General features: G+C 40.9%; 1 protein-coding gene across 2 annotated transcripts; it reads left to right on the top strand.

Moving 5' to 3' along the window:
- The first annotated feature begins 29,203 nt into the window (after positions 1-29,203).
- On the top strand, positions 29,204-45,232 carry LOC147902999 (uncharacterized). 2 transcript variants are annotated; one of them, XM_087374232.1, is made up of 10 exons: positions 29,204-29,670; positions 29,794-30,078; positions 40,684-40,827; positions 41,913-42,011; positions 42,079-42,189; positions 42,353-42,478; positions 42,674-42,841; positions 43,201-43,287; positions 43,422-43,772; positions 44,458-45,232. In XM_087374232.1, the coding sequence occupies exons 1-10, from the start codon at positions 29,269-29,271 to the stop codon at positions 44,869-44,871; spliced, it is 2,187 nt and encodes a 728-aa protein (XP_087230358.1). In that variant the 5' UTR covers positions 29,204-29,268; the 3' UTR covers positions 44,872-45,232. The 2 variants fall into 2 exon arrangements, with proteins under 2 accessions (XP_087230358.1, XP_087230359.1); XM_087374233.1 differs by lacking the exon at positions 43,201-43,287 and having other exon boundaries at positions 44,458-45,228.
- Positions 45,233-72,089: the final 26,857 nt, after the last annotated feature.

Raw genomic sequence — 72,089 nt, 5'->3', positions numbered from 1 at the left:
TCTCTACACCACATCCTTATCTACATCACTGCCATCATCCCCCCCCCCTTACTCCCATCATCCCCCCCCCCTTACTGCACCTATGTAAGAGCCATAAACAAGTCACCAAGGCTAGCCATGGATAGAAAAAATCCAGGTATTCATATATCCCACTTTGGAATCTACTATATTTGTCGATAGTAGTGTTTTATTGATCCATGATTGTATCTAGACCTCACCTTTTCTTAGATCCCAGGCCTTACTCCATAGAGGACAATAATATTTTCCAAAAAAAGCGATTTGAGGCTCTGTTTGCATAAAAACACCCTATATCACATTTATTAACAAAACATGCTATGTGTGCTAGTATTTGATAGAGAATGCAATTTGGAAAGACTAGTTTACCAAAGTTACTAACCTTATTAGTATGTAGATAACAAGAGCTTCATGGGTGATAGCTTGATGGATCTTGAGCTGTAGTGGGTCAGTGTAATAGTTTAATGGGTGTCAGCTTGATGGGTTCAGCTAGAGCTGTAGTGGGTCTAGATGATGGAGCTTGAGCTATAGTAGGTCAGTTTGATGGAGCTATTGAGGATTTGGGTGATAGTTTAATGGGTGTCAGCTTGATGGGTTGAGATAGAGCTATAGTGGGTCTGGGGGAAAGAGCTGGAGCTGTATTGGGTCAATGTAATAGAGCTATTAAGGTTTTCTAGCACAAGCCTATAGGGAGGAAGATGAAACTAGAGATGGAGATGACAAAAGGAATGATTAAGTCTAGCAGCTTGGTTTAAAAATAGGTGCATGCAATCAATAGATACTTAACTCACTAGTACCTTGAAGACCATTTTTGGCATGTGTTGCTGACAAATGTGACTTGCATAGATATCTGTGCCATCTCCTCTTATCTTCACTTTTCTCCATCCATTCAATAGTTTTGAATCTTCATATTATTTCTCATCTTCATCTGGACAACACTTTAGACCGTGTCTTGTCTCCCATCATCTTCCACACCTACCTACACTTGTGCAAAAGCCATGGAGAGAAAGAATACAAGTACTTAAATACACTAGAGTCTTGATCTACCTTTCCAAGTGTCTTCTTGATCTATCTTGTTCTACTATATCAGCTATTAGGCATTTGCTTCATCTTTTGAATGATCAAGACAACTATCTTGAAGATTTACCTGAATTTGTCTGGACTTGATGTTTTATATGAAGCCTAGAGATTAATACTGTGTGGCCAAGGAATTTTCCTAAAAACGTGATTTGAGCCTTCTTTAGCTTAGGATTACCCCATATCGCATTTAAGGGAAAATTTCTCACTGCTAGAATTTGTTTTTGCATCAATAGAACTTTTTGCTAGAAAACATGATTTCAATGTATTTAACTAGAAAGATAGTCATATCACATTTTTCTACAAACTTTCAAAGAGGAGGAGCTAACCATCTAGGTGATGTAGCAAGACCTACCAGGAAGACCATTGCTTATGCTATAAGGGAGGAGGAATCTCCTGGTAAGAATTTCTTTATGAGTGCTTCTATTTCTTTTTAGCTATATGTGCAGGATTAATTTTGTATGATGTAGTCAAGAGAAGAAAGCCCAATGACAAAGGTTCAAACAAAGGTGGACAGTCAGTTGCTAAGGGAAAGGAGAAGGTGGAAAAGAAGTCACCCCAACTGCAGCTCTTTGAATTTCTACAAAATTTAGAATGCCAAATGCACTATCACAAGTACCATGAGATGTTCAATAAGGAGATGGATTTGCATTCTCTTTTTACAAAGCATAAGGATTTTCTTGGAGAGGTGTATGAATCCTTCCACAAGATGATAGTTGAAGGATCAAAAGTTGTCAACAGTAAGACTTTTGTACATATCAAGGACATTGTTGCTGCAAATGATAGGATGAGGTATCAAATGCACAAGATGTTTGATAGTTTTGAAGACTGCCACAAGGGAATCTGCACTGTACACAAGGGCAATTGTAGGGTACTTGAAGAGTCACTTGCATTTGCCATGTATGTACACTATGATGATGGATCAATTGAGGACCCAAAGGATAGCAATGAGGAAGAGGAAACAGAAGATAAGATAGAACTACTAGAAGTAGAAGAGAAGATCGAAAACAGGAGGAGCTTGCAGTTGCAGCATTGGACCTAGTGGCCTTAAAAAATGAGACCCTAAGAGATGCTGTTGTAGTGGATAACATTGAGACTAAGAGCTCTGACGTCACTGTGCTCATTATTCCCTCGTTCAATATTGAGGGAAAAGAGTATGTCTTGTTGTATGATGTACAGTGCCTCTTTAATTTGAGAGAAGATTATGCAATTGCCCTTATTGCACAATCTTGCAGGGTTGAAAGGAAGTAAGGATTGATGATGATCCTTTGTTAGAGCTGGAGGACAAATTCAATCCTTTGGAAGCATTGTCGATCTGTTTTGAGCAATCCAAAATGTATGAAGAGGTGGATGAGACAATCTTCCAGGACACCCAAGCACAAATTAACCTCACAGCAAGCTTGGATATCAGTCATAGCTCCGAGGGGAAGGAGGAGATGGGTATCTCCTTTTTTAACAATGATATACTAGAGAAAGATGAGGATAGTGAGGTAAGGCACCTACCTTTCTTGAATTTGGAGTTTAGATATGCAATTTGATGGTCTATTTTAAATCTAAGTGTGTTTTGCGTATGTCAGTTGTTCATTGAAGATGACACATTCCTCCTGACGGCAACTGGAAGTAGAATTCCTGGGCTTGGTAAACTATCAAGCCTTTCTCATTATATTAAAGACCCATTTGCTGCAAAGATATTGATTTTTGGCAAATTGCTTAGCAACAATGGAGTTGCTCTTACTTATTTTTTCAAGTGTTTGTGAAAAGTTTTGGGTGGTCATCCTATATCATGGCAAACAAATAAGATCATTTTGATAGAGAAGCGGTCTGCTTTCATTATTTTTGGGTGTTATGTTGGAAAGCACGGCTCAAGAGCTGGTTACTTTTTGACATATACACTAGCTTTTGGTGTAAAGGATCCCCTCTCCTTGGAAGCTTATGGAAAGCATAAGCTCATAAGGAATCGAGAGCCTTCTTTGGTGGCCCTTTCTGACAAAATAGATGAAGAGCATACTACAACCACAACAACTGTTGCACAAGATGAGAAGGCTTCGGTTGCTCCTCAGCTCAAGAAAAAAAGGTCTCCAATCAAAGTTACAAGAAGGATTCTAAGCAAAGTTGGCAAACCATTGGAAGGATAGCCTGTATGGTATTGTATATTTTACAAGATAAAAGTAGAGTTGAATTGTGAGAACAATGTTATTTTAGAATATCTTAGTTATGTTTATGTGTATTTGTGTGACAAAAACAATGTACATTTTGAAATAGAAATATATGTAGTACATTTCAAATATTTCAATCGTCACAAACAATGACTTCTTATGAATGAAAGATCCAAGTCTTGTTCATTGCAAAAAAAAAAATGTTACATTTGATGACACTAATTGATGAACAAGGTTTAGCACTTAGCTTCTATCTACCATTTGTGGCTTACAAATATCTTTGAGTATCTCCACTAAGCATGTCTTTGTGCTGCATTTGAGTTCTCCAAAATCTACCTCCTTCTTTCCTTTTGAGTTAATTTGAAAGCTAGCTTAACCTGTGATGTATTAACTTTCTTCTTGGCTTGAAGTCTTTGTAGTAGTCCTCGATAGAATCATTGGAATACTTCTTTTAAAATATTGGCTTTCTGTTTTCCTCCAAAATGTTGTGTATGTCTAAAGAATGCATTCCGTGCTATGTAGTGTGATTTCTCCATTCCCTATGTGGACCAAATTATAGGCCATCCATACAAAGGAAGGTGATTGTAGATTATATGTTGTTTTGATACATAGGCAAGTGGGCATTAGAATATATAAAACTAATATTGTTTGCTTTAAAAAAAGACATGCACAAAAATATGATATTTTTCTTACCATGTAATGAGTGATGTTACATGTTTTCCAAGCCTCTTTCATTGCCTTTCCAAAACTCTTTACCGCTTCTTCAAATGCTTGTTGATCATTTTTGCTAAAGGTGGCTTGGTCACAAAGAACAAAAAGCTTATCTAAGCATTTTCACACTTCTGCCTTGACATTTCTTGCCAATCTGTCTACCTATGTTGTTTTACTACCATTTATTTTTCTTTTGTTTGGATGAGACAAAAATCTTCTAGCCTTTACTCCACCAATAGATGGCTTGATAGGAATGTCTTATCCATTTGTAGATTTTTAAAGATCCTTTGTAGTATGTACATCTCCTCCATGGAGACCAATTTCTGATAGCACTGCTTCTAATGATTGTAGTGCCTCTTTTCTTTTGCTCTTAGGGTGAAGTTTCCATGCAAATCCAATATATAGGAAAACTAGTTTCTCAATGATCCTACATAATGCATGCAATGTACAAATGTGAACATTGCATAATGGGATCTCAAGAACTGCTTTGAAATTTTTATCTACTTTCTCTCTATGGGGTGCTCTTTTCCACCATTTAGAATCTAGGACATGCGCTGGTTTGTTGTAGTACAAGCAAGGAGATTTTGAATTACCCCCTTTGCTTATATTGAACATACACTTTAGTGTCTTCTGGTCACGTGCCATATGCCATTCAATTTGAAATCACCCTTCCCTAGAACATGAAGATGGTGTCCTTGGACTTGACTCTTGATAATTAATGGTATATCTGTTTGATGAAATACCCAATAAAGTACTACATGGTCCTCAGTCTTCACCTGTAATTTAAAACCATAGGTTTGGAAGATATATGATATAAAATTTATTACATTTTGAGCAAAGACTATTTTGGAAGGCGCTAGTTTACATACCTCAAATGAGCCCAACCACCATATGTGCTTTTTCGACTGGACACTAAAGTACTTTGAGTTGGACTTTGTGATTGATTGATCAAGTGCTCGATTCATCAAAGTGATAGAAACTCTCTCTATCTTTTTTCCTTGACAATTTCACACTCATCGAGCTTCACAACAAACTTCAAAACTCCTTTACATTCTTCAAATGTGATACTGTAGAACTCAACCATTAGTCTTTGCAATTGTTCAAGATCTACAAAAATATTATTCCAAGCATTATATGTAGTGCTTCGCTTAATACTTTCATATACACTTTTGATATGAAAGTATTGTCCAATGAACTTATCAATTTCTTCGTTAAGATGACCTCGTTCCTTCCACACTTGTGCTGGTGTTGGTAACAACACATGTTTTATCCGTTGATCTTTTAATGTTGATGACACAACTCTAAATATTGAAGCATATCCCTTTCTACTCACTCCGCTCACATTAAGAGCCTCTTGAATTTTTGTGATATGAGCTTTACTTTCCGATACAAAGTCTTTAAGAACTTCATGTTTTACCTTCTTAAACTTCTTTTCCTCCATCATGTTCTTTGCAACAATAGTGGAGACTAAACCCTTCATTTGTTTAACAGGGATTAAGTAAGGATCAATGTTTTCTTTTTGAGGTCCTAAAATTTCCCTGCAACAAGTACACTTTGCAATATCATAGATTTTCTTACAAGACATACACACATACAAATACAATGGCTAAACAAGATGTACTCTTACCTTGCTCTCTGTACTCTATGCTTACATCCTCTAGTGCCAGCTTTTAACTCTACAATGTTCTCAATTATCTTGCTTTGTTGTCTCTCTCCAAGAACCGTTCTCTTCATTCTTGCTCTTTTAGCTCATTCTTTGTCTTTGAATGCTCTTCGATTTCCCTTTGCAGCAGCTGATCTTTCAAGTTTGAATTTATCGACATTTCTTGCATCTTCTCCATTCTTTCTTGGACATACAATGCCTTGTACATTTCTGCAGTTGAATGTTGAGTCGAAATGTATCCATACATTCCATTGTTCTCGTCACCCACAAACCTCAATAGCATTTTCGGATTAGAAAATGGAGGGCTCAAATTTCTCAATGGACATTTTGGGTAAATTTGTCCATCGCGCCATAAGTCGATATGTTGGGAGCCTGCTCTTCTCAAATTTTTCCTTTTACTTAGCATTTACAAGTGGAACCTTTCCTCTTTTCTATAGCGGTTCATATTGTTCTTCTAAATAAATGTGCAAATGGTGTAGTTGCTTCTTTTGAGGTTCTTCTTCAATAGCATGGTTGCACGCAGCCATTTCATGAGGGTTGGTTCTTCATCTTGTCTGATTTTTATAAAACTCATCTAATCTTTCACAGTAACCATTCAAATATTTGAAAAAACACAGATTAGTGATGCCGTGATGGGTTCTTTATGAGAGGCCATTGGAACACCATCAAAAGAGATGCGGAATCTATATGGAGAGAGAATATATGTGGAGAATTTAATGCACCTTGGACTGACACACTTGTGGTTCTGAACTGACAGATATTCATATTTTATTGCTTTCTCCACATTTCAGAAGAGAGATAAAAGAGAAAATAGAAAATTTCTTACAAGGTCCCAAAATGAGATCCCTTTTTTCCTAATTGGCAAGGATATTATGGTTGTCCATTTTGTGGACATAGTTTGGAGAGTCTCTACTCCATGCATCTTGGAAAAGTTGTGTATAAAAACCATCAAAAGTATCTTCCTATGGAACATATCTACCACATCTATGCTTTATTTGAGCCTCAAAGGATAAAAGCAATTTTAATGATGAAGTTAGGGGATAGGTTAGTGGATTGGCATGATTCTAACACACCAACACCTCCATTGGAATGGTAAAATTTTCTATTTTCTATGCCCTTCCTTATTGGAAACCTTTAAAAGTCAACTATGTTTTGGATCCAAGGTACATATTCAAAACTGTTTCTAAAGGCCTGTGAAAGAATATGACAAGAGATAAAGAGAATTAAAAGCAATGAGAGGACTAGAGGGATAGGGGGATAAAGAGTAGCATGTGGCCAATATAGGTGAATATGAAGGTGAAGCTACCAAAGGCGCCATGGGTCTTTACTCCAATGGAAGATAGGTATGCCAAAAGTGCAATTGCAATCATAAAAAACCTCAAAAGAGTACATGCATTCTTTGAATGGTTCTTTTACTACTAACAAAAGACTATGTGGTCTAAAGTCACACAATTGGCACAAGATGTTTAAGGTAACTATAATCTACATGGTGTGTTTCATATTTTCATGTTATAAGCACAAAGGATAGTGTACTTATAAAATGTTAAAAAAAGGTAATGGTTCCAACACATTATCTCTCTTAGATTGTCTTCAATTGGAGATGTGAGTAATGCTGCAAAAAAAAGTGGTAGGTGGTTGTGTAAGCTAGCATTGTAGAGTGGCGTTGTGAGGGTGGTGAGTTGAGAAATAGTGTTTGGGAGAGTGATATAGATATGGATAGGGATATGTGTGATGTATATAAAGATGATCTAAGGAATAAATTGTGCTACAGCTTTGTAGATAATACATAAGGCTCAAGTTGATAATAATTAGTCATGATTACACAACTATATTCAAGTAATTCCATCTTGTTGAGTCTTACCTTGTTGAGCTGATCCTAAAGTCTCTTTTCTTTCGTTTGGTATTAGAGCTAAGCTTGATGCTCAAGAAATTTTTTCACGAGCTCCTCTCACCTTAAAACAAGTTGAGGTTGCAACCATCATCTAGTATTTTTCTCTTGGTATCGAGTCTTTCATATATATTAGTCAGTACGACTCCACACTTAGCTTAGCTCTCTTAGGGTTACAACATAGACCAAGCTCTTGGTTGCTTCCTGGGGGAGATCAATTTCAATACCCTTTGTTTGGAGGTACTCAGACATCAACCAAAATGAGCTTGTGATTCATTGATTCATCCTTGAGTTTATAAGTTCACTTCGTCAAAGCGTCTGTTCTTGTTGGGAGGCTTGCTACTAGAATTTCATTTATGCATAGTGCATGCTTCTCTTAATCCATACATGTTCAATACCTATATGCCTATGTTTTGCATCTCTTGGGCCATTTCCTGGTGCTTGTTCAATATGAAAAGCTGGTAGATGACATTCAACATGTCGTCACCTATTAGTCATTTGCTTGGCCTACCATCAAATGTTTAGTCATCCCTTATTTGAATTTGGTTTGATCATCAGTACATGCTGCTCTTGCCCAACCTTAACATCAGATATACATATCTACTCCATGCATTCCTCTTCCTTGTTTTTTAGATCTAGTATTCAATGCTATTTGAGGATAGCTCAACCTGTTGGCTATCGTGGCATCATCTATATTTGAGGATCAACCAACAGTCTCCTATTAAAGCCAGCTTAATTATCTTGTCCTGGTTTACCACAACAATCTGAGGCATTAAATACTCTCATTTGCAAATAGAACTTATGAATTTAAATGTTTGTGTGTTATTCAATAGTTTAGCATAGAATCATGGCACGTGGCATTAACTGTTATGTTGGCAAAACGTAACACAAACTTTGGTTTTCATTATGTTGCCAACCTATGGCTTTCTCTACATACGTTTATGAAATCAAGAGGTTTTACATTACGCTTTTTGGGATTCTTGTAAAGAGGAATCATCCATAGGCACTCTTGTTCTTGTGCACATCTTAAAGCCTTTCTTTACTTACTCACGTATACTTCTCATCTTTGGTAAATTCTTAAAAGTTTCATCACATCTTTGTGCCTTGTCTATACACCATCGTATCTCTTGCCTTCTCTTATTTCCCAAGAGCTTAGATCTAAGGGGGTGGATTTCTAGTCTATTCTTGCACCCCATCTAGCTTTGGGTAATCTCATAGTATGAGGATCTCACAAGGAGCACTTGCTACTACTAATCTTTCTTGATATCTTGATGGCCCAAACTTTTGACCACGGAGCTTCATGTTAGAGATCTACTAGTAGCCAAGGGAATGGGAGATTGTTATGGGTCAAGAGCCTCATCTAGCACCACCATCTCCTACAACACCAAATACCAAGTGGTGTTAGCTTCCATGATAACACAAAATGTATGGGTGGTCCATGTTCCGATGAAGAATGAGTTCTGAATGAAAAGTTTAGAATTAAAACATATTCATCAATTTCCTTTTAAGCTAACCATTTCAAGATAAAGTCCCATGGTCATGTACGTTTTTGCATAAAAATTCAAATTGCTTTGCTTAGTTTATATCAATAGTAGAAAATACATATTTCATGAACTGTTCACCCAACAGATATACATCAAGTTGTACCCTTGAGGCTTGAAGACAGTACCAGCCGAGTCAAGAGTCTACAACGACCTCACAATTATAAAGTTGATGAAAGGTGGGGAGTGTGTGAGTCAGTTCTTTCGAGCAGTAAACCTGCCCACTCGAGCTTTAGGACAAATATGTTTAAGTCCATCTCCAACATCAAGGTAAAGTTCCATAATTTCAAAGGCACAAATGATGAAGATCCTTATAGTCACTTGCAGAGTTTCTTGTTTGTCTGCCACATCAATGGTGCAACCACAAATGAAGAGTATATGGACTAGCTCCCATGTACCTTAATTAAGAACACTCAAAGACAGTCCAATCACTTTTGGATTGGGTATTTCCTTGATTTTTATGCCATGTTGGAAGATTTGTTACAGTGGTTTCAATAGGAGATTAGTGAAGAGGACGTGAGAACAAAGTTAACTAAACTTAAGGAGAATAAAGGTGAGTCCATCAATGATTTTGTGCTTAGGATGACAACTCTTATTAATCAATTGAGCATGACTCTGGATGACAAGTCTATGCCAGTATGGTTAATTATAAGATGTACCCACTAGGTAGAATTGTGCAAGCCAGAGATAGTTAATCCAAGCAGAATCTATGAAGAACTGCTGAGCCGAGCTATCGCCTTGGAGAAGAGTAAAGGTTCAAAAAATAAAGTGAAGAAGCAGAATGCTGAGAGTGATACTAAGGAGACTCCAGCCAAGAAGAATAAATTAAATACCTAGTTGAAGAAGGCCTTAAAACTATCAATAGCAAGCTAGGTTATAGCTGATAACCGAGCATTGAGCAGAAAACCTCTACATGCTGAGTAGAAGGGCAAAGGCAAGAATGGTAAAGAGAAGAGTGATTCGTCTAAAATTAAGTGTTTTTATTGTGGAGAGAACCATCTACATCTTGACTGTCCTATTTGGGAAAAACATTTAAATTCTTAAAGAATAACTTGGAGAGAAAAGAAGTAGATCCAGAATGCCAAGCAGTTGTAGTTGAATTGCCACAAATAGAGTCAAAGTATAGCACCACCAAGCAAGAAGCTTTGGGGATGGTTTTTAGTTACTTATAGAGTCAAACTATAGCACCACCAAGCGAGAAGCTTTGGGGATGGTTTTTAGTGTTGAAAAACTACGAAATTATTTACTTACGAAACCCTTTGTGTTCTATGTGGACCATCAAGTCTTATTTTATCTTATTAACAAGATTGTCATTCAAGGATGGCTTGTTCATTGGATGCTTCTATAGCAGGAGTTCATTTCAAGATTATTCATAAACCAGGTAAGACCCATGTGGGCATTGATTGTTTGTCCAAGCTACTAGCACCCCAGCAAACTCAAGGAGTTGACATGGAATTACTAGATATTGATTTGTTTGCAATCAATTATTGTAAGAATGAATATGCCGAGTTGGTAGATTACCTATTTAAAGGCACATTCCTTGACATTATGCCTAGAGATAAGTGCAGGCAACTCGCTCTCAAGGCGTGGAAATACATCTTATTGGTTTGAAGCTCTATCGACAATGTGCAAATGGGATTATTCACTGATGGGTGTTACCCTATGAATGTGTAGTGGTGTTGCAGGAGGCTCACTCGGGTCTATCAAGAGGGCACTTTCAAGGTGAGTTAACTGCTCAAAAAGTCTTACAAGTAGATTTATGGTGGGAGACATTTTTCAAAGACGCTCAAACCAAGTGTACGCAGTGTGATGGGTGTCAACACACTGGATGGTTATTGGCTAATTAGTCTATGTCTTTGTAGCCCACCAGGCCCTAGGAAGCCTTTCAATGTTGGGGTTTGGATTTTTTTGGTCCTTTTAAACCCACAAAGTTCACTCAAAACAAGTATATACTCGTTGCCACTGACTATGCTACAAAGTGGGCAGAAGCTAAGGCACTCCAAGATAACTCATCTTAGAACATAGCTAAGTTTGTCTATGTAAATATTATGTGCCAGTATGGATGTCCTCTACAGCTTGTCAATGATCAAAGTGCACATTTTCTCAATGATGTGATGTGGTTACCTTAAAAGGAATTCAAAATTATGCACACAGTTTCCACTACTTATTATGCTCGTGGTAATGGTGAAGCTGAGTCAACTAACAAGACCTTGAAGCTCATTCTCACAAAGACAATATAGTTTATTAAAGGTGAATGGGATACTAAACTCCACTTTGCTTTGTGGGCTTATTGTACTGCTTATAACATAACTACAAACCTTACACCTTTCTGAATGGGGCCTTTGGCCTGGAGTCAATTATTCCCTGGGAATTTATTGTTGTGAGTCTTTGAGTTGCTACTGAGCATAATTTAGGTGAACCAGAGGCAATCAAAGGATGATTGCTTTAGTTAAGCCACCTGGATGAGTTATGCCTTCAAGCTGCCTAGTCACAAATGGTGATACAACACATAAGGAAAGCCTAGTACGATCGACATATTGTGACTAAGCATCTAAAGAAGGGAATACTTACTCAGTACTGCTAAGTTGGGGCCTATAAAACTAATTTTAAGTTGGAATGGAATGGACCCTATCAGTTGGTGGAAGTTTTTGATAATGGGACAATGTAACTTGCAGACTTGGAAGGTAATGTGTTTTTTGAGCTGTATAATGAAAGCAAAGTAAAGCATACCAAGTAGCAAGTTCATTAGACACACAGAACTTGGAAATAGATAACTCGATTGACAATGTCTTGGTGAATTTTTCACAAGATCATGTGCCAGCTAGCTGTTTAGTTGTGATGGATCAAGTGCATTGTGTGCCACCACATGGGATGATTAACATTAAGGGCTTATTTCATCATGCCAAAGAAAGGGAGGCTCATGCAACCATTTGATCAATTAAATTTGGTCAGGAACTCTACTATTCAGATTCATTTGCACACTTAGTGTCCATCATCATCATCATTTCCAACAGCTATCTTTGCACTCTTCTATGTTTTTGTTTTTACACTTCCATCCGTTCCTTTGAGCTTCCTATCCCCTTTAAGCCAATTTTTTCTTCCCCTACAACTTCCTATCCCCTTTAAGCCAATATGTTCTTCCCCTACAGCTTCCCCCATAGCCTTCTTTTTTTGTATCTAGCCTCACCATTTTCATTGTGATGGTGATGGCGGATCGTCAAGTGCAATAGAAGATGAAGTGCATCTCTCACATCTCTCCTCCACACCCCATCGAAGATTTCTTCGATGATGTCCTTACTGGCATCGTAGCATCAAACCGGCTCTTGAAATTCGCTCAACTACCATGGAAAGATGTCTATGATGAGGAGCTGGCAAAAGAGATTATGGACTCAACAAAACTCATGTCTGAATTACTTTTGAGCTCCTAAAGAAGGTTTTGTATGAAGCAACGGTCCGACACCAAGAAACTAGTAGATGCAAAACGCTGTGATGCATTCTTTGAAGCAAGCACCTGCTCGACTTCATAGGGATATCTTATAAACAAATCTAAGGACGAAGGGCTGAAGATGACCTTTGAGTTTTGTCCAAATTCATCAGACTTAAAAAGAGCATAGGATATGCATCTTGGTAGTACATGGCCTGAGTAATCACAGCGGTGGAGGACCAGCTACCTGTAGATTGGTTTACAATTTTTTATAAAGCTTTTGAAAATCAGATCTGAGCCATCAACAAGGGTCAAACACATTGTAAGATCGGTCCCTACTTTACCATGGGTTGATGTCAGGGTGAGTGTTGTGGCCAGGTGCAGTACCAGTAGCAGGAGGAGCAGGGCCCTCAGGAGCAGGAGGACAGGACAAGGAACAAGATAAATAGGATGAGCAGGAGAAGGAAAAGAATCACCAAGAGGGATAGAACAAAGAGAAGATTCAAGAAAGGTGAAGAGTAGGACAAGGAATAGGATGATGAAGAGGGAGAAGGGGCATGAGAAGAAGAGTAGGAACAACATGAGGGCAAGGGCAACAAGAAACAAGATGCAAAGAAGCCAGAGGAAAATAGCAAGAGGTGCAGTCGATTCTAGCAAATTGACCTATAGGCGAGTAGCGATTGGTGTGCTGAGCGCACACTCAAATAGAAGGTGGTTCTTTAGGTAGAAATGAAGTTGTAATAGGCAAGGAGGAGAACAAGAGAGCAGTGTGCTGAGTTCTCTTTCTCTGACTTGAGTTGATACGTTAGGGAGTGTTCATTGCAAGCCGAGGCGACTTAGTTGTGTCAAGTGATTTTGATTTAATGAATGAGCAATTGATTGTCTCCTTGGTTTTATGTGTTGCAATACTTCACTGTGTTAAGTGTTAAGTGTGTGTAACTTTCTCATTAGCTTGTCCTGACCTTCGAGTGTTGATTGTTCGCACCTGGTCTACACCCCCAAGCAAACCTATCTTAGGACTGCAAGAGTGAGCATCTTCACGAAGCGCAACACTGGGTTGGGAATTAAATCGAGCATTTTTTAGTTAGCCGCATGAGTGATCATAACTAGACCTCCCAATAGAGTCACTAGAGCCAGGGGCCCAGAATACTCAGGAGATTGCATAGAGGAAGGACACAAGAGATCCCATCTTATCTCCCCCCACCCCTCCCATCCACACCCTATATCTCCCCCCTCCCTTTCACCTCCCGCAAATGCCGTTGCCCCTATTTGTTCCCGTAGCTACAATGATCATCACCATTGCCCCTTCTCCTATTATAGTCATCCTCACAACTGTCCCTTCTCCTATTACAATCATCCTCACCAACCACACCCCATTTTCACCCTTCGCTTTAGTAGGATCTCTTGTCTAGCCATCTTAGACCCCTTGGTGCCTAAGCCATCCTACAGTGGCATAGCTTCATCCTCTTCCTCCTAGTCTCAGATTGGCCCTGTTGGCTCAAGATGTAGCCCCACAGAGGCTATGGAGTCAAATGATCTATTGTGCTAGCTTCTAGGTTCGAGACCTTGTCCAAGATAAGCCCATATCAAACAAGTTCTGGAGGCTCAAAATATGGAATCATCTCAACATCCCTAATAATTAGCCCCTTGCCATGGAGATGATGGCCTTGATCTTGCAGCCCTAAAAGGGGGCCTCCATTGGAGCAATTGTATCCCATCTCCCTCCCATCTCGTCCTTTCTAGGATTTTGACTTTTCTTCCACAAGATAGAGTTGGTACCCCTGTGCTCTTTGATCTGATGAGATGAGGACCAGATGTTTGCATGATGGAGGAGTGGTGCCCCCCCAGGGGGGGGAGTTGTCGATCTCTCATGACAACATAGCTACCTTCTCATTGGGCATTTTGATGAAGAGGTGGGGCATGGGCCTTGTAGTAGTTATGATCTTCTTGGGGCTAGAGGTTCAACTCAAGTAGGTTACCCCCTGGATGCTACACTAGTGCACTAGCCACCTTAGTTTGGATGTCTCCTTAATGTAGTGGGTTCTCAAGATAGGGATTGAGCCTATTATGCCTTTGGTCATGCTGTTGTCACATGGACAAAAACTACTCTTCCAAACATGTACCCAACTCATAGAAATCCATACATGATCCCACCCATAGGAGGGCCTTGTGTTGCTCCCCCCCTCCCCCCCTCTTTTCCCCTTGTGTTGTCCCCCCCCCCCCTCCTTCCCCCTCCCCTTCCTCCCCCCCTTTCCCCCGCCCCTCCCTCCCCCCATTTCCCCCGGCCCCCCCTATGAATTGGGCCATGATGAGTTGGAATGTGCATGGACTCCATGATCATGCACAGAAGTAGCCACAAAGGCTAATGCTTTGTCAAGTGCTACAAATGGTTGTGGTGTAATAGTTAGTTGATCTTCTCTTGATTCTCCTCTATACTCTTTATTAATGAGAGCTTTTTGGTGGAACGGTTAGGATGACAGGAGCACTCATGATTGTTGGATTATTTTTACAAAATATGGGCCATTAGATGAAGCTTTTGCAACTGAGTTTTCTCAAACCCTCATTGTCCTGTAGGGCGTTTGGTACTCTGGTGAGATGCCTGCCTCACTTACGGAGGGTCTCATACATTTAATCCTAAAAGGGGGTTGCAAAAACTTAGTATCACAGTGGAGACCCATCAATCTATTGGGCACTTGTTATAAATCCTAGCAAAAGCAATCTGCCTGTAGTTGCATCCCTTACTCCCTGATCTTATTCATGATACGCAGAGAGGGTTTGTTCATGGAAGAAGCATTTTTTATAATATATTCTCATTTTGGGAAGCTTCTCAGTGGGCCATGTAGAGTAATCAAAAGCTCACAATTCTACTCTTGGACTTTGAAAAAGCCTATGATAAGGTAGATTGGGAATTCTCGGAGAGTACCCTTCATCACTTTGGATTTTTAGATGCTTCGATTAGAGGGGTCTCGGCCTTGTACAAGTCTACCCATATCCAGGTGCTCAAAGGAGGGGTTAGGGGAGACAGGTTTCAGATTTTTGGATCAATCCATTAGGGATGCCCTCTTTCCTCTTTTCTTTTCCTCTTTGTGGCTGAGGCTATGAGCATTTTTCTTAGATCTTGAGCTGACATTCTTGGTCTCAAACTTCTTCTCAGATGGGAAGAGGACCTCGTGGATTATGAGTTAGCATATGACACTACTATCTTCTTGGAGGCCTTTCCTCAGACTCTCATTTCCTTCAGGATAGCTTGTGTTATACTGTAGGAGGTGCTCATATCAATTGGAACAAGTCCAATGGCTTTTGGATTTATGACGATGACACTAGATTGGGGGGCTAATTTGGATTTCACTTGGATTCAGAGGGGTGTGTCAGCCAGATACCTAGGATTCCAGGTCAATTTGGGCATCTCTTCTTTGTAGCAGTTTGCTCCTGTGTTGAGGAGCATTGGGAGAAAACTCCTTTTTTGGAGTTCAGATAGACTGGACCTTGCATCCAAAGTGGTGGTTGTGAACCAGGTTTTGCTGGCCACAGCCTGGTATGTGTGCTCCTATTGGTGCAGTTCTAGAGATTGTATCACTCAGCTCATAAGGCCTATCATGAATTTTTTATGGAGCGGGCTAGATGGCACTGCAGACACTATTGCCAAAGTAGCTTGGGACACCTTGATCCTTCCCACACAAGAGGAGGATCTAAACATCATAGATCCAGACTTGCAATGGAGGGCCTTGATTTGCAAGTTTGTGGTCAGAGGACTTATGCCTAGGGATGAGCCTGGGAAAAACTTCTTCATTCATGATATTCAAGCTTGCAGCCCCTCCTCAAGGGGAGATTGGATGGACAGCACTAGATGGGATCTTCACCTCAGCTGCCTCAGGTCTCCATCCTCCTCCCCAATTATGGTTGCAATTCTAAAGGCTTGGGCCAACTTTAGAAGTACCCTTTGGAGAGTTCCTCCCTCCTCTATCAAAGAGATTGATAGGAAACCGATTATGTGGAATGACAGTATACTTGATGAGCATGGTAGGTAGCTTGGTATGTCTCACTATATGTAGTGGTCTAGGTGGGAGTGAGGCCCTACCACCTCCATAGGTTCTTGGAAAGCTTTCAAGAGGCTTCCAAAAGTTCGCCAACAAAAAACAATTAGTTACCTTAGAGGATGTGCAGGGAGGATACTTTAGATTAATGTAGCCCTTCCCCTTATTGGGTGAATACAAATGACATGCCTGTTGTTTGCTCCGTGTGGACGGGGGCTTTCTTGAGGATAGGCATTCCTCTCCACATTATAGCTTTTTTGGGAGCACACGAGGATGCCTTGGTTTTTGATGTACAGGCAGCTGCCAAGTTGGTTATTTCTTCAGAGGATATTCTTTTGGGCTTGCCTTTTTAGCCTATCAGGATCATAGGCTTTTTGGATCAGGGCAAGGACTCTGCATGGCATATTGATCTGAGCCCACATCTTTCTCTTTCAGGTTCTTGGAGGTTGTGGCTCTTTGGAGGAGTGCCAATAAAGTTTCTTCAGTGGGACTCAGGAGAGTGGGAATGGATTGTTGCAGGGAACAAAGAGAAGAGCCTTCCTTTTTTTGCTTACACGTTTAGTAATGCCAAGAGGTTCCAGATCAGTTGTAAAGGTTGGAGACTTTCTAGGGCCCCTCATTGGGAGAGTTATCAGGTTTCTATAGATTTGCATAGGGTATTCTGGCGGAGGCTTTGGAGATCCCGAAGAAATAGAAAGGTCACTCTATTTTTCTAGCTTTCTATTCATGGAGGGATTGTAGTGAATATTTGGTCTAGATTTGGGGCAGACCCCACTTGTCCTAGGTGCTTGTCTGCTGGTGAGTCGATTCATCATTGTCTATGGGACTACAAGCATGCGAGAGCCATTTGGATGGGAATTGCTAGGGTCCTCAGTACTTTTGCTCCTTCTCATTTCTTCATGTCATGGGGATCAGTGGCTTGGCTCTCCCTATCAGGGCCTCAGATCTTTTGTGAGTGGCAGGATGCTTCTTGGGCCATATCGATTTGACGTCACCTAGTCGAGACTTGCTCTCTTGAGGATGTGCCTATCTCCCACTATAGACCAGTATACGCTGATGGGGATATAGCTTGGGAGATATTGGGCTAGCATCATTGCCTCGCATCTTTGGAGGGCTAGATGCACAGAGGCCTTAGATGGATCTTAGGACCATCCCTCGCACACCCTGGCCAGTGTTTGGGTTGACACCGTTCACACACTGATGGCTAGTTGGGCGAGCATGTAGAGTTCTTCCTAGGCAACCTCAGTCGGGAGGGTTATATTCCTTAGGGAATGGAAGGGTTCCCCCTTTTTCTTAGAGACTGCAGCAAGGTTGAGGTGGCACTTTTAACCTCAACCTTGGTTTCTCTCTAGCTCATTCTGAGTTTGTTATTCCCTATTTTAGGGGGATTTCCTAATGCACATCATGATGTATTTTCTCTTTGAGCTTGCTCACACAGGTTTTTTCATACTTAATAGAACTCTTTTTCATGGAAAAAAAAACCCTCATTGTCCTTTGAAGATTTTGGATTGCACTAACCCAGTAGTGGTTCCTACAGCCTTGGATATATCGCATGGAAAGTATTTGAGGGTAGAACTTTCAGATACTAGAATACCCAAGATTTGAGTTTGGACTCTGGACAGTCGTGCAGAGTTTATTGATGGTAGCGCTAACTTCTCCATGGAAGGGATGCATAAAAGGGCTTCAGCCTTGTGCTAGGCAATAACCAGTCAGGGATAGTGCATTGGATTAATCGATCTAGTGGGAGTGCCTAGATTTGGAGTGGTATCACCAAAATTTGGCCTTATGCACATAGGCTTCCAAGGTATCCTGGAAAAGACTCCTTCCGCTTCATCGTGGAATGACCCGTATGCTTCTAGGACTTAGTTGTTGGGAAGAGTGCTTAGGCAATTGCTCAGTGCATTACATTCCTATTTGGAGCACGGGGTTCATGCTAGTACATTTTTAACAATAGACATCACACGATGGTGCCTCCTCATTCATAAGGAGAGGCCCCTAGGTGTGGTCCCATGTAATAAGAAAGAGCAGAGGGTTTTGCATCTAAATTTCTCAAGCACTCTCCCTTGAGATGTTTGACTAGGGTGAGATTATTGCAAGGTGAGTAGTGTGGATTGGTTTATGGATTGGTGACTCTAGGATCGAGGTCCCGAACGTGCACACCCCTACTTGTAGATAGCATTGACCTCATTTTTGGAGGTATCTTATGGAGATTCTCCAAGATGTTGACTCTTGGATCGTGGAAACAAATTAAACAATTTACAGTTCAAGGAGGACAAGCAAGGTGGACCCTCATTCTTAGTGATGATTTTGACCAAAAGGGGCACATGGGAGGCATTTATCTTCACAATTACCGGGCATGACCTATGGAGGGAGGTGGAGTTCTCTTGACATCTCATCCATCTTTGCTTCTCCTTCTGCCAGGAATTGACCAGCAATGGCATGATGGTTTGCTAAAGCAATGTGACAGGTTTATGTTGGGGATTGGGTAACATATAGCAGGGTAGCCAATAGTATTCTCCTAGGGAGGATTATGTTAGCCCTCTTCCTTACCCCTTGTGCCATAGTCCCTCTCTTCATTCCCACCCCCCTTAATCTTTTTTTCCCCACCTATGTTAACACTTCTTCCCTCATGTTCTGTTTTCCTCCATGGCCCTCGAGCATCGCCATGCCTAGCATCTAGCCTCATGCCTCGAATTCTTTTCTAGTTAATACCGCCTGTAGTCATTGGCCAACCTCACAACCAAGCAGGCAATGCTCTAGCAAACGCCTCTATCTAAGCAACACAGCCAACTACACAGGGAGGATCTTCATCAACAAGCTCTACAATAGCTGCCTCCGTCAATGATGCTCTTCAAAAAAGGCCGCCTCACTAACGAAGAAGCAAGGAAGAAGTTTCCCAAAGGTATTGAGATAGTTTCTGTACCTTCAGGAAATGCGCTTGTTCTTGCATTTCAGATGCAACCTGTGACGTTGCAGCACGCCTTCAACCATCCTCAAAGTCTCCTCAAGGTTCTCTACCAAAAAGACATGTGGCAATAGATGGAGAAGACACATGGTAGGATAAGATGTAGCTATGGTTAAATTTAACTTTACCTTGGTCAATGGTTAAGTGAACCCACACTAAACGATGGTTAGGTTTAAGTTCAGGATTGGTTAATTGCCACATAAGCATGCACAATCAGTAGTGCCAACAAAGCACAATAACCTCTTGCTAAGCACCGTTGTGTGAGTGCAGCATGTGAATACATATGACACATCATCAAAGGCCTCTTCTTCACAGAACCTTCGACAAGTCGTAACTTCCAATCCACGAAGAATTTGCATGCACTCCAAAAAGAAAAAGTGATCGTCTTTTTGAGCTCTATGTGCCTATCAAATCAAAAGCATTGTATGCAATTAGACATTGCCATTGAAGCAAAACGAAGCTTATGGTAAAACCTTTGCAACAAATGGAAAAGCAACGCATGAATGCAAAAAGCATGCCAAAAGCACAAGTGCATGAGATGACCATAGCCCAAAACATGGCATCCACACATAAATCATTAAGGCACATGGAAGAACAAAGCATCATGCATCAAGCTACATCGAGCAAAGATGCGAATGCCATTGACATCAAGCATTAAGAAGCAACAACCTTGCCACCTTCAGCCCACATGTTTGTAAATCAAACATGACCACCTAAGAGTAGCTATGAAAGCACCTGAGGGAGGTATTGACATGTACAAATCACATCTGACCACCTTGTAGTAGCCAAAGGATCATGGCACCAAGGGGAGGTGTTGAGATATGGTGCCAGGAGCACATAGATTAAAGGCTAAGGTATGGTATAGGAAAGAACTAAAGTAGCCACCCTAGGATGTAGACTACATGATGTGGAGATGTGGATCAAGGATATCCACAAGGAGATGTGGATCAGAGGATCCCACAAGTGTTGACTATTTAAAGGGCACTCTCTATATAAGAGGCCTACCATGTATTATTGAACACACATTGCAAGAGATATAGATTTGCTATCTCCCTCTCATGTCTTATTTAGTGTGCTTTGAGCCTCCTTAGTTCTTCCGCTGATCTTGTGTACACTAGGCTAAGTACGATCCGCACTTTGTCAAAGTTATGACGTCCACATCTCCAAAGTAGTTTGAGTGGTTTCTTTTGAGCGTGCGCATTTGAAGATCTGCGAACTCTAGAGTTCTTTTGCCCACCAGCAAGATCTCGTCAAACACAATAAGTTGTAGTTGTTCATATAGGGATGAAAGGGTGTCTAGCTTGTCTCTATTTAAGGAGGTGAGGTTCCTTGTATGTGTTGGCAAGTGTAGCGTAGAGTGGATTGTGTTGCCATTGATGTTGTATGATGCCTTCCCTGTGTATGCAAGCATCAGGACATTCGGTAATTTCAGATTAATGTTTGGTGTATTCTGGTTGTAATGCTGTAGCAACCCTTGTACTAATAGAAGTACCAAGTATGTTTTTCCTATTCCTACTCCTCTAGTAAAAAACAAGTGTATTTTCTCTCCAGGATATTTTCTTTTACGTATCATCAAATCGTCAAACAATTCTATGTGCTCTTTGGTCAATGAACACAATTTTTGAAAGTACTCTTCGTTGTCCCATAATATTTTTTTCTTGATGCTTATGATGAAGTGGTCAACTCTTGTTTCCTTTCGCAATTGAGGCATGTCAAGCACAATGTCGTATTGTACTTCTGCATTAATTTCATTACATTCATGGATTGATGTTTCAATGTCTTGATTTTGGGTTTATTCATTTAATAAGTCTTCATTGTCCGCATCTTCATCGTTTTGGTAATTGTATTTTTGTTTGTTTTCTTCTATAGTTAATAATCTTGCGTAGTATGCTTTTTCCCAACTTCCATGTAGTATCAATTCTTAGTTTTGATCATCCTTGAATGGGTAGTACAGTAGAAGATGTTCACGATAAAAAATTTTTGGGTCCTTGAATTTGTTGAACTTAACAAATCTCAATTTCTTGTCTTTCTTTCTTTTTTTGCTATCTGAACTATTGTGGTTGTATTGCAAAGTAAATGTGGCCAGGAAAATGTCATTACATTTGAGTAAAAATGCCCTTTTCTTTCTTTCATTTGTGTTAATGAATTGGAACTCTCTAGTAGACTTGTGCAATGGAAAGGACAATGCAATGAAAGAAGCAAGTTGTGTGCTCATTTGTTGGGAGTGAAGGAAAGCATTGCCCATTTTGCGCATTCGTTCCTGAGTGGTTGAGCTTTCTTGCATGCAAGCCTTCATAGTTTTTTTCAGTGTTTGTGTTATGTTGTTGTCCATTTTGGTAATATAGGATGTACAATATGAAGTTGCTACATATGGATCCATGATGTATTGTATGTCCATGTTTGATTGCCATAAGTAAATTATCTTTTTGTTGAACGCATTTGTGAATATGTCTTTGGGCTCTCTTTTGAGAAACAATATTGTTTTTGTGATGTTTGATTGTACTGCTAGCAAATATGTTCCCATGTCAATTTGCAAGTGCTTGAGCCATTCGTTGAATGACACTCATCAATCTGTTGTTGTATCAGTTGGTACTTCCTTCTCTCTTCTCCTTGAGTAGGAGTTAGAATCATTGTTTCAGGTAGAGGTGGTTTTGGGTAGTGAAATCGACAAACCCTCTTGTTGTTCTTAGTGCAAGTTGTTGTATGCTTATGTTTTTGTATTTCTTTCATATTGTCATTCAAGAAGCTTTTATCACATGTAATGTGTTCATTTATGAAGGATAGCACTACCTCCATATTTTCACATTTGTATTTTGGTGCGTCTTTCACCCATATGATTCCATGTTCATGTTGGCTTCATTTGTTTTGGAATTCAGTCACAAAGAAATAGTCGTGGACATTCCCTATCAAGCTTGATTCTTTCATTATTAGAGATAACATGTGCTACAACTTGTGAACATAATATCTAGCGCATAGTGTTGGATTATTCCTAACAAGTTTGTTTCTTATTGAGGCTAATTGTTGCATATTCGATGAGTGACAATTATTGGGTTGTCACATCATTGCAAAAGCAACCTTGCGCAACCTCTCCTTATAATCGAGTGATGTCCTAAGGCTTTCAAAGTCTCGGTATCCTATACCTGATTGGAGGATTCTTTCTATGTTTCTGTTGTTCTTCACATATTTTGCGTACAGAACTTTGTTTTGTAGCATTCCTTTTCTCAGGCGAACCCATATTGATTGCATAATTTTCTTTATGAGAACCTTTATTGCTTTGAAAAAAAGGTTAGGTATGGATTGAGCAAATCTCAATGTGCATTATTTCCCATTTCACAATGTCTAAATATGTGAGCTTCTCATTGCCAATACTTCTAATGGAGCCAAAGAATAGCCTTGGAAAGTGTAATTCCTCGCTATGTCTATCTTGGAAAAGCCCTAAGGGCTTTTGATTTTCACATGGAGCAATGTACGTTGCTTCAGATTGGTAGTCCACAACTTATGTTGCTTCGGATTGGTAGTCCACAATTTGTTCAACACTTATAAAATTGTGGATCAGGTGTCTATTTCAACATCTTTAGTTTCTTCACCTATGATATGATGGTCTGTGTTTAATGTTGTTGTGTTTTTTGAGTACAATTCTTCCATAGCTATCACATGCTTGTACCACTCATGGTTAATAGTGACATTGTTTGATATATATAAGGGTTTGTCCATTAATGTTTGAAGAGCTTTCATAAGTTTTTTTGGACACACATTCCCTACTATTGCATAGGTGTTTTTATACTCTAGTTTCTTCTTTATTCCAATCATTATTGAAGCCTCATCCTCAAGGAATTGTGGCAACACTTGTTGCACCTTATTCGTATCTGCAACAACAACAACATTGACAATGCTTCCGCTGACCCCAAGTTGCCCATTGTATCCCAACTCTCTTATTTGTGTGAATGCGATCCTTGGCGCTACTAATCATTCCTCAATTTCATTTAATTGGTCAACAATAGGGTATGCCGCATTGATTTTTATATTTGTGGGCACAAAGTACTTGGGAATGGTGTTATTCTTAATTGCTACACTCATTCATGACAAATCTTGTCTTTTTTGGGTTCAAATGTGTTGTTAATTTCTCTTCCACATGCTACCTAATCAAAATGTGCCTTTCTTAGGTAAATGCTATGCTTTTTGAAAACCATTCTTTCATAGGAGAAGCAGTCATGTGAAGGCGTGTCCTTGATCTCTTTTATATATTTCAGCACATGTCTTGACAATTCCCGAACATCATCATGTATTTTTCTTTACTAAGATTGTCATCAACTGTGATTGTTTGCCTTCGACATTTGTTTCCTTGCAATGTTTCTAGGTGGTTGATGTCTTCATAGTTCCTTTTCTTTGATGCTTCCATCGTGTATTGATTTTGTATGTAAGTAGTTGTATTTTTTAATTGGGATATTTTTCTTTTCATTGAAGCTAGAGATATATTTGTTATTGGGTAGAGTGTCTGCATGGTATTCATCATTTCCTTTACTGTTCTCTTATTCTCATCAAGCAAAAGTTGTTTCAAGAAATCATCCATTTCAAAATTCCATATCTTTCACTTATCGAATTTCTTTTGTAATTTGCATGGGAACATGGACACGTGTGGATGTTCTATTGCAATCTTCATTGACAATTTCTTGGTGGAGGAGTTATCACTTTCAAAAGAACGATAAGAGATGTCTGCGCTGCAAAAAAACAATTCAATTTTCAATGCAAGTGTTTCAACCAATGCATACCAAAATATATTGTCATGCGACGAGAAGAAAAATTATTCATTTTGAAATCCATTAAGATACACATTTGTACTTGTTATTCCTTTGTAAATATTTTCAACAGAAGATGCATGGGATAACATATATTTAAAAACAATTACTTCATTATTTGAATGTAAAATGCTTGCAATTTCGTCTGTAACGATTTTTTTCAATGCCTCGATGGAAATATGAAAGTTTAGCAAGTATGAAATACAAAGCAAGATACATTTATTGTGAGGATATTGGGAAACAAAGTTAATGTCTAACTCAACATCACATAATGATTTGTTATACCTCATGTCTCAATGAAAGTTTAAGCGCAATTGGAATAACTGAAAGATTTGTGATGTTATTGTTAACCAATCATGAAGCTGAAAGCAAGACTAATAAAACAATAGGACAAGTGATACATTGCAAGCCTTAGAAAATGTGAAAGAGAAATGGAGGGCAAGAAAGTACGCAAGGTTTATAGAACAACACAATCAATTCATTGTTTATGAGAATTTGATACAATGAACAATATTGATGACAATACTATCATCAATTGTTGTTTTGTGGTTCCTCAACCTTCGGAGCAACATATGCTGTGACAACACCAAACATGTTAATAAAAAAAACACCCCTCTGCTTTCTTGTTGAAGAGATAGGACTTCATCAAGTGTGTGTTTTCTTTGAGCAAGTCCACAAAAGGTCGAGGGAGTTGCAGGACCTTGTCCACTAAGGAGTCTTTCAACACCAACTCCACAGTAGCTCCTTGGGTGCTTGTAATGAGAGCTTTTACTTTAGTAATTTTAACAAAGGAGGGGACTTTGTCACAAACCAAGCAAAACACTTTGTCACAATCCCTTGATATTTTATTCTCCTTGCAAATATGACACACGGACTCATACAAAGCAAAGTTGATGCCAGTTATGGAGCAACCTACAAAAAAAGCAATTGTTGATTAGTCCAAAGATTATGAAACAATATATATCAACAATAGGTAGGGTTTTTAAACAATGTATTTTTGTTGGGACCTGGTTTCCATAACCAATTTGCTAAATGTGTGTGCTAAAAACCCTTGCCAGATAAATAGTAAGATTTGGATCTTTTAAGGAAGTGATGATAGTGATGTCCAGCACATTCAATGCGATAGGCTGCATGTTTTTCTTGCAGCCCACATTATGAAGAACAAACTGAGCCTCTCCAAATGTCTTGAACCTTTCAGCTACTTTGAGGAAATGTGAGCACCTATTACTCCAAAAAATAAGCTGCCAATTTGATACAAACAGTGGGCCAAATCATTAATTCCTTTATGATGAATTTGCACACTAACAAAGGGCATGAAGTACTAGGAATCCAAGTAAGAAGGATCACCATGATAAGATCTTCAGGGTATTCACCATCTCCAACTATTATCTCATCGCATTGCTTGTAAGGCGTGCCAAGCTTGATAACAGTTACAGCTAAAGTGGCTAGAGGCAGCTGGTTGCCCTCTCCTTTGTTGATTAATTTCTTACACTTTTCTTTGTAAATAGCAATAGTTCCTTCAGGATATATCTCAGAAACAACACTGTAGGGAGGGATGCGCTGAATGCGAGTGGAGGGGTCAAAGGCAATACTATAATCGGTGGTGCCACCATCATTCCTAGGATTCTTTTTGCATACCGATAAGTTTGTTACTCAAATGCAATCACCAATACTCAAGAACCTTATGAAATCACTATAATACAACTCATCTATGTGCAAAGTTATGCATCTTGTTTGCAAGGTCCACTTTTAGGCACTAGGGATAATTGACATTCGCTATAGCATGTATGTACCATACTTGTTTATGACCTCTCCATCAAAGACACAAATTTTGACAGTTAGGTCAATGTGAGGAACTAGGATAGCCTTAACTATAGGTCCATTCCTCTCCTCTTCAACCCAATTCTCTACTTTATACAATGCTAGGATAGGAACATTATCAACAGATGGAATGAAGGAGGTGCTTTCTTCTTTCATAGTAACAACTTGGGGTTTCTTTTCACTAGAATTGGGAGACTGAAACAAAGACCTTTTTATGGGAGTCTTGTTGTTGGAAATGGGAGGAGGGGAAGAAAGTAGGACTGATGCAACACCACTAACAAACGAAGGACTTGCAACATTTAATGATGGAGGAGAGGTTTCTTGAGGCACAAAATTCTTCCCCTTTGACTCAGTAGCACGAAAAACCTCTGTTGACAATAGGAAAACATTAAGACATAAATGAAATGCAGTTTCTGCTATCAAATAAATTGAAGAGAATTACAGAATACAGGTTAACAATATCTTATGTCCATCCTGTAATAAGATTGAACAGGAAATTGTAGACAAAAGTACTTAAACAACTACTTTCTACTCTACATGACACGTCAATTAGCATTAAAAGTATACCAATATGTTAGTAAGTTCCCTTAAACATTTTCTTTCCTTGTACTTGCAAAAAGTCAATACTTTTCATTTTTTAATCATTACCGTGGATTAAATGAGCGTACTGTTAACCATTACTTAAATTTATTTCTCTTTCATTTGAAAACTAAAGCTAAAGTTAGAGACAGTTTAATGTTATCTAGAATGTAATTGGCTTTTTTGAAACTTTATAAAGAAACACAGAATACTTAAAATCATACATTACAATGTTGTCTACTGATTTGTATACCTCTGTGTACTTCAGATTATAAAAAATCTATGCTTTAACTGTAGCTATTGTTTTAGTATCGAAATGATTTTTTAGTTAGGCTATGAATTCATAAGTACATTCTAATGAAGTAAATATGTTGTTATTTGTAGGAAAGACTTCACTGTGAAGCAACTAAGTCATCATATAAAAAGCATAATTTATAAATGTTTTCATTATTCAAAAACAACAGACACCATTTGCAACTATTAAAATAGAACTTCTTTATCATAAAAACAACATGTTCCAATATTGAATCTTTATTCATTAAAATATCCCTAAGTACAAAGGTTTTAGACCTATTCTTCTCTTTGTAAGAGACAAAACACGTAGAATGTTAAATAACCGCAAAGAGGAGAGAAGTTTGAAGATGAAATGGTGGGGGTTACTATCTATACCTACCCAAGCAATGATTTCTGAAAACACACAGCACTTCAATAATAGTGAAAAGTGAAGGACATCTACAACTGCAGAGAAAGATTATTGTGAGACTGCACCACTATGCTTTGAAATAGTGAGAGCACATAAAACCACACAGACATTACACACAAGCTCACACTTGACATCATAGTAAAGGCATGGTCAATAGAAAAGGAAAAAGACTCCAAAGAACTATAATACATTCCAAAAATTAAAAAAACATGTGTGTATGACGGAGAGTAGAAACAACAAACATATAATTGTCAAATGTACAGAACGAACAAAAGATTTACACTAGCCATTACGCTCACAACAGCCTAATGTTTGCATGAAAAAAGGTGATAGGGACGCAGAGGCACAAACCTTCACAATTAGCCATGTTGACATCAGAATCTAAGAGTGCGAACGGCTAAAAAACATATGCGAGCGAAAGGTTTGTGAGCGACTTTGAATAACATGCAGTTTTATAGAGGTTTGGGCTTAAAGAAAACGAGATATGCATGAAAACACAAGGCACACACGCACACGCACTATCTAATATCGTATAGCACAACGATAGGCTGGACTAGAGGACATACTCCCATTTTATGCCATTTATACCTTCAATCATCTTAGTAAGCATAAAACGCTACTAGACGATGAAGGTTTTGGCTTATCTACTCTAAAAACAACGAACACATAAGATAATATAGCTCTCATCTGTCGTCCTCTTCCACAATAGAAGCGGCCATTAATTGCATCTTAATCAACTACTTACTCTAAAAACAACAAACACAAAAGATAGGAGATCTCGCGTTCGTTGTCCTTATTCTACAATAGAGCCGGCCATTAACTGCAACTTAAAAACAGAATTTCGAAGAATCGCCCAGCTCATATGCTGGTAAGGCCGCCCAACATGCAGCACGCGGATTCGTTGGAGTGCCACCCCACTCTTAAATAGCACAACCCTAGAGAATGGAGCACTGAACCCGTCATGGCACCACACCAGTGAAAAGTGTTGAAATACACCACCCAACACACCCGAAAATGACATAACAGCAGGCAGTAAAGAAATCAGCGACCACTGCCAAGATTTCGCCTCGCCACTGACAGCAACAACCGGGTTCAGATCCGCCAGGATTAGTAGAGCGGGAGACAGAAGAGAAGCCATCACTAGCATCAGCAGAGCGGGAGACAGAAGTGTTGGAATACACCACCCAACACACCCGAAAATGACATAACAGCGGGCAGCAAAGAAATTAGCAACCACTGCCAAGATTTTGCCTCCCCACTGACAGCAACAATCGGGTTCAGATCCGCCAGGATCAGTAGAGTGGGAGATAGAAGAGAAGCCATCGCCAGCATCAGCATAGCGGGAGACAGAAGAGAAGCCATCGCGAGCATTAGCATAGCAAGAGAGAGAATAAAGGAGCCGCTACATCAGGAGGGGGATAATATTCAGAGAAGAAACCCACCTGAGAAGGTCGAGAGCAAGATGGGTGAAGCCGCTGGAGAGGGTCGAGAGCAAGAAAGTGTTCTGCTATAGAAGTCGGTGGGAGAGGGACGAGAAGAAGAAGAGGAGCTCTCGGAGAGATGCCGCCACCCAAGTAAGCAAAAGAGGAAACAACATAATACGCATTCAACAACAATACCTAAGAAGACTTACATATACTAACCTAAACCTAACTTACACTAATCACAACTAACTAACTAAACCTAACTCACACTAACCACAACGAACTCTCTAACTTGGTCAAATGGCCAAATGAACTAACTCTACACCCGTCACACCATAGGACCCTTTGAAAGCCCAAAAAATCTGAAAATGCCTAATTTCTGCTTTGCCCAAATTGCATAGTTGGTAAGGCTACCCGAGGGGCAGGCCAAAAAGATGAAGATGAGGGTGTTTATAGACGAGCTAGCATGCAATGGGCACCGCGCTGAGATCAATGGACAAGCAAGATTGCCTCGGAGACATGATGGAGAGGCGAGATGCATTCATTGAATGCAACCATGGGCAAAGGTGTGGTCTCGAGGGTAAAACCATATCCAAAGCGTCATGGACTATAGAGAGGAGTAGTATAATAAAAGTTGTATTGTTGTTTGTTGCGTGTTTCCATGCAGCATATCTCCCTTGGACTCTGCCCTTCTCCTTCTTCTGCTCAGCCTTGCAAACTCCATCCATTCATTGCCTGCCTCGGTGCTGTCTCCCTTCCATCCATTGCAAGCCTTGCTGCTCCAATCTCTCCTCCTCAGATCGCCTTCGAGTCCTTGAGTCCTTCCCCTCGCTTTCTTTGTTCATACAGCCATTTGCTCGTCGTTCGTTCGAGGTACTTTCCACCCTCTGCTCTTCTCAGCTCGCACCTCTTCTGTAACAGCATAGGTCGCGGGAGTGCCCGCTACGCTGCGGATGCCGCCATTCATGATTGCAGTGTTGTTTTTTTGAGTCGCAGCGAAAATCCATCTCTTCGACAACAATGGCTGTGTCCTCGTTCCGCTCAACCACAAGGAGGAGTTGCCAGATTGGCCCCGCTGAGGCCAGCGTGCCTTCCACTCCGAGGTCGAAGCGGGAGCCCTCACCCCGGCGGGCTTCTCATGGGAGGGGTTCTCACAGAAGGTCTAGCAGCTGTGGACCGAAATACTTTTCCGACTATTCCTCGAACTCGGAGTACCGTTCACACAATAAAAGCATGGTCGAGCGAGGGGGCAGAAGTTCTGTTTGCCCAAGTGATTGCGAGGTGCGTTTCGTCTTTTCTGGTCAATTTCAAGTTTGTTTGTACAACCAGTGTGTAAGTCCGCTAATGTATTTTAGAGAATTGAACACACAATCGACAGCATTGCGAGATTGGCCCACTGCAGAGCATGCATTTTAAAGATCATGCATAGCAAAATCGCCTGCGACGAATTACAAGGCAATGGACAATTGATTTAGATTTGGTCAAAGGTAGAAGATGCAGCTGCGGCGGAGGATAACCTAGTTCAACTGAGCGGAGGGTGCAAGCTTAGGTCTCAGCATCGAAAGGCTATCTGGGAAATAAGGCAGCATGCAAATGTGCTACTGATTGCTCATGCGGCCGTTGCTAGTTCTTACGAGGACCCGGGTCTACAAGTAGCTGGCCCAGTAATGCCAACCCTGCCAGTTCCGTCCTCCCAATTGCCTTCAACTTTTCCTGGTTGGGGATCTTTACTGATTTGGTGTCATAACCAGGTCCCAGTTTGGGGTTATCGGGTGGCTCTCTTGGTGCTTGCACTGGTCCTTTGCACTTTTTGGTGGTGCTATTGTTGGAACAATGCTCTGTTTCAGCCACTTGGGCCTACCAAGCTTGAACGTTTCTTGCCTTGAACGGATTTCAGATGCATGATAATGAAGGAATCCCAGAAGTTTAAACTTTCAAGCTCTCTTGCAAATTCACTTGAGAGAATGCGACATGGCAACTGGAAGTTTTACCCCTTCTTAGATTAAAAATGCCTTGTAGGTTCTCTTTGGTCTGGTATGGCTTAATGTGCTTCTCAAGTCAGGCTCTCTCATCTGTGTACAAGAGTACCTATTTAGCTATCTAACTGTTTTACTTCTTATAAGGTCTATAGTGATTTAAGAAAGCTTTGCGTCATTGTTGTGTGTTGGTAGTCACAAAAGAAAAGCAAACTGGGGAGCCTCAATACTCTCTCAAGTCTTAGGTGGTTTATTGATGCTAAGCTCTTTTTAGTTCTCCTTGTCTCTATCGTGCTGCATGTGAGGCACAGAAACCGCAGTATGAAGGGCTGTGTGCTTTATATCTCCTTCTCCCCTCACATATTTTCAGCTAACAAGGGGAATTTCAGCCCTTATATGTCCTCCCCTCCATAGCTTCAGCTAAAAAAGGGAATTCAGCAAAGGATAAAAACGAAGAGAAAGAGGAGAAAGCAAACAGCATAGCAAAAGGCAACAAGGTTGAGAAGACGGAAAAGAAGCCCAAGAAAGAAGAGAAGCAACAAAAGCAACTCAAAATCGAGGACATGAATTAGCGGAGCTATCGCAGTGGGCTATAGATTGATAGCACAGCAGTGCAGAAGATAGCTTCATCCTCAGCCTCAGCTTCCACATCAGCATCACCGACACATGTTGTTGTTGGGATATCTCAAGGTGTATGCCCCAGGCACACCTTGGTTTCTATGTGTGTGTGCTAGAGGCACAGTTAGGTGCCCATAAGCACTGTTAGGTGGTGGTAGAAGCCACATAGGATGATTGAGAGAATCTAGGAGTAGATTGAGGAGATGATTGTGGAGCTCAGAGGTCATCAGTGATGTCAGTGATCATGTAAGAGGTGCCTACTTAAGGACCTCACCTTTCTTTATTCCATAAGCAAGAATTCTCAGTTTGTGTTCACTCCATGCTTTCCTTTCAGTTTACCAACATGGTATCAGAGCACTTTGATCCTCCTTGAGCCCACTTGTGCCACATCATCTTCTTCTTCTCCATCTTCTTCTTCTTCATCTTCACCATTTCTTCTCTTTCTTCCCAAATCTTGCTAAAGCTTGTTCTCCCTCAGTTCTCCGCCATTCTCCAAGCCCTTCCTGCTGGAGATACCCCTCGTTTGGGCGAACCTCCACCTGCAAGCAATTGAAAAAAAAAAAACGTCTCTGCTGGCTGTCATTCTCCAAATAGCACATTTTTCTGTCATTCTTCTGTTGCAAAATACTCCCTGACTGCTGCGCCATTGCTCGAGCCCTCTTAGGAGTAGATGGGCGACCTCAAGACGAACATTTTGAGTCATTTTTCAGCTCATTTGGTTCAGTAACGGAGGAGAAATCGTCAAAACTCAGGTTCAGCCTGCAGCAACTCCCTCGGGCAAAACAGCGCGCCATTTCGCCCAACCTCTGTGCTGGATCTTCTCTGGTATATGAGCTTTCTTTTGCTTCAGAAAGCCCTCTTTTCTTTATTTTGAAGAGTGAGATACAAGCCCTCCAAGTTCAAGCCTTTGTTTTGGACAGTTTTGACAAGATTGTGAGTGTGATGCTACATTAGATGCTACTTTAGCATTTTTGAGGTTTTAAAGTTTTGAAAAGCATCAGTACAATTGTGGCTACAACTTTTTTTTAAGTTGCTATACTTGGATTTGCTTGGAATACTTTCATTTAGTCACCTCTATGAAGCATGCAAGTTAAAACATCATTGATTTGTAGTATGGATTTTGGTGGCAAGCCTTTGCTACTCTAAATGCTTGTTTTTTGAAGCTCTTCAACTCTTTCTTGCCTTGTAAGAGAGTAGACACTGCCCATTCTGGGTTAGACCCTCTCATGGCTACCATCTTGAATATGGATAAGTTCAATGGTAAGGGTTTCCACACATGGCAGATGAAGGTCAAGTTTGCATTAATGAGGGAAAACCTCTGGGGGCTTGTCAAACTGGCTTTAACTTCTTCTTCAACAGCCTCCAATGTTGGAGAATCCTCAGCTCCGACACACCCGGCAAGAGATCCTGCTAGAGAGGAGAAAGCCTATGGCATCATTGCTCTTGCCTTAGGAGATGACTATATTCATCACATCTCTGACTTAGAGTCCCCTTCAGAAGCTTGGCAGAAGCTTGACATTAATTTTGGTGCTAGCTCTCACATCTCAAAATTGTCACTTAAGATTGCTTTCTTTGAATTGAAGATGGTTAGTGGAACTCCTTTGGCTGCCCATGTCAATTACATGCGGAGTCTCATGACTCAACTTGCTTATCAACTCTCCTATCACTACAGATGATGCTATGGCAGTGTTGCTCAAGAGTATGCCTGAAGATTATGATCATGTTACCACTTTGAAAAATCTTCCTAATCCTAATCTTGAAGGTCCTATCTCTGCTCTTCAAGAAGAGGAAAGACACATGGAACTCCGGAAAGGCAATGACACAGCCTATGCCATAAAAATCTAGAAGGGCAAGTTTTCACCTTGCAATCATTGTGGGAAGACTAATCACCTCTCAAAAGACTGCTTTAAGATCAATCCATGCAAACACTGTGGCAAAAACAATCATCATGAAAAGTTTTGTAGAGCAAAAAAGGAAGCAACTTCAAAGTCAGAAAATGCCAATCTACTTTCAGTTGATGTGCCTCCACAAGATGAGGCATCCTATGAAGATTATGCTTTTTGAATTATCTCCATGTATGCTCCAGATCTCTCTTTTTTGTTGAGTCAAGGTACTTGGCCTGGATAGTCCTCCAAAATGAATGAAATAAACTATTGTGTGTTTTGTAAACACCTCTGGTCACCATATGATGTAGGTCATGTGTATGTGTTTTTGCTCCATGGTACCTCCTGCAGACATTGTGTGCATGTATATGAAAGGGAGATAACCATTGGAAGGTCTTTTGTATCCCTTTTGTTTACCTTACACCCATGGGAACCCTTGCTAGCTTGAGATCCTAGCCATTGATAGATCCATGACCACCATGAGCATGGCATGTGACACCTTGTGCTAGCTGTATCCTTGACATAGCCTGAGGCATTCCCTTGAGGGGGGGGGTATGTTGGGATATCTCAAGGTGTATGCCCCAGGCACACCTTGGTTTCTATGTGTGTGTGCTAGAGGCACAGTTAGGTGCCCATAAGCATTGTTAGGTGGTGGTAGAAGCCACATAGGATGATTGAGAGAATCTAAGAGCAGATTGAGGAGATGATTGTGGAGCTCAGAGGTCATCAGTGATGTCAATGATCATGTGAGAGGTGTCTACTTAAGGACCTCACCTTTCTTCATTCCATAAGCAAGAATTCTCAGTTTGTGTTCACTCCATGCTTTCCTTTCAGTTTACCAACAGTTGTACCAGGGTGGGATTGTGTGTGCCTGGTGTGACGGATATGGATATGGCATATAGGGGGGCTGAGTGATGGATAGCCGAGTGATGGGAGATAGTTGAGTGATGGGAGGTGTGGGCATAGTGGTATGAGTGGGTATGCGACTGAAGATGGTGAGGAGACCCCTGGGAAGTGGATGAGGTGGGTCCGGCTGTAGAGGAAAAGGTGGCTGGTTGAGGGGTAGAGGTGACATGAAGGAGGCATACTGCGGGGGAGTGTACATTGGTACAGTTTTGGTCGGGCGGGAAGGGCATACCAAAGCTGTCCCTAGCCCTAACATCAATGGTGGTATTTCTGCCCCCAACGATGATGGTGGTACTGCCCCCTCCAATCAGAGACATTGGAGCATATCGTCGTGGAGGTTCATCGCCTCAGTGCACAAGAGATGGAACAAGCTCGCTTCATATAAGAGCACGAGAGACAGATAGACCCTATTTCAGGGTGTCCTCACAATCTAGACAGTGGCAAAAACAAGATGGATGACCTCCGACGTCGTATAGAGGGAGCCCTAGGGAGCAGTCATATGTGGAGGAGAGGACTGCCACGATGGAATGGTCATCGAGGAGACTTCCAAGTGGGTGGATGTTATGAAACAGGGACCTATGAAAGCAACCATTTGCGCCACTTGAGCAGCAGTAGAGAGATAGTAAGGCTCTCAACATCAGGGTGTGCAGGGTCACACACACCGGTTCAACTATTTCCGATGCTACCACCTTTGTTACCTCCATCCTGAGGGTACTAGAGCATCGTATTGAGAGTGCATGGTGGGTCGGAGGAGGTCCTACTAGAGATCAGTTTCTTTGATATGTTGGGGTAAAGGCACATTGCCACCCTTTTATTAAAGATAGGACACCTATGACTGTCTTAAGACAGTCATAGGGCAAAACCTAATCCTAATAAAACTAATGAGTTTGTGGTGTGGCTCATCACTTCACACCCGCACACTTGGAGTCTCTCTCACTTTCTCACTCTCTCCCTCTTGCTCTTCTTCCCCCTTCAGGCCCTTCAACTGGTATCAGAGCCACCTTTCCCCTCTACCCTAGCCTAGCCCTTACCCCTCGACCTCTACCTAGCCAGCAAGCAGCGCCGTACGGACGTACGTCGTCCGTACATCCGTACGGACGGGCATTGAGCAGCGACGGCTTGCATCGCGGGCGCGGGCATCGAGCGTGGGCACGCATCGGATCAGGGCGTGGGCGCGGGCATCGAGCGTAGGCACGGGAGCTAGCGCGGGCGCGGGTGCGGGCTGTATAGTAGCAGGGCGGCGCCGCGTCACGCCAGCAGCTGCATAGCAGCTCTTGGGCGTCGCACATACAGGTACACTACTGTACGGCAGTCCGTACGACGGGCGTCCGTACAGTACGGACGACGCCGCCGTACCTGCAGGGAGCTACATCAGGGAAAAACTTTCGAAATTTTTTGTTTTTCCTCTTCTGGGATTCCGTACACTGCGCAGGTACAGGAAGTACAGCAGGCGCATATTGTTTTTTGTTTGGGGAAGAAAGAGAGGAGAAAGAGCACTCTGCTCTTCATTCCTCTTCATTCAGGATCATCTTTCAGTTCTCAAAACTGTGTTTTCTTGAAAGTACAACAAGTACCTTCATTTACCTCGTGCTTGAGGAAAAGAGAACCACAGTGTGTGGTTGATTGCACAGTTATTTTGTTCTGGGAAGGTAATGCCTTGATTTTGCAAGAGGACATATGCTTTTACTGGGCTTGAATCTCAGTTTCTGGGTGAGCAGATCATAGGGCTTTTGCCCGGCAAGTGATGCTTTGTATGCCTTGAGGCAGTGTGGTGCCAGAGAGCACATATTTGTCTTGATTTCCGCAGTGTCGAGGTGACATTTTCTTGTAAGTCACATTTCTTGTGCAACACTCAGAGAACCTCAGTTGAGCCACGCTTGGCCAGGGCGCATCGAGTTTACTCGGTCCCTAACTGTCCATCGTTGACAGTGCTCAAAAGGTTCCTCATTGAGTGTTTGTACGTTGGGATCTGTGTATGTCATTTCTACACAGGACAGTATATGCATTACACTGTTGGTTGATTTTGTCAGAGAGACTTTCATATTGCATACTACCTCAGTGTTGAGGTGTTTTTTTTTTCACTTGGTTCAGGTGTCAGATCAAGGGGCTTTTGCCCAGATTTTGTTTGATAGCACTTGGGTCACCGACAGAGATCTTCAGATGCATTTTATCCCCTTGGCAGAAGGGTGATTGCTTGGGATTTATCCCATTTTTTGTTGCAGGTTTTGTGACAGGCTGAAGTGTCATTCTTTTTTGGGTGTTTGCCAAGTGGTTTATGCATATTAACTCAGTGCAATACCTCATCTGAGGTGGGAGAAGTGATCAGTACAGCCAGTACAGCAGTGTTTACAGCAGTATTTGTGCCTTGTCAGCTGATTATGCACTGTTAAGCACTTGTTGAGCAGCTGCAGCATTCTGAAATTACTGTTTATGCCTCTTTGAGCACGGTACAGTGTGTCAGAATTTACAGTATTTGCAGGGACATTTACTGTTTTGCTGCAGATTTTCCTGACAGTAAAAAACAGCACTATTGTGAGTGCTCCTGGCTCTTGATAGAGCAGGTTTTTTCTGAGAAATCAGAATTTTTATTCAGTCCTTTTTACTTCCAGTGAGTCAGATACTTTCCCTATCTGATATGGCATCAGGGGGAAGTGATTCTTCAATTCTGAACATAAAGAAACTGGAAGGAGCACACAATTATGCATTATGGGCAGAACAGTGCTTGAATGTACTTCTATTAAAGAAGATTTCTAAGCCCATAAGGGTGAAGGGTGTCAAGCCATCTGACATGGCAGCTGATGACTGGGAAGAGCTTGATTTGTCCGCAAGGGCAGCTATCATGCTCACTATTTCTGACACTCTTGTGTTCAATGTTCAGGCTGAAAAGACCTCTTATGGTCTATGGCAAAGGCTAGAAGAATTGTATGCCCAAAAGAGCTCAGCCAGTAAGGTTTATTGGTTGAAGAAGCTGGTTGATCTTCGCATGAAGGAAGGTACAGCTATGACCTCACACTTGAGTGAGTTCAATGCCATCTTTACACAGCTGATTGCACAGGGATTGATTCTTGATGAGGAGTTCAAGGCTACTTTCTTGCTGTGTACCCTCCCTGAGAGTTGGGACACTTTCAAGACCACCCTGTCAAATTCGAATGTCACTCTTATGTATGCTGATGTAGAGAGCTCTCTCCTTATGGAGGAGATGAGCAGGAAGAATAATGCGAGCAGCAAGTCTTCAAATGCCTTGCAGGTACAGGATAGAGGCAGGACTCAGCAGAAGGGGAGATCTGCTAGTTAAGTCCAAATCCCGCAGTCAGTCCCGTGGCAAAAAGGATATTGAATGCTTTTATTGTGGCAAGAAGGGACATGTGAAGTCTAAGTGCTTCAAGTTCATACGGGATCAGAAAGCCAAGAAAGCTGAAACAAAGGATGCAGGAAATGGAAGCAAAGGCAAAGGCAAGGCCAAGGCAGATGACTTGGATGCAGTGAATGTTGCAGCAGAGGACAGTGACAGTGACATACATGATGTTTTATGCTCTTCTGCTGTAATAGCACATGCTTTGGTTATTGATGGCCATGACATGCACACCTGGCTCTTGGATTCAGGTGCTTCTTTTCATGTTACTCCTCATAGGGAGTGGTTTACTTCCTACACAGGTACTCATGGAGTTGTTCATCTTGGGAACAACTATGCATGTCAGATTGCAGGGATTGGCAGTATACAGATAGTATTTCCTGATGGACGCATATTCATGCTTGATGGTGTTCGCCATGTGCCGCAAATCAAGAAAAATCTGATTAGCACTGGCTTATTGGATGACAGTGGTTACCACACCACATTTGGGGATTCCAAATGGGTTATTACTGATGGCCAGGTTGTAGTGGCTGAGGGTTATAAGTGTGATACCTTGTACCCTCTTTATGTTTCCAGTGTGGGTAATCATGTTGTTGCCATAACCGAGCTGCCAAAGGTTTCATTGTGGCATAGCCGGTTGGGACACATGTCTATTAAAGGAATGCAAGAACTGTCACGTTTGGGTTATCTGCCGTCTCTTTCTTTTTCAGATTTGCCTACTTGTGATCATTGCATATTTGGCAAGCATTCTATGACTCCTCATAAGAGGAGAACTCCCCAGAATAGAGCACCGCTTGATCTAGTGCACACTGATTTGTGTGAGATGCCACAGCTATCACTAGGGGGTGCAAAGTATTTCATTACTTTTATTGATGATGCCACACGCAAAGTGTGGGTCTATTTCTTGAAGCATAAGGGCGATGCCTTAGATGCTTTCAAGAAGTTTGTCGCTCAGGTTGAGAATCGGACAGGTTGTAGGCTGAAATGCCTCAGATCCGATAATGGGGGTGAGTATGTGTCACATGCTTTTGTGCAGTTTTGCCAAGCTAAGGGCATCAAACAGGAACTCACAGCCCCTCATAATGCATCTCAAAATGGTGCAAGTGAGCGGATGAATCGAACTATTCAGGAGAAGGTTCGATGTATGTTGTCTTATGACCCCATGGCTTTTGGGCAGAAGCCGTGCAAACAGCAGTTCACATTATTAACAGGTTGCCAAACAAGGCTTTGGAGTTGAAAGTGCCAGAGGAGGTGTGGTCTGGCAAGCCACCTTCATATAAGCACTTACGTGTATTTGGCTGCGAGTGCTTTGCTCATGTACGCAAAGAACTACGCACCAAACTGGATCCAAAGTCTATCAGATGCATCTTTATGGGTTATGGTGACGAAGGTGAAATGGGGTACAGGTTATGGGATCCCGTTAAACGGAAGATTATACGCAGCAATGATGTCATCTTTAAAGAGGATAGTGTACACAAGGAACCCGTGCAACCTGTGGAATACAGGAGGGTTATTCTTTGGGAGGATGGAGAGACATTTGCATATACTATCTTATACCAGTCTCCGCTCACCTGATATGGGCACGCCTTATTGATATAGGGAGGATGCATAATATGACCATATACAATGGTTTAGAGAGATGACCATCCTCCGCTGGACTTACTTGATTTCCTCATGGAAGAGGGACTAGCGTAGTTGACTGGGACTAGCGTAGTTGACTATATCATGGGATCCCTTGCCTTCACCTCTTACATCACAGACTTCTCCTTTCCCCAACCACACCTTGGAGCTGATCATACCTACCTATTCTTTAGCTTATCCATCTCCCTACTGTTCTCTAGCTTATCAAACACCCAACCTCGATAGAGCACCTCACGTCCCACTTCCACTACTTTCCAGTAGATTCATTTTGACCATACACTGCCTTGCCTATGCCACCCCCCTCTCTAGTATGCATGAGGACCTTGTGCTGTCAAGCCCCTTCGCACTCCTCGTTTGGGGGCTAAAAGGTGGGGCATTGAGTCTATTATCCAACTCCCCCTCTCAATGACACACCGTAGTCCTATACCCACTCTATTGAAGAACTGCTCTATCAGCTCTCATACAGACGCTTTCAGAACAAATCAAGGATGTCTGCATCATCTGGTCCACAAACTGGCACCTCTAGTATCTATCTCTAGGTACTAGATATTAGTTTTCCAGTCTCCTTGACTGAGGTTTTGTGGGCAGAAAACTTGTTCCTTCAGTCTGCGATTTGTGGCACATGTCTTGAGGTTCTGCTGCTGTACAAGGACAGATTTCAGTTTGTGCACTTCCCTGGTGTGACATTGAAAGGAGTTGCATGCTCCTTTGTGCATCTACATTCCGCTTCAAACGAGTTCAGATGTGCTGGCTATTCTCTGGTAACAATGTGCTTTGTAAGGGGAAACAATGTTGTCTTCTTTTGTGCTTTTGCTTACATTAGACCAAAATTGCAGCAGTTAAATGCCTGAGCAGTCATGCAGTATGACCTCTGGTTGTCTAGGCTGTATCTATTTGTTCAAGGGACCATTGAAAAGGGAAAATTTCAGCATTACATCTAAAGGTTTTAAAGCGGATGTGCCTTTGATGTGGGATCAAGGAGGCAGGAAGAATTGTGACCTTATGACCTCAAGGATTGAACAAGGCAAGAGATGTAGTATGTGGGAGACTTTAGATTGAAAGAAAGCCCAAGTCTTTGAAATGGCATGATAAGCAGGCTGGAACAACGATATTACGCAACCATCATGCGGCAAATTGCATATACCAAGCCTTACAGAGCAATTTATGCAGTCCAACTGTATGAAAACAATAATACCATATACAGAAATGTAATAGTAAACACCCTAACATAGAAGACATGAAAGGGGGGGAAAAAAGATATGAAAGAAGGGTCCTCTTCTTACCCATGGTCAACCTTTTGCAGTCAAGGAAAAGGGATACAGGCCGATGGTTTTGACATTTCTGCTTTAACCTCACTTCTTTGATTAGGAGTTTCTTGCATCTATCCAATGAAATGTGCATAAGGATCTGTTTTAGATAATAACTTCAGTTTCTGCACTCACGCTTTGAGCTTTGTATTGTGCCACAAGGAGCCCAAGCTTATTAACTTGCCCAATCAATTTGCTTGCAGAGTGACATGGACTGTATTTCTGTGCATCAAAGACGGCGGCGAAGGGATGCTGATTCCGAGGATGAAAGGGTTACTGTTGTCAATGTTCAACATGATGGGCCGAGAAGGAAGTCAAGCAGTCGAGCTTTGATCCAGCATGAAAACGTCAGTTCTACTTGCTGTCTGAACTGTTTGGAGTCTTGCAAAACAAATATTATTTTTTAAAAACCTCTGTTGAGCTCAGTTGGCGGCTCTATAGTCAGAACTAGTACTGGCGTAAGACTTTCCCCTTTATTGAAGCTTCCTCTGTTCAAAAATGCAAAATGTCCCCCTTTTTTTTAAAGAATATATTTTTATTGAATGGTAACCTATAAATTGCAGCATTGCTTTAGTTTGACAGTGGGCTGCTTGCTTGTGTCTTTAATACTAGGTCAGTGTGCTCTGGGGCTGTTTTGATGAGTGAGGATGTGAAGGCTTGTTTTGCAATCGTTACAAGGCCCAGTTTATAGTTTGAAGTTCCGGGATTTGGGATGCTTCTTTCAGCCACCTGGGAAGATTTGCATACGTCACTTGAGATCTTTTTCCTTCTGAGTAGGGAAAGGTGCTCTTTCTACCATATTTGTGACTGAATGAGATTGTAAGAGCTATGCTTGATCAACTTTGGGTTTAATAGCAACCTTCATTGCAGCAGATTCTACTTTTGGCCTTAGAGCATACTTTTGTGGTCATAAAGAGAAACTGGACTCATATTTTTCAAGTTTGCCCTGGGGCTACTTATGGATGCTGATGTTTTCCGCAGCATGTCATTGCATATGTCCACCATATGGCAGGTTTCATTGTAAGGTTTTGAGTTGGACATTTGTGAAGCTGAATTACGTGTACTATTTTAAGTTCACAATGCAACATTAGAATAAACATGCTAGCTTCGTTGATGGATCTTGTCCAGCCTTCCTCATAGCTGCGTTGGACCTGGTCCTTAGAGAAACCAATCCATCAGACGGGTTGATGATGAACATTGAAGAATACATTTTCTTCTGTTACCTGTTTCTACAGGTTTCTACAGTTCAATACTGAACTTATGGGTGGGAAGGTAACTATATGGTCCTATTATGACTCACAAGACCCGATCACTTTTGATCGTGCACCCACTTCTGCGAAGTGTGGCCCATGGATATTAAATTGGGCTCTGTTTTTCATGTCATTTGATAGCTTTGTAGTCCTGTATTAAAATGAATTTTTTGTGTATTCAGAAGCTTCATTGTTTAACTCCTTACAACGACATTAAAGGAGACGACACAGAAGAAATTGTGGAGGACAAGACTATCAGTCCTGTTTATGCTCAAATGAAGGTAAGAACTTTGAATATGCCTGTACCTGTGCATTTAAGGCAGGGACTTACTGATATTTGGATTGTAGTCATTGCGGATGGACCCACCGGTTGGGGATTTTGGCACATCCGATGTCCTTGATGCCATGAAGTCTGAAGTACGGTGTGCAGTTGCTGAGATCAGGACAGAACTAGAGGAGGTAAGGTGGTAAAGACTAATTATCAGGAAGGGGACCATATTGCAAGATGTAGAAGTGAAAGGGCAGTTTCTTGTATTTTGTCCATGTTACCTGCCTGATGAACTTAAAGTACTGTAGTTGTCCATTTCCAAACTGTTACGGTTTCTCTTTTCCCTTTGGGCAGTATATGCGAAAGAATTGCAAGTCGCTTCAAATATCCAATGAGCGAAGTTTAGAAGAGTCTCAGGGTACAGATGTTATCCAGGCTGTGGCGGATATCCGAAAGGAGTACTTGACAAGACTCGAGCAGGTGAATGAATGCTGAACATTCAATTTCACTCGTCTAAAATCTTGTATTTCAATGGTTTTCTTTTATAATCATTGGAAAGAGTATCATAGTAGATCTTCAGCTGTCACAGTGTAGCATTCTTGTGCATTAGCTGTGTTGAAGTAGTGCAGGCTTTGTTTTCAGAGATAACAGATTTTTGCACATCCCAACTTGCAGTCGGAGAAAAGAGTTCGAGAACTTTGGGCACAGTTGGCTATAGAAGAACATCGTTGCCTTGAGCTTTCCAAGATAGTTAAGGAACTTCTTCCGGCACCTGCCTCTTCAGCTCCTTGTTCCTTCACAGCTCATGGATCATTGAATCGAAACAGATCACATAAAAGAAGGGTAAGTGTTTGCGGGGATGCCTAAATAATTAAATAGAGTGGGAACGATGCTATATTGGACAATGTACAATTGCTTTCTTGTCTACCTTACTCTCCCGTCCACCTTATGTTGCATGCATTGGAGTGCTGGGTGATAGTCAAACTTGTGAAGTTTTTTGTACGCTGAATGGAAGTGCCCCATTGTTTAGGATAGAAAGGGAGGTGAGGACTTTGAAGTAAAAGCCTGTTTCGGGTCTTCCAGCAAAGCATGACTTGTCTAACTTACCTCCCATCAACCTTATGTTGCATGCATTGGAGTGCTGAGTGATAGTCAAACTTGTGAGCTTTTTGCACGCTGAATGGAAGTCCCCCATTGTGTAGGATAGAAAGGGAGGTGAGGACTTTGAAGTAAAGGCCTGTTTTGGGTCTTCCAGCAAAGCATGTGGATTTTACTGCTATTTCAACCTTGTGAGTGACTATCATGAGATTGAAACTGCACTATGTTGTGTTTTTAGAGGATGAGTTTGGGAATGTTCCTGGATTCATCTAGGTATATTTACTGCTGTTTCTGATTTCTGAATGATTTGATGCCCACTGTGCAGAATAGTGCAGAGAAGCAACTCGTGTCTATGAGTTTAGATGATGAAGCCTTAAAATATTTTGAGGAGTGTGTTTCTTTATCACCCTTGGATTGTCAAGGAAATTTGGATGATTCCCCCCATGGAATAGACCAGCAGATTGGATCTTCAAAGGATGAATCCAGCAAGCAGGCTACTAGAGATAAAGAAAGGCCTACAATGGCTTCAGATGAGGATACTGCAGCTAATATGCTTCAAGAAGATGGGAAGCTGGAAAGTTGCCTGGTTGGGAGTGATGGAGTAGTTCTTCCTTGGCTACAATGGGAAGCTGACGGGGAAGCTGAGGCCGGTCTTAGTGACAAGCATCTCAAGAAGGTAACTTCTATTCCAAGATTCTAGAATTTGCATGTAGACCTTTGATCAAGTGTTCTTTTCACGTGAACCAGTGGAGTTCTGAGATCTTATTTTCAATCTGGGAAAGGTGGGCAGTTTTTGGAAGCAATGCTGATATAGCACTGGAAGGCATGCATGTTTCTATGTGTGGTCATTTTTATGCTTGTATAAACGTATCTAGATCTTGACATTTCATGTGTTTGCTTAAAGACTTATTTTCTCCCAATGACCTTTCTCTGTTGATCACGTGTTCTTTTCACGTGAACCAGTGGAGTTCTGAGATCTTATTTTCAATCTGGGCAGTTTTTGGAAGCAATGCTGATACAGCACTGGAAGGCATGCATGTTTCTATGTGTGGTCATTTGTATGCTTGTATAAACGTATCTAGATCTTGACATTTCATGTGTTTGCTTAAAGACTTATTTTCTCCCAATGACCTTTCTCTGTTGATTTCTTTGCTGTTATTTCTGTTGGCTTGCACTTTTACTCACTGTATTCTGACACCTTGCCGTCCTTTCTTTCTCTTATCAAGAGTATGTTCTAGAGATTCTATTGAGATTCTAATGCGAATTTTGAGAACTTGAGTTTAGGAGATAGCAAACACACCCTTGAGCATGTTGTTGAAGATTAACTTTGTCAGGAAATTGATTTTTTGCTTGTCAAGCAGTTGGGCAAGAGGCACATTTCTCCAAAAAGCAGAAGCAGTTTATTTAACCGTGTTAATAGTGGCAGCAATAACTCTTTTTACAGCAGCAGCCATGTGAAAGTAAATATGCATAACAAATCTACATCGAGTGTTCAAGGGAGCATCAATGTGGGTCATGTATCACACACTGCATTGCTTACAACAGTTTCTGGTGCTGAAAGTGACAAGGTCATGTGTGAAAGAATTCCAGACAATCCAGTGTCAATACTGCATGCATCATTACGTTCAAGATCCTCCTTAATCTCAGTTGATGAAAGAAAGGCACAAAAGGTTTGCCATTTCCCAGACTTTGATACTCTAATGTTGGAAAGAATCAGGTTTAAGTGTAGAATACAACATGGTGAACTTATTCTGTGCCAAGATTTGTTTTGGTGATCATGCTATTATGCTTTCATCTAATGCAGTGTGATTAATTATTTTTACTTGTTATTATTAGGCTGGTAAAATTATTATCACAGGCTTGTTTAGAAGTTATGTGATTGAGTGGGTGACCCCTTTCTCGGGTGTTTCCAATGCACTTCATGGGTTAGTCAATCATGTGAAGCACTATTGAGCTAAATGTCACCAATTCATAGTGACGAGTTTCAAGCATTTAGTTTGAAGGCTTGCATTAAGATTGGTATCTCTTGCAACCGGGAGCCCTTAAACTTACAAAAATAAGATTATCATCCTTTATTCTGATTTCTTCCAAGGGGGACCAATATGCTTGTAATGTGGATTCTGGAATTTTTCTGTGAAGGAGATGAAAGTTTTGAGTTTGTGGAATTTTCAAAAAACTGTTCTTTTTAAGGGGTGTATCTTCATTTAAAATGTAATGAAAGCATTTTGGCACTTGGTAACCTTTTCTTTTTCAGCTGTGTCTAAGCAGCGGTTCCGTTTGCTATCATAGTGCTTTACTGAATGAGGTTGAGGTGTATGATCTTGTATATAGGTTTTGACTCTCTGATTGCCACGCTTTCTGGGATTAACATAATGCCAGAGCTCCAAAATATGCACGAAAATCTCGAAACATATAGGAATACCTTGCAAACATATCATACATTTATCTGTCAAATTTTGGGGCAATATGAATTTATTTTGTGTTTTTTATTGAGATTCTTTGATACGCAGTTGATGCTAGGCAGCTCTAAAGTAGGGTCTATAAATTGTTGGGGTTGTATGTGTTGAGAAATACGAGAGGTTTTGCAACGGTCTCTCTTCATCCTTCACCCTGCTTCCCATGAACAATGAGTTTTGTGTGACCCTGTGCGTACTCCGTTAAATTATTCGGTCACATTTCTGGTATGGTGAGCATGGACCGCTCGAGGTCACGGATGGAGAGGGAGACTTGGTTTTAAGCTTAGCATGGAGATCGATCCCCAAACGCTTCTTCGCTTATCTGTTCAAGAAACAAAAGCTTCAAAGGCTGTATTGGAGCTGACTGTGAGAAAGGAAGTGAAGGGGATGGCAGGTAAATCTGCCCCAGATGTTTGCACGACACTGTGGGTGGCATCACACTCAGAGCAACCTATGAATAGGAGAGACAAGAGGGAAGTACCGTTAAAGAGAAGGAATGCAACGATCCTGGACACGGTGACCAAGAAGGTGGTGGATTGATCAACTGTTTTCATTTGGGGATTGGGGGTCAATCTGCAATAGCATCGTGACAAATGAGAACGCAAGCACTTTACCACTGGATGAGATCTCATCGATGGTTCTGCCCAAAATGAAAGAGATTGCTTGTGGTGTGTGAAACGATCCTCGTCGTCCTCATGGCTGGGCGGCTTTGAGTGCACAGGTCTGAGCATCGTTGGAGGCTTCTTTAGTTTTTTTGTTGTGATTGGAACTTGCACGTGGTTAAAGTAGCATTGAGTCGAGCTGTTAGCCTGTATTAAGGTTCAGTCCAAAAAAATGAGGATCCTCACATTGACCACTTGCTCCTCTCTCTAGGTTGTTTCGGCTGTTACTTTGGTTGTCTTAGATGTTAAATTACACGGTGCAGCGGAACAGAAACTGAACAAAGAATAGAGAGTACACAGCAAAATTGGATATAAACAAAATTTTTCTTCAATACTGATATAGTACAGATGATGGCTCCGTCCACCCGTGCTCACAGTGGAGCTTATATGGCGATCTAGACAGATACTAGGTGAAGAGCTACTAGCTGGAAGATTTGATTTGATCTGAACTGATCTGATATAATGGACTGGGGAGGTCGCCTCTTTATAGCTATGAGGGTGGTAGTCGGATCAACGTAGTCGGTGGAACCGACCAGTCAACCTAGTCAGTGGAGCCGACTAGTCAACCTAGTCGGTGAAACCGACTAGTCGTCCATGGAATATTCAGGGAATATTTTCTATATCGTCTCGGGGGCTCCTGTCCTCGAACGCTCACCAGGGGGACCGTTGGTCCGCTTGGGATCCCCCAACTGGGGGTTAGTTGGCCTCGAAGCCTCAGCAAGAATAAGAGGCTCTCAAATAATCACCTTTCTACCATCAACAGCCTCATTGATAGACCTCATCTGGCATGCGAGTCAGGATCCACATCCAGTGTCTCGGGCTCACACAGCTGCTCCTCATATGGGGGCCTTACAACTTGAGCACCTTGGACCACTGGTGGTTACCAGGAGGGTGGGACATTAAGCATATCTAACATTAGAGGGGTACTTTCAGGCATGTGAATTGCCTCATGGGTGCATAAATTTATCTAAACTTCATACGAGTGGTGGTTTGGGATTTGGAATGCATTACTCCATCTGATAAGTCATTATAGGATCAATTGTTTTGACTATGTACTGCATGTTCTTGGGGAGTTTTGACCCATTGATTTGGGTTGATTGACAAGGGGCTTTTAATGCAAGTCAACACCTAAAGGTGTGAATAGTGGGTTGAACTGTTGTCACACGCATATGTATGATGTGAGACAGGTATTGCCTGGTTGGTGCGCCATTACAGAGTTGCCTGCTTTGTCTGTTTGCAGAGGTTGTTTGACTCGATTTTGAGGAGAGTGCAGGCGGTGAAATGATGCTTGATGGTTTGAGGAGATTGTAGTGTGGATTTAGTTTGTGAATCGGTTGGGAACTGGTTTGGTTTGTGGGTGTGACTTGGTAGTTTATATCGATTTTTTTGAGGGCACGAGGTTGACGCTTGCCTGATGTCATTTGTGTGTGTCAGTCGCATGTCTGAATGGCTTGAGGCTTCTTGGGTGCTTTTTCTTCTGGACTTTCTAGAGTGTATATCATATCTCCCAACAGCTTATAAGGCTTAGCTTTCATAAGCAACTTCTCTTTTTTTTGCTTGGGCACCCTCTTAAGAGGCCTCCCTTCGTACAGGTAGTTGTGTACATACTGTGAATCTTCCATGTGGTAGTACCCCAAGTACCAATCACATATCGTATACCTTTGATGACATCCTCACATCCTTTGCCTCCGTTACCCCTTTCTTCCTTTTGGACCTCTGTGAAATGGTTACTTTTACAAACTACTACCTTAGGGTACGGCTGATTGCAAGTAACTGAGGTATAGTTATATTTGGCTTCACATCACGTAGATCAGCTATATATAAGTTCATAATCTCTCACACCTTGACCAAGCGGGAAGCAAAATACAAGAGCATGGCAGAATTACATTCTGGAAACAAAATGAAAGTTTTTCGCTCTGATAATGGTGGAGAATATTTGAGCTCTGAATTTCAAAGTTTTTGCAAGCAATCTGGAATCAAACGTGAGTTGACGATACCTTATACGCCACAACTCAATGGACTGGCAGAGAGAAAGAATCAAACCACAAATAATTCAGCACGAACAATGCTTACTGAGAGTAGTCTTGATGCAAGCTTCTGGGCAGAAGCTGTCCATACTGCAGTTTACATACAAAATCGTCTTCCCTCAACATCTATGCCTCACTCTACTCCATATGAGTTATGGATGGGACATCGACCAAATGTATCATCTCTTAAAGTGTTTGGATGTCAGGCCTTTGCTAAGGTAATATCTCCACAAGTGTCCAGGTTTGATCCACGAAGTCGAAGGTGTATTTTTGTTGGATATCTTGTTGATAGATGTGGGTACAAGCTATGGGATCCAATACAATCATGCATGATTCTCAGCACTGATGTGATTTTTTCAGAAGAAATTTTTCCTGGCACACTTAATGATCCTCATTCGACTTCCAGTTATGATTTTTTGGATAATACAACAGATCGACTTCTTCCTTCATCAGAAGATCTTGTTGATATACATGCTGTAATGAATTCTGAGGACTCCGTTACAATGGGAGATATGAGCACTTCGTCATCTTCTCAATTGTCATCTTCTACTCAGTCATCCGAAAACTCATTGCCATCAGCTTCTTCATCGCTTCCTCTCTCGGATTCCTCAAATGATGATGCGAATATAGAATTTAATGATGTTTATCGTGAGCTGGAAGAGTCAGCATCAGAATCTGACCGACGAACTCTGCCACCTCGATCTCGAAGGCCCTCTGCAAAGATCATTGACAATGCAAGCAATTACTATGCAGCTGAATGTCCTTGGTTTCAAGCTCAAGTACATTACAGCATTGATAACATTGACAATGCACCCGATCCTGTCAATCATCAGGAAGCTCTTAATGGACCAGAATCTCATTGCTGGAAGCAAGCTATGGACGAGGAGTATGCATCTCTCATTCGAAATTCCACATGGGTCTTGACTGAATTACCTCATGATCGGAATGCCATTCCATGCAAATGGATATTCAAGAAAAAGTTTCATGCAGATGGATCTTTGTCCAAGTACAAAGCTCGGTTGGTTGCAAAGGGATATTCACAAGTGGCTGGTCTTGATTACTTTGAGACATTCTCCCCTGTAGTGAAGCTTACAACTATACGGATTCTGCTTGCATATGCTGCTCAGACAAATCTCGACATCCATCAAATGGATGTCAAGACTGCATTCCTCCATGGAGAGCTACGTGAAGAAGTGTATATGCTCCAACCTCCAGCATATGAAAGTTCTACATCCCCACATCAAGTCTGTCGACTTCAGAAATCCATTTATGGACTCAAACAAGCATCCCGGTCTTGGTTTGAAAAGATTGATTCTTTCTTGCATGGTCTAGGTTTTGTGTCTTCATCTGCAGATTCCAACCTCTACCTATTCAGACAGTCATCACACATGCTCTTCCTAGCTTTATATGTTGATGATATCATCTTGTTTAGCAATCATACCTTTACCATGTCACGAGTTAAGCAGCAGCTTCATTCTCACTTTGATATGGTTGACCTAGGAGAACTAGGATATTGCCTAGGAATGCAGATAAGTCGAGATCGTTCTAATGGTCGCATTCATTTGTCTCAAGGTAAATACATTCAAGATCTATTATCTAAGTACCGAATGCTTGATTGCAATCCAGCTGTTATTCCCATGGATCCTAGTGCTCTTTCGCATTTGCACTCATCTTCACCTACATTGAGTCCTTCAGTACCATTTCCTTATCCAAGTTTGGTCGGTAGTCTTCTTTATACTATGGTGTGCTGTAGGCCAGATATTGCCTTTGCTGTCATCACTCTCTCTCAATTCAATTCATCTCCTACCACTATTCACTGGCAACTCCTTAAACGTATCATCAGATATCTTCATGGCACACGCAGTTTTGGACTTCTGTTTCAACGTCAGAGTTCATTTGATTTTGCTGCCTATTCCGATGCTAATTGGGGAACTGATAAGAGCACAGGTAGATCCATTACAGGATGTTGTTTTCTGATTAATGGTACTGCTGTCAACTGGATCAGCAAAGCTCAGAAGGTTGTGGCACTCTCCTCTACTGAAGCTGAGTATATTTCAGCTTCTACTGCTTCTCGTGAGATCGTGTGGATTAGACGACTGCTGGAAGACATCCTTGGCTCTCTATCTACTCCCACAATTTTGTGGTGTGATAATCAGAGCACTATTGCCCTTACCAAGAATCCAATTCTTCATTCAAGAACCAAGCATTTTGCTCTCTATTTTCATTATATTAGGGATCTTGTGAAGGACAATCTTCTTCAAGTTCTTCCCACAGCTGATATGCCAGCAGATGTATTGACCAAACCACTCCCTCGTCCATGATTTCAGATGTTGAGATCTCTTCTTGGATTGCATCCATCCTCTTCTGAAGGCATCACATAAACGAATCACATATAAGATGGTGGTGCTTGAGGGGGGGATGATAGAACTTCACGTGATGACATCGTGCACGTATTTATTGCAAGCACCACCCTGTATCACATGGAGGGAGGTTGAGCATTCAAAGATTGCACAAGCCTGCTGCCTAAATCATAGGCGATGATTGAGAGATCAAGCTCTATAAGAGCATGTATACATTCTACGTAATTTTTAACGAAAAGAACTCTAAACTCTATCTTTCGTATTCTGGTTTATGTTGTGAATTGTTTCATGCTCTAGACCTGAATCCGTAAACTATTTCAACTGACCCCAGAGCCCTTGGGATGGCAAAAGAGCAGCTGGCGATCCGTCATCTCTCCAGAAAAATGGCGCAATACCTCCTCCTTTATGACTGAATTTCTCAGAAGGCCTCGAACCTCCGATGTTACTTGAAAGAAAAAATTCCACGAACCACTGCAGCATTACATCAGCCGTTGCGATCATCCACGAGCCCCTCATGAACTTCTGCTCGACCATGTACCGTGTTATCAAATGAACCTACACTGCAATCATGAGTTCCCGCCATTGTCTGCGCAACGTTCTGCAACTTACTGCATGATATATTATGTACCAAAGTTGGCCAATCCACCCACGTTAAGAAAAACACAGGAGCAAGGCTCCCTTGATCTACTGCGATGCTGATAGAATGCCTATGAGCTTCCACAAGCTTTCTCAACTGTCCACGATCTTCACTTCAAGCCAGTAGAGCTTCCCGCCACCACTTCAAAATTATTAGCATGCATTCTTTCGTTCCTTCGACCCGCCTCCTTAAATGATGGCGCATCCACATATTTACTTAAATGAAACAAAACTCTTCTACAATGAGCATGAGCTCACGAAATCCTCCTCAATATGAACTGAAAAATTAGCCAAAAGCTCACTAATTTTCTGATCAACTGCTCGCTGCAATCTTGAGATGAGCCAGAAGATAAATCTGAACCAATTCCACCACCTTTCTTTATAGAGATCCAACTAGTAGTTCCATCAACCTACGTCCCTCCTTTTTCATGCAAAGCCTTAGCCATTGATTGGCTCCTTTAATCTCCACTATTAAGAGCCATCCTTTCTATCCCACTTTCCACTCTTCTTTATGGTCCTCTCCTTTTTGTTGTGGCCATGCGAAGCACTCCTTACCTGTAGTCTCTTTTGAGAAAAGCGCCAGTCCTTTTGCAGCGCCTTAGTGACCATTCCCTTCACTGCCCTTTCATGTCCCATGCAAAATCCAAGATCCTTATCCAAGCTCCATGGGTCATCCAATCATCAATTTGGTCGCAAGGTTCTTGTCATCATCTCCTGCAAACATGGTTCTTCATACAAGCACGTAGTTATTTCCAAAAAGTATAAACTCAATATAAAAATTTTCCTCAAAAAATGAAGGACAAATGTCATGATATTTTCTAGCTACTATCTTCTATTCTATCCATGCTAGCTACATGTGCTCCTATCAATGCTACTACCTCCTACACGTGAGTGCTCTTATATGTGATTTACATAACATTTCTCATTTGATACAAAAAGATACCGGTCACACAAAAAAAGCCTATCATATTTTGCCCTCCCCCCAACTACTAGAGCATGCACATGCTCAGCAGCACATGTCCTGTCCTCCTATGTCATCCTGGATCAAATGGAAAAGATGAAATTGCCAATTGCTTTAGCTTGATAGAAGAGATGGATCCTCCAGGATCAAAGACATGTTCACTTGCCTTAACACCTTCATGTTTCCAGCTCTCGTCTTCATGAAGCCATATTTTGCTATGCCTCACCTCATCTTCCATATGTCCCTGCATTGAGTAACCAATTGCATCTTCTGTCTCAACATCACAATATCTTTCTTCATCTACTATAAAGTCGTCCTTCTTGGCATTTTTTGAGATACTATTGGATTCTTGAACATCTTGCATATGCTCAACCTCTATTTCCTCGACGAACTTCATAAAATCAGACCATGGATCATCTTTACCCTCCAATTCATCCTCACCATCCTTAGCTTCAACTTCAACATCTGGCAACAGCATGCCTACCTCATCCACACTTGAATTTGTGATGTCGCTTTCACTCTCACTCTCTTCTTCAGTCCCACTTGAGCTGATTTCACTGTCTTCTTCCCCTTCTTCCTCTTCCTCTAGGAGCTTCCTGTCCACCATGTTGAACTTTTTCCTTAGCCCTTTCTTATCTAATAGAGTAAGCGCTCCCTTTCCCCAATCTTGGGCTGCTTCCACTAGCCTCAACCATGGCCTACCCAATATTAATGGAAAAGCTTCCATCCTGATTGGCATGATGTGGCAATCAACTTTCACCTCAATCCCAAAAACCCTCACATCCATGGCATTTAAGATCCCCAAGCATTTCACCTTGGAATGATTTGCCAGTCTGATCTTATACCTTGATACTCCATTTAGTTTGAGGCCCAACCTTTCAACACAAGACTGTGTAATTACACATACTTGGGCTCCACCATCAATATTAGATTTTTCCTTATGCCAAGCATCTATCATAGGACAAATATCAAGCAATTCCTCCAAAGATAGAAGCCTTATTGTCTTCTTCTTCTTCGGTTTGGGTGGGTTAACTAGCCGCTTCCATTCTCTCCTTAGCCAAGGGCAAAGCTCCATCAGCTAGCCATATGAAATATCCACTTTCTTACCTATCAAGTCCTTCTGAAGAGAGTAATTTTGTTGAGTTCCTCTAAGTGGTAAATCCCCTGTTTGAAAATGTCTTCGTAGTCTTGATTTCTTTTTGCTTGAAGCAGGCACCCCTTCCTTCTGTTTTCCCTTCTTTGCATCCCCGTGTCCATTCTCAAGCTCTTTTTCTCTTGCTCTTTTAACTGGCATCACTTTAGGATCCTCTAAGTGTATTGGTGACACATCAGGTTGCCTTTTGTCTATCTGTCCTTTCCCTTTTTCCTTTAGTGTCAACCCACTTGTTCTAGGCATCCCCTTTATCTCTATTCCATAATCATTTGCACAATTATTCAAATTGCTTGGCAAAGGAAACATGTCCCCTCCTATACATGGAGGCTTATCACAATTTGAACTGGTGTGACCCCAATCCCCACAATTGAAACAATTGTAGGGTTCAAACCTTCTCTGATTAGCTCCTCTACCTGCTCCTGGATCTTGCCTGTTCCTTGGATTTTTATATGGTGGTTGGGTCCTCTTCCTTGTCCTCTTCCTACACCTCCCAAAAGATTGAGACAGATTTTTGAACATGTCAACCACCTCATGCATTTCTTTACGCAAACTATCATTCTCCATATTCTTTGTTTCTCCTGGTGCAACCAAAGCGCCCATAGAAGGTTGTTCCTCCCTCCTTGGAATTTGTTGTACTCCTGTGGTCAGCTGCTCCATTCTGATCATCTTCCACTCTTTTGCTTTGCCAAATCCACAGCTTCTTGGAAATTAGCTAGCGGTTTCAGTTCCAGCTTCATACTGAAAGAGCCTCTAAGACTTGAAATGAATTTCTCCTTCTTCAACCAATTTTCTGATCAACTGCTCTCTGCAATCCTGAGATGAGCCAAGATAAATCTGAACCAATTCCACCACCTTTCTTTATAGAGATCCAACTAATAGTTCCATCAACCCACGTCCCTCCTTTTTCATGCAAAGCCTTAGCCATTGATTGGCTCCTTTAATCTCCACTATTAAGAGCTATCCTTTCTATTCCACTTTTCACTCTTCTTTATGGTCCTCTCCTTTTTGTTGTGGTCATGCAAAGCACTCCTTACCTGTAGTCTCTTTTGAGAAAAGCACCAGTCCTTCTGCAGTGCCTTAGTGACCATTCCCTTCACTGCCGTTTCATGTGCCCGTGCAAAATCCAAAGTCCTTATCCAAGCTCCATGGGTCATCCAATCATCAATTTGGTTGCAAGGTTCTTGTCATCATCTCTTGCAAACACGGTTCTTCATACAAGCGCGTAGTTATTTCCAAAAAGTATAAACTCAACACAAAAATCTTCCTCAAAAAATGAAGAGGACAAATGTCATGATATTTTCTAGCTACTATCTTCTATCCTATCCATGCTGGCTACATGTGCACCTATCAGTGCTACTACCTCCTACACACACTTCAATATTTCTTATGGACATTAGATTAATTGGCTCTCTTTTTTTTAAAACAAGCTTTAAATTTTGTACTGATGGACCCAACAAGGGCGGGTGATGAGAAAAGGTTGGGGGAGTGACCTCACGGGAGTTCAAGGGGAATTTTAAAAACCCCTTAAATAAGTTTTTTTCCCTAAAACAAACACCCCTTCTCTTTATGTAATTTTTTCCTAAAGTTGAATGAAAAAACCCAATGTTTTAATGAACTAAGTAATTTTTTTGATAAATATCCATTCTTTACAATGCACGTGGTACACTAAAATTTTGTGAGGTTAACCCCCAAGGGGATGATGACAAATAGGGGGAGGGGAGGAGGGGTTGAGGGGGGGTAAAGGGGAGAGGGGGGGGGGGGAGGGCTAACTAACAATGATGCACAAAATAAATATACCCCTATATATATGCAAATACCTTCATTTTCTCACTACCATTAGCGCTCTCTCCAACTAATACATTCCTTCCTACCGTCACATTTCCCATAGCCCCACCATCACCGACATGGCAAGAACAAAGCAGACTGAAAGACCGATCAATTCCAGAACAAAGCTCCCAATCCCTCCCGATGTATACAATGCAATGATTGAAGAGAGATGAAAGAGGAGGTAGGAGGAGGAGGAGGAGGAGCACAAAAGATGCAAATTGGAAGAATGGGCCAGAGGACAAGAAGATGCCAGGAAAATTCAGATTCAATTGGCTCAATAACAAAGGGCATAAATGTAGAGCCAACAATGATGACCCACATGGCACAATGCTACTTAGGACTTTCCACATTCTAGACAGGGTGGAAAATCTTTGCAAGAATTGCATCATACAGCAAAAGAAAAAGGCAAAGCTTGCAGTAGGCGAGGTGGAGGTGGAGGTGGAGTCCCTAGAAGACACTGCAGAAAGCTTGGAAGGAAGTGCTTCAAGAGATAAGAAAGTATCAAAGTAGCATGAACCTTCTAATCCCAAGAGCTCTGTTCACTCAATTGGTGAAAGAGATTCTGCAGTCCTACAAGGACGACTTTCGTATTTAATCAATTGCACTAGCCGCCATATAAGAAGTAGTAGAAGTGGCGATCGTAACCCTTCTTGAGGACACAAACTTGTGTGCAATCCACGCCAAGAGGGTTATGATCATGGCAAAAGACATGCAGCTGGCAAGGTAGATCAGGGAAGACCCACAACTTAGGCCATAGATCCGATTTTTTGTTGTATTCACTATGGACACCAATTTTGGTTATCAAAAGCAATTTTGTACAAAGATGGTTGTCAATATTTTTTGTAATAGAATCCTTTGGAAACTATTTTTCTTGTAGATTTTCAACTTTGAGCTTTCATTTTCAAGTGGAATCTTGCAATGTATTATTTACTTCCATATCTGGTGTATGTACATAATGTAATTGATTGTTGATGGCAAATAATCATGGTAGAATGTAATTAGTCACTAGAATGTGATTAGTTAATAATCATGGTAGAATGTAATTAGACACTAGTATGCGATGGGGGATGCATTCCCCCAGAAAACAAAAACAAAAAAAAGCCCCCTAGGGCCCCTGGTGTGCGCAAGTGCGACTTTGGGCCAGACGCCTGCGCGCACCGGGGCCCCTCGGGGACTTTTTTTTTTGCTTTTTTTAATGTACTTATTTCTTGTATGTGTGATGGGTGTGTGTGTAAGTGATGGGGGATGCATCCCACAAAAAATTAAAATTAAAAAAAGCCCTTGAGAGGCCCTAATGCGCGTAGGCACGACTTTGGGCTAGACGGGGACCCCGTCTGGCCCAAAGTCATGCCTGCGTGCACCAGGGCCTCTCGGGGGCTTTTTTTAAAAATATAATTGGGACATGCATCCCCCATCACTTACACACACACCCATCACACACGCAAGAAATAAATACCAAAAAAGAAAGTGCCTATGTCATGGCCACCTTCCGATCAAAGATGCAAAATTTTTGCCCAAATCAATTTGCTTCTTCATGCTTGAAATGTCATGTCCCAATTCATATACCCATATCTTGATCATTAGCATTCAAAGTTGGGACCCACTTTGAATCATGGTTTCATATGTCATGTTATTCACATCATTTTAATCCATTATAAGCATTTTAATCCATTGTTGCTCATAGCCATCAGTGCATTTGTTAACCTTACCATTTTGTATCAAAAGTTATTGCAATCATCACCAATGTCTTCAGAATATCAAGGCACACTTCTAAAGCGATTTTTGCCATTCCTAGCATACTTTACAACATTTTACACCATAAGGGCCCACATCTTCAATTGTCTGTAGCACCCTTAGCCACAATTTCCATAAAAGTCAAAACCCAATCTCCTATGCTAGGATTGAGCCAGTCATATGCTTGTTCTCTATCTAAATTTGATAATACACAAATGCCAACCAAGTATAGGTGTGGATTATTCCCATCTCCAAGTGGAACCATAATTTGGCATAAGTGAGAGCTTGCCATCTCAATCATGGAGCATATATCCTCTTATTTTACATTAATCCTTCCAACTAACCATTGACATAACTTAGTTAGCCACCATATTATTGTTCTTATTTCCTCCTAGGTTTGGGACGCAAAACATTCCTAGTCCCAAGATGAATCTAAATATGGAAGGGTTTGAGATTGTGTATCCAATTTAACCTCTTATTGCTATCTTGATTAGAGTTCATCGGTAATCTTGATCTTGTCTATTCATACAGCTAGTAACTTGAAGAATTCTTGAAACCTTTGATAAGAGAATGCACTTTTCTTCAAAATCAATCATATATTTAAATTAAGGATACACTAAAATCCAAGAAATGAAACTCAATTATAATGCAAAACGCCACCCATTTGGAAAACAAGAGAAATATATATTAAATTTTGATGTTTATACAATATTTCTTGTATATATTGTATATTGCATCCAATACATGCACTTTTTACAAAATATTGTTGCTCTTCTTTCCCCCTTTGATCTTTCTCCCTCCATTCCTAGCTACAACACCTCCTAGAGCAGCTGCTCATCCCCCTCTACTCTTTCTCCCTCCATTCCTAGCTACAACACCTCTTGGTGCTTCTCTCAACCTCCTTCAGTTGCACCCTCTATACCTTCTCCCTCTCTCTCCCTCCAAGCTACACTTTCTAGTCCAGTATTGCTATTGTGACCTCTATACAAGCATGGTGAGGAGACCATACATGTACTCTGTGTCCCACAGGAGCAAAAATGCACTGGGTGCCTTGCACCTACAGCTTGAATGATCGGATAGTCATGAGAGGATCTGCCAAGGGTTCACATAAGCTTCCCAAGAGCAAAAGAGGTGATCTTTTGCATGTGAATGGGTGCCTTGCACCTACAGCTTGAATGATCGGATAGTCATGAGAGGATTTGCCAAGGGTCCACATAAGTCGACGTCCCGTGACCCACACCCACGCTGTACATCTCATCACTGCTGTTCAACTGGAGTGGTTTCTCTCCGGATAGTGGATGCAGAGGCTTTCGACAAAGCCGCAGCTCCGGAGCTCCTTCGTCGCTATCGTCAAGAAGGCTCAAAGCTCTTCTTACTTACTTCTCCAAGGCTTACCTTAGGCCACGTGGCAGATAAGGTAGTCAAAAAATAACTATGGTTGAGTTCAACTGCCTGGGTTAATTTAATCATGGTACAGTTTGTGTAACCCTAGGTTAACTAATCTAGGTTAAAAGGTCACCACAGTGCCACCTAAGCACAAAGCCCCTGCTAAGCACAGTTTGTAAGCAGGATATGAACTCCTGTGCCACATCATCAAGATCCCCTTCTTCACAAAACCTTCAACAAGGCATAACTTGTAATCCAAAAAGAATTTGGACACACTCCAAAAAGGAAAAGTGATCGTCTTTTCAAGCTCTACGTGCCTGTCATAGCAGAATCATTGTATGCAATTAGACACTGCCAATATTGAAAGAAATCAATTGGTAAGACCTTTGCAACAAATGGAAAAGCAAAGCATGAATGCACACATCATTGTCATAAGCATGCCAAAAGCACAAGTGCATGAGATGACCATAGTGGAAAGCATGTCATCCACACAAAGCATCAAGGCACATGGAAGAACAAAGCATCATGCAGGTAGCTACACCAAGCAAAGCAGCAAACGAGTCATCATCAAGCCATGAGCCAAAAGGCGACATCAATGGAATGTATTGAAGAGTAAAATCCTTGCCAACCTTGCCCATAGCTCTGAGTCTGTTTGTAATCAAGCCTGACCACCTGAGAGTAGCTATGAAAGCACCCAGGGGAGGTATTGACATGTAAAAGCCACACTTGACCACACTAAGGGGAGGTGATGGAATGTAACTCACATCTGACCACCTTGCAGTAGCCAAAGGATCATGGCACCAAGGGGAGGTGTTGAGAGTTGTGGTGCCATGAGCACATGTAGAGCAAAGGTATGAGCAAAGGACAAGCTGCCACATGGCATGGAGGAGATATCTCACATGTGAGCAAGCAAAATGGATGTAAGTACCCTCACCTATAAAAGGGAGGTTCATTTAAAGTAATATCAACCAAGCACTTTGCACTATCTCAAGATTCTCTTTATGAGTCCAAGCTAATCTATCTTGGAACCTAATTGACTTGAGGTACATGTCATGAGCTCTCTCTTCATCATGTTTGCACTTAGGTTGCATCCTCCTTAGATTAGTGTTGTATTAGGATGTTGTCTCATGACTAGGAGAGCTCGATCCCCTGATTTAACATCTTGTAGATCCTTCGAAAGTTGTCCATGCATGTGATGCTGCTAGCATTAGTCGGCAAGGGCACTTAGCTATGTATAATTCTTTGTAAATACACTTGTAGGTCAGGGCATTAAGAGTCCTCTATTGTCGAGACTCGTATACAGTAGAAATGCAAGGAAAGAAACACATTTTGCTATTCAAGATTAATTGGGTGGATTTATACACATCTCAGAAAGCATGACGTTGGAAGGCACAAACAAGACAAATGTCCAACATAGCAAAAAGAAAGGAGGACCAACTACCAAAAGGGCAAAGCAAGGACCAAGAACCTTTGAGTACACAGAGCATAATAATGTTTTTTTAAATGTACGTAGGGTCCAAGCTGCAATGGTGGAGTTTTACAACATGAATGCATGGGGTAGGTTAGAATTATATTGTTTAGAGAGCTGGAATTTTTATTGAAATGTTTTCTAATCATGTAAATCTTTTAATCTTTTAGATTGTGAAGGAAAGTTAGTATTTTGTTATCAAATTGGATGAGTGTGAGGTTGTAAAAGGCCACAAGTTGGAGAGGGTTAGTATTACTTTGATGAATAAAGCCCTCGGACATGCCAAAGATAGGGAAATTAGGGAGTATTTTAGTGTGCAATCAGAAAAGCACATTTGATGGCTTGCCGCGTTTGAACTTCCTAAAGAGACACACTCATTCGTGAAATGGGTGTTTGATAGATCTCCAATTCCAAGTGTCATAGATGCACAAAAAAAAGGAGAGTTGCTTCAAGTTGAAGGGTTTGGATCATTTAAAGTTGAATGGCAAGAGGTGATCTTTTGCATGAATGGAAGGGTTGCATCATGAAGTTCAAGCTTGGGAAGAAAGGATGGCTTGCAGACTCTACAACACATCTACATGGGGAAGGACATGCGCCTTCCTCCGTCAAGCAGTCAATCGACAATACCATCGCATTATAAGTCTGCATTTTGTGTAAGATTTCAAAGTGTAATGAGTCAGTTTGAATTGTATTTTGAAATAGCACCAGTGTAATGAGTCAGTTTGAAATTGCATTTTGAAATAGCACTTGTGCATAGCAGATGTATTTCCTTCAGACTTTGAGGAGTGGGAACCAATTGAGTGCTTCTTAGGTAAGTTTATTGCCATTCATGAGGATTTAGGAAGGCAAATGCATGCTGGAGAGAAGTCCTTTGCTTTGAAACAAAGAAATATCTATTGGTATAATGCCAAGTACATTACTTGAAGGACGGCATCAAGCTATGGCCATCTTTAATGCATTGCAACACCACAACTTGAAGACATGGATTGTATGGACATAAGAACAATGCAATCATACAAGGAAAAGATTGCAATTATATCATGAAATAACACAAAACTATCAACTTCAAAATAGCCTAAGAGGGGCTTCTCAAATATGAAAGGAGAAGCTAGAGGTTTCCTCTTTGGAGTCTAAAGCAGTAGTCTTGCCCTGAAATAGGAAGAACCACTGCAAGACCCTAGGTATGGTGGGCATGGCAATGAAGTTTACATTTGGCTCTAAATGGGTAAGGTTGTCTTGGTTTATGCCTCTACACATTTTTGGGAAGGGGGGAAGTTTGGCATGATCATCTGATATGAAACAAGAATGTTTGCATCTGGAGATATCTGAACTTAGTCTCTGGTGCTCAAGATTGTATGCACTAATAAAGAAGTCAAGTCTTCTCTTTTCCTATCCCACCATGCAGCAAACATAGCATCAGTATAAATATCTTTATAATTAAATTGAAAATTATTTCTAGAACCTCCTTGGTCGTGCTGCTTCTCATAATGTCCAAACTTATGACAGTAGTTGCACTAAATGTTTGACACATTGGTGGATGCATTCCCTCATTCTTGGAATCTTCCTCTATTAAAATGATGTCCTCTTGGATATTGATGATGATGCTACTATAGATGATGATGTTGATTTTGATGCTGATGATGATGATGACCACTTTGGTGAGATGCTCTACCTTTTCCTCTACCTCTGCCTTTACCTTTGTTTGATGATGTGAATGCTTAATCATTAGAATGACCTTTGTGTGTGTGAATGGCCTAAGTCTTAGGTTCTTCACCAAGTAACACTGATTGTAGTTCTTCTAGTGTTGGAATTTGTCATTGAATGGCTATACTATGGACTAGATTCTTTTATCCCTCTCTTATTCCATTTAGTATGACTTGAACCATTTCTATGAGATTCATGGTCTCTACTGCCGCTCTACGAGTTGATTGCTATAATCCTTGCTTCTAAGTATGTAAGCATGACCAATTTCATTGCTGTTGTGAAAACTTTGGTTGATCTAGTTTCTCAATGTGAGAATCCTAGATGTGTTCTTAGACTCGTAAAGAGATGCAAACATATTCCATGGTGCAAGTGTAGAACCTTCTACTTGTGTTATGGTAATGGTGGGAGCTGGTACCAGTTCACTGGATGGTCGAGATATAGACCCATCGACATACTCCCATTTGTCTTGAAGTACAAGAATGGTCTCCATTTATTATTTCCATGTGCCATAATTGGAGTTGCCTAGCTTAGCAGATGCCTCAAAATTGGTGTTGCTAATGGTAGACATGGTACAAGATAGTACTCGAAGTGTCCATGAAAAACATTGTTTGAATCAAGTGCAAGATAGTGTTAGTATCAACTGAAATTTGAGTTGTCGGTGAAGAAGAACTACAATATATAATCCAATTTGTTTCAAGGCTTGTGCAAAATGATGCCAAGAATAGCAAAGAGGCTTTACAAGTCTTGAAACAATGTGCACAATGCCAGAAAAATAGCCAATAGGCTTAACAATGGTGGCATGTGAATGTAAAATCAAATGATGTGCAATCTTCCCTCTGATCAATCAGACAATGCCTTTGAAAACTCTAAAGTTTGCTCGCTAAACTCTCGCTAAACTATGGAAGATTGGGTTTCAAGACGTGATGATGTGAAACTGCATGTGAGTGTAGGGACTGACTCCAAGTAATAACTATTTGGGAATGTTGGGCATGGCTTTGATTGGCTAGTTTGGAGTTCTTTCCTCTAAGAATGATCTAATCTACTCTTATCTAGATCTAGACTGACCGTCAAGTGATGAAAGAAGCAAATAATTCCTTTTCTTTTGTTCTTTTTAGGTGTTGCGTCAGATGCATCGATGTGGAGGCTTATGTACGTGCAAGAAGTGGAATTTTTTTAAAAGGCTAAAATCTATGTGATACATGTGCCAAATGTTGTGATGTGACAAGCACGTAGAGCATGAAAAATGAATCGTTTGCCCTTTTTGGAGCGGCTTCAAATTCTTCTTGGTTCAAGAGATACGGCTTGATCTAGGTGGAGGGGCAAAAAGGGTGAAATGATGATGTGGCAAGAGGTGTCATATGAAAAATTGTAGTGTGGAGAAGTGTGCCAGTGGAGCACTGGGGGATGTGGTAGCTAGGTGCACATGGGTTTGCCTATGGAGGGGTCAGTGTGTCTGCTAGAGGACTATGTACCACGTGGCACTAATGAGTTGGTAGGGTGATGTGGCCCTAAAAATGTGGCAATTGACATGGCAGATGATGTGTATGTTGACATGGCATTGTGATGTGTTAGTGATGAAATGGTAAGTGTGACTGAGCCGTGACATGGTAGCTGAGGTGGTTGTCAGTGATGTGGCTTGATGAGCTAGCAGATAAGGTGCCATGTGGAGCTTCCTAGTGTGGCAGATAGACTCCCGAGTGCTAATGTGCCAGATATGGTATGGATTGCCACATGTCAAAACGATGACCCAAGTTGTGGTGTGGTTGAGGATAGTCCAAGGAAGATAGAGGTGATGCCACGTGTCCCAAAGGATTACGCTCCTAGAATTTAGAAGATTTTGGAGGAATATTCAAAGATTATGTGGTATCTACAAAGATACTGACAGAATTGTTGAGATTCTATTGTTGGGGCACCAAATTTGTGGTGCTATTTTGCAGATGAGCGTGGCGTGTGGCCATTGGGTGGCGTCTGGTCGCATGAACTTTTGTAATGCTTGTACGAGTCATTTGCCAGAGTCATTGCCGAGGTAGACATTGAATTGTAGGGCTTATAGGTCATAGAAGAGCCTCTTTGCCTTGCTCTGTTGATGGAGGAGCTGAGAGCTGGTGAGTATAAGTTGGAGGCATAGGAGTTTGTCTTGCATGCAGCTTTGGTTGAGAGTCCAGTTGCTAGAGGCGCTTGCGAGCATTGTTAGAGCATCTGATGGAGCTAGTTCATCGCTTCAGCTCGTGTGCTGAGATGGAAGCTGTCGCCATGAAGATGGGTAGAGGTTGATCAATCAAAGGAGCTGGTCGTTGAAGCTCTGTGAAGCTCATGTGTGAGCTGGTAAAAGGTTGCTTGGAGGTGTCGCTCGTGATGGCGAGTTGTCTATGCAAGTTGTGGATTTGTTAGACTCATTGCAGGAGCTTGTTGGAGCATGTTGGCTACAAAGATGTGGGCACCTCTGGGTCATCCTTGCATGGCCGTAGGTCATTTAACTGTTTGGGCCGCCTTGGCTAGAGTCGCCTCAGTTAGAGGCTTGGATGCTCAGGTCATTGTAGAGTCTATGAAGGAGCCGCTGAAGGTCGCCTAGGTCAATGGAGTCATTTGGCACTACATGAAGGAGCTCGATGGCATTCTAAGGCTAGAAGATTAGACAATCATTCTAATTGCGTAGAATGATTGTCTAAGGCTAGTCGATGATGTAGAAGGTCATAGTAGTTGTCACATAGGCCAGCTGTAGTTAGCAAGCTTGTAAGGTCAGCTGCTTTGAGGTGGCTGTTTGTAGTCTTTGGCTAGGCTAGGTAGTAGGAGCTTGCCTTGGAGTTTGCAGCCTTAGCATCTTGTAGAGGAGAATCTCTCTTCCTATCCTTTTCAGAGAATCACCTCTCTATTCTCCCTATCCTTTTCAGAGAATCACCTCTCTATTCTCTCTACAAAGAACCTTTGTCTCACAGAATAGACTCACAAGATTTCTCTCCCTTGCGTGACAAAGAATGAATAGTCTCACTCTCTCACACAACACACGAACACTTAATCTCTCAAATCTCTATGGACGGAAGTCTCTAATAAAAACTTCTCTTTCATCAATGGAATGAAAGGACACTCAATGGCTCTCAATCTCTCAATCTCTGACACGGATCGCAATGCCTCAGCGGAAGGCAAGGGAGCTCTAATACCATGAACAAATATAGAGAGAGGAGAGGAGAAGAGCGGAGATGAGGGGAGAGGGAACAGCTAGAGAGCACACCACAAATGACTAACTCTACACTAGATTTAGTTGAAAGCAAAGAATATATACAAACCCCTTTAAGGTTAGGGTTAGGGTTACGATTAGTTTTAGGTTTAGGGCTTTCAAATCTTTCCTTTTTAGCACTCTTTTGGATTAGGGCTATGCACATATGATAACATGATGTTGAGATGGTTCCTCAACATGGAGTGCTCAAAGAGGTTCAAAATATTTAGGGATCCAAAGAGGCCATTACAATCTTGCAATCCAAAAGAAAGCAAAAAATTCATTCTAAAGAGACTCAAAGTATGAAGTCTAAAGGTCCAAATCCAAAAATCCAAGGCAGACATATAGGTTCAAGATATGCAACTCAAAGGTAAAGCCTAAGGCAAACAGATAGGTTCAAGATATGCAACTCAGAGGTAAGCCCATGGAACGAAATAATTTTTTGGATGATCTATTCAAAGAATTGAAGTAGTTGCAAATTGAGATCACATTGACCAATTGCTATGCATGGTACTATGTTTCCAAAATTAGTTAGCAAAGGACTTTGGAAAGATGACAATCAAGTTCCCTCAGACAAGCTATCAGTATATCAGGTACAGCTAGAAGATGTGGATTACAAGGTGCTAATCTTAAAAGTGCAGTTCTAGGGGCAAGGATTACCCAAAGTGCTCTTGGATGGGGGGGTCACATGTAAATATACTGCCGTAGAAGGGCTCAACAAGGATAATATGTAATTGCCATGTGTTGTACCTTGAATTCTTACACTAATATGTTAAAAACCTAGCTCGCATAGTTAAGTTCCTCCCAAAAATATATGTACATAATTGCAAGAAATGTGAACAAAAAGCACTAAAAACGTATATAAATGCTAGAAAAGTAAACCCCCAAAAAAATTCTAGACAATTCCAATCGATCTAGTTAGAATATAAATCATGCTAAAGCTAGTAAATAGTACGATCAATAGATTAAAATTCTAAATCTTACTTTAAGTATAACTAATGCCTATATAATCAATTTATATATCATGCATCCATTAAGATGCAATTCATAATAAAATTTTAGGAAGTACAAGGAAAACATAATGAACTAAATGGATCATGCCTTTCTAACATCCTTGAAAATTGAATAAACTTAAGTGATTAATAGCTCACACGTTTGTTCAATGATCCAAATTAATCATACATGTTGGCAGCAATGAGACTAAGTGAAGAACAGTTTATTAACTAACTCCAAGGATTTAATTCACTAGTTTGTGAAAAATAAGTTGTAAACTAATTTACGACCATTGAAAGAAAAGAATGTATTGAAGAGAGAGCACGTGTGTGTGCATGTGAACTATCAATACATTACAAGGCAACTCAATGCAATAACTAGAACTTATGTATATGTCCACCATAGATCTAACTAAAATAAAAGGTGCCAAATTCAAAGAAGCATAATGAGGGAAAAGAAATCTTAGAGATGAGATACTACAAGAATTAAGTGGGCATAGAAGGATACTAGTCTCTGAGAGAAGAAAATATTTCTAAGGTAAAATTCTTTAAAGAAAACATTGGATAAATTTGGAAGAAATTACTCCATTCATATGATGGTTTTAGATATCTACAAGATATGACACGACAAATAATTCTAGAACTATTTCAACACAACAAGAATTTTTAATTGTACAATTTGCTATTTTATCTTTTGACCTTGCAAAAGTTGTTGCAAATAGTATCTAAAAGCTATTAACATTAAAGCACTTTGTTAGAGTAAATTTCAAAGCTTTAAACTTATGGAAAACTGATGGCTATCTCTAGAATGCTCTACAAAATAGCATGCAATACATAACTAAGTTAAATTGAATATTTGCTCCAAAATTATGAATATATAGTAGAAATTTTAAGAACTATTATAGTATAATCTTAACTGAGTTTAATCTCTCAAAACATATTGGATTTAAGATTAAAAAATAAGACAACTTTCTTGTGCATGAAAGAGCGAGGGGGAAAAGTTAAGTTAATCATTCCACATCTGCCACATACAATTGGACACCTTGCCTACATTCTTCTAGAAAAACATAGCTTATAAGAAGCTTCATTGAATTGCATGCTTCAATGCCAACCCATAATTATCATTTATTCTGTCAAAATATAAGGACATGAATAACCTCATGTTGCAAGTGAGTTGTTTCTTTATGTTTAAATGACTGTTTGGGATCTACTTATTATCTAGTAATCTCTCTCTAAACTAGGAAGAGAGCTAAGTGTAGTTTTTACCATGCAAGGATCCTTAGGCAAAAGGCACCTATGTATAGATTTTAAAAAAGTTCTAGCTTGCTATTTCATATAGTTTTAAATCAGTAAGTTGAGAACAAACTTGCTTTATAAAATCTTACCATATTTAGCATTTAAATGAGATTTAATATAGCAACAAACTTTAAAGAGAGGCTTGGGTAATCAAAATTTGGACATTCTAGGCATCAAAATTCTAGATAAACTAAAAAGAAATATAAGCATGCCATCTTAAATGGATGACCTTGAAGTCATGCTTTCTATACTTTGATATATTTTTGATCTAGAGCTAATATAATCTAACCTAATAAAATTTCATTAAGAAAGTTTTTCAAAGACATTTAGGCCATAAAAGGGGAGATCCAAGTGTGAGTCACACTTAAATATTCAAAACATTTGAAGACAAAAAATGTAGCTGTTACCACCCTTATACAAACCTTTTCCATACTTGATAATATCTTTGCAACCATGCATGTACATAGGTGGATGTGTGCGCACATGCACATACGTGTATGCACATGCACGCATGTGTGCACGTACACATGCACGTGTGCACACATGTACACATGCTCATGCACGCATGCACGCACACACGCACACACACACACAAGTAAAACCTATTAGTATTTTATGTTGGCCTGGTCTTTTTTAATCATCTAGCTTTGTAGAAGTAAGAGGTCATATGTACTTCTCTCCTTGTTTGGATATTTATTTATTTTTTGGGCAAAGAAAAGTTGATTATATTCTAATTATAAGTTTTGTACAATGGTGTCAAATGTTCTCCTCTAGAGAGGAATGATTGCATACAAGAAAACCACTATCTAGAAGTGGGAAACATCAAAACTAGTGCTAAGAAGATATATGAGTTTGAGCTCAGCTTAACTATTTTAACCACTAAAATATGCTCAAGTGTTGAAATGCTTGCTAAAGACAGGCTAAGCCACATAATTTAATCCCAGGCTGCATCCTTGTCTATCCAAAAAGACAGTGTGCTGCAACTAACTTGCTGCTGTTTTGGCAACCATCAAAGCTGCAGCACTCTTGGTATCCAAAAATAATGCATAGGGCCTATGAACAAATGAGCAATAACAAAGAAACAGTAGCGAGTAGAGGATCTCTAATCAATAGGTTCTATTTTGACTGGGAAGAGGGATGGAAGGAGTTGAGCTTGCATATCCACTCCTGAGTTGGAGCATCTACCTGCCTCTTGAATGTGTTCTTCCAGCTCTGCCTGGATTTGAGATACCTAGTCATTATAATTGTGATATTCTTGGTCCAATAAAAACTTGGCCTGGACCACAACACAGTGATCACTTAGTAAGAACATAGCATTCATACCAATTAACAAAGATCTGTTCAGCATGCATGAGCTCATCATTGAATTGAAAAGCATTTCTGGATATCCAAATAAACCATAGTGGATATGCTCTGATGTGTGCCCATGTAGCATAAGGTATTTTGAGAACATCCCCCAAGAGAATAGACTTCCACTTTATAGGTTCACCTATTCTTACTTGCACATATTTCCAAAATTTTCTTGCTCTAGGGCAAGCTATAAAGAGATAGAAGATGTCTTCTTTAGTGCCCACATAGTGTTTCCATGTGCCATCTCCCTTACCAATGCTAAAACTTCTATAGTTGGTCCAGACAGCCTTGTGTAAAGTTAACCATAAAAGTGTGGACATTTTCTTAGGAATTCTTTTGTCCCAAATCAGCTCAAATCTGATAGCCCATTTTCTTTCATTATCAAAAATGTTCCCTCTAGAGTTTAGTTTAGCAACAATCTCATCTATACCTTCAAAGGGAGTGGGTATAGGTAGGAGAGTTGAGTTGCCTACCCATCCAAACTCTCTAGAGAAGTTAAGAATTCTGCCCCAAGTTCCAAGTGATTTCCCCATCCCACAACTAGATTCTGCCCATTATCAACTCTTGGCTTGCATTGTGGAGTCTGAATTCTCTTCTTATCTCCAACCAATTCTTTCATCTAAAATTGGTCTTGTCCCATAAATCCCCACAACAAGAAAGCACTTTCTTCACCAACTACCATGCTCTCAACAGGTCATTGTCACTTAGTTGTTGTTTTGTGAAAAAGGTAGAAAAACAGATTGAATCTAAAGCCATAAAGCTTCCTTTCCCATAGAGAGTGATGTGGCATTTTATCTGTTCAAAGGCCCCCCATAGGGATTTGCATAGCTGGCTCCCTTTAGTAGTGCAAGGTTCTGGGTTCTCAATGGCTGCTAAAAGGGGATAATCCTTCCATCTAGGAGCTTTGAGAGGCCTTACATGCTTGAAGTTCCTAAGAAAAAAGTTAGCCCAATCACTTTTAAGAGTCGTGATGGATTTAATTATCCACGTAGCTGCTAATTTGTAGGCTACTAGTTGAATATTAATGACACCCAAGCCTCCTTTCTTCCTTGGTCTGGTGCAGAAAGCCGACTTAATGTTAGCTATTCTTCTTCTAGTGTCACTCCCACCCCATAAGAAGGATCTATAGATCCTTGTGAACTTTTCTAACCCTATTCTGGAAGGACACCAGCATGAGAGATAAAATATGGCAATTTGATATATGCAGTGATTTAGTACTACCCTTCTCCCTTCTAGATTTGCCTGCAATCCCCTGATACTATCTATTTTCTTTTTTAACTTTTCTAGGAACCACTTCCATCTGTCTTTCATCTTAACATTGAATCCCATAGGGATACCTAGTAGTCTGAATATTTGCCCATGGTGAATTTTCTTACAGCCAAGCTGGTCTAAAAGGTTTTGGTTGTCACCTGATAACAATGCATAACCTATTTTGGAGTAATTTATCTTTAACCAGATGCATTACAAAATATATCCATACTGCACTCAAAAGGTTTTTGAAGTGACTGACTATGATCTCCATATTTTTTGCCTTTGATTTAACCAATTCCCCATCATCCTTCTGCAACAAAGGGATTTCCTCATGATTTCTATTTTTTCTTATCCTTTTGAAGTTCTCCTTGGTTGGTCTGTCTATCTTACCTGCCCACCAATCCCTAAAATAAACCTTGGCATTTTGTAGCTTGATCTGTTCCTGTATCCTAACTTCTTTTCTTTTGACCAATAAATGATGTTGGGCATTGATATCATTACTTCTAGCTCTTTGTTCAAGTTCTTCAATATCCTTCTTGAGCTTGTCCATTCTTCTTGCTCTGATGGCTGCTCTGTTTTTTTTGGCTTACTTTAATATTGTATGGACCCTTTCAACAGCATCCTTCTAACCCTGGGACATTGAGTCAGGTGTTGCAAAAGAAAGACAAGTGCCAATTCTCTATAATTTGTCTTTGAACTATCTGCAGCTTGAACAAGGAGGGGTCAGCTTTAAACCATGAGTTTCCTTTCTTCCCACTCCCCAAATCAATACAAGCTAACACTGGCTTGTGGTCTAATAAGGTGAGAGATGAAAAGGTGGATTGCTTGACTTCTAGAGCTTGGTCAATCAGAGATTGAGTAAAATGCACTCTATCTAGCCTGGCTTCTCTCCTCAAATTACCTATTTGTCTGTTGCTCCAAGTGTAGATACTGGGAGTCCCAATGTCCACAACTTGCATATTTTCTTTGAGGTCTTCCCATATTTATTGTTCAGGACCCTTGAGTATTGATCCCTTCTACATCCATCCGTCTTTGACATTCTCAACCATATTGAAATCCCCCATAATAATACAGTCACTTCCTAGATTCAACATTGAATCCCAAGTGATTCTTCTTTCCATGGAACCTGTTGGGGCATAAACTGAAACTGCTGTGAGAGAAAAACTTCTCATCCTACATTCTAAGGTAAGACATCTGTGATTTGGGTCCTGCTTGCATCTGCTGACACAATCCTTGTAATGTGACAATATCCCAATTGCAGTGCCACCCCTTCCTTCCTCATGTCTTGTGAAATACCATTCTTCTATTGTCAACCTTTTTTAGTCTATTATCCAGGGTGTCATTGGTTATCTTCACCTCTTGTAAGACAAGAAAAGTAGGAGACAGAGAGCTGTCTCTCAGCCACTTGGCTAGTTCCTGACTCCTCCAGGGTCAGTTAATCCACAAACATTAAGTGTGAGAAAAGTGAATGGTTTATTTACCATTCTTACTCTTCCCCTTTTTAGCCTTGGGGGTTGGGCTTTTGGGTGGGACACTTTGACCCTTTACTTGGGAGATCCTTCTCTTATTCAAAGTAGTGGCTTGAGGTTTGGTAGGGGGTCCAGTAGGGTTACTCAGTTTTTGGGCCAAAGGGAGTTCTTCCTCTAAGTCTCCCAACTCTTATTCACTTATACTGGCATCTACTTGATTCACATCCTCCTCAAACTCTCTAGACCAGCCAGGTTTGATTTCAGCTTCATCCATTTGTGCATCTTGTATCCACTTCTCAGTTTCTTGGTCAATGAAAGCCTCAAAAGTGTTGTTGGTTGCCAGAGGAAATGTTACTCTCTCCTTTTCTTGATGTACAATAGGCTTCTTTTGATCATCTACCTTCTTGTCTGAACTGTTCTCTCCCACAGTTTCTGTAGTTTTCTCCAGGTCCTAGTTTTTTGCCTTGCCTTTGACAATCCACTTTGGTTTAGGAGGAAGATTGGCTTGTTCTTGAGCTAGCTCCTAGATTGGTTTAGGACCATTTCTCTTTAAAGGGCAGCTTTTGATCGTGTGGGTCGATAACCCACTCAAAAAACATGAGTTAGGGAGGTTCTTGTACACCAGGGGCTGCTCCATATAGACACTCCCATTCCTGTTGACTATCACCAGAGTCTCTAGGAGCTCCTCAGCAACATCCAATCTAACACACACCTGGGGGTGGCCTCTAGGATTAATGAATTGCTGCTTTTCCACATCTATAACTTGCCCTAAGCTTGTGCAAAGATTAGGAGCTTGGTTCACTAAAGAAAAGGGAAGGTCAGGGAGCTCTACCCAAACAAGTATAAAGGTGGATCAAGGTTGAAGTCTTGGACCAAAACTCTAGATATAGAGGTTGATCCTTATGGTCCAGAGGGCATGGTGGAGAGCCTTCCAGGCCATATCCTCAGTTTCAAAAAGGAAAAAGAAGAACCCTTTTCTTAGAAATCTAACACTAGTGACCACAAGCCCTTTCCTTATCCAATTGTTTCTAAGTCATCCCTCTAGAA

Source organism: Dipteris shenzhenensis, chromosome 4 (assembly GCF_047967505.1).
Source record: "Dipteris shenzhenensis isolate YYH24624 ecotype China chromosome 4, Dip_SZ_1.0, whole genome shotgun sequence".
NCBI classification, from domain to species: Eukaryota; Viridiplantae; Streptophyta; class Polypodiopsida; order Gleicheniales; family Dipteridaceae; genus Dipteris; species Dipteris shenzhenensis.
This window is presented reverse-complemented; position numbering and strand designations above follow the sequence as displayed.

Excerpts from the sequence above, each read along its gene's own strand:
- LOC147902999 (XM_087374232.1), top strand. The coding sequence starts at position 29,269 with ATGGGCACCGCGCTGAGATCAATGGACAAGCAAGATTGCCTCGGAGAC. Across the intron at positions 43,288-43,421 it reads TTTACTGCTATTTCAACCTT|AATAGTGCAGAGAAGCAACT; the intron begins GTGAGTGACTAT and ends CCCACTGTGCAG. Across the intron at positions 43,773-44,457 it reads GTGACAAGCATCTCAAGAAG|TTGGGCAAGAGGCACATTTC; the intron begins GTAACTTCTATT and ends CTTGTCAAGCAG.